The sequence below is a fragment of the Lipophrys pholis genome (assembly GCF_963383615.2).
Source record: "Lipophrys pholis genome assembly, chromosome: 8".
In the NCBI taxonomy this organism is placed as follows: Eukaryota; Metazoa; Chordata; class Actinopteri; order Blenniiformes; family Blenniidae; genus Lipophrys; species Lipophrys pholis.
Genome location: NC_137630.1, coordinates 3,419,058 through 3,485,061, shown reverse-complemented (window position 1 = coordinate 3,485,061; position 66,004 = coordinate 3,419,058). Strand labels below are relative to the sequence as shown.

The 66,004-nt window shown below is 43.3% G+C and overlaps 4 protein-coding genes across 7 annotated transcripts; all 4 read right to left on the bottom strand.

The window, feature by feature from the left end:
- Nucleotides 1–16,112: 16,112 nt before the first annotated feature.
- LOC308113608 (nuclear RNA export factor 1-like) lies at nt 16,113–37,525 on the bottom strand (the record flags this gene model as incomplete). Its single annotated transcript, XM_080470002.1, has 20 exons — nt 16,113–16,151; nt 16,247–16,307; nt 16,388–16,479; nt 17,102–17,182; nt 17,399–17,503; nt 17,673–17,756; nt 17,855–17,945; nt 20,321–20,433; nt 20,901–20,937; nt 21,264–21,373; nt 21,458–21,565; nt 21,948–22,043; nt 22,668–22,748; nt 22,965–23,069; nt 23,239–23,322; nt 23,421–23,511; nt 32,052–32,086; nt 32,182–32,242; nt 32,323–32,435; nt 37,457–37,525. 20 exons carry the CDS (start codon nt 37,523–37,525, stop codon nt 16,113–16,115), a joined length of 1,656 nt encoding a protein of 551 aa, XP_080326128.1.
- On the bottom strand, nt 37,007–52,490 carry plpbp (pyridoxal phosphate binding protein). Of its 4 annotated transcripts, none has more exons than XR_013935543.1 (9): nt 52,372–52,490; nt 51,824–51,931; nt 47,863–47,898; nt 47,699–47,774; nt 46,462–46,602; nt 43,701–43,843; nt 41,897–41,995; nt 39,848–40,080; nt 37,007–37,823 (listed from the first exon to the last, which is right to left on the bottom strand). XR_013935543.1 is itself a non-coding variant. In XM_080469333.1 (8 exons), the coding sequence occupies exons 1-8, from the start codon at nt 52,459–52,461 to the stop codon at nt 39,901–39,903; spliced, it is 873 nt and encodes a 290-aa protein (XP_080325459.1). In that variant the 5' UTR covers nt 52,462–52,490; the 3' UTR covers nt 38,245–39,900. The 4 variants fall into 4 exon arrangements, 1 of the variants encoding a protein (XP_080325459.1); XR_013935544.1 differs by having other exon boundaries at nt 37,013–38,072; XR_013935545.1 differs by lacking the exon at nt 37,007–37,823 and adding an exon at nt 38,248–38,591.
- A 2,021-nt stretch (nt 52,491–54,511) lies between these two features.
- On the bottom strand, nt 54,512–58,569 carry snrpg (small nuclear ribonucleoprotein polypeptide G). The gene is made up of 4 exons (XM_080469263.1): nt 58,433–58,569; nt 58,309–58,331; nt 55,751–55,875; nt 54,512–54,714 (listed from the first exon to the last, which is right to left on the bottom strand). Exons 1-4 carry the CDS (start codon nt 58,462–58,464, stop codon nt 54,664–54,666), a joined length of 231 nt encoding a protein of 76 aa, XP_080325389.1. The 5' UTR covers nt 58,465–58,569; the 3' UTR covers nt 54,512–54,663.
- A 1,017-nt stretch (nt 58,570–59,586) lies between these two features.
- On the bottom strand, nt 59,587–64,111 carry LOC308113498 (uncharacterized protein). The gene is made up of 2 exons (XM_080469851.1): nt 63,933–64,111; nt 59,587–62,758 (listed from the first exon to the last, which is right to left on the bottom strand). Exon 2 carries the CDS (start codon nt 62,734–62,736, stop codon nt 61,231–61,233), a length of 1,506 nt encoding a protein of 501 aa, XP_080325977.1. The 5' UTR covers nt 62,737–62,758; nt 63,933–64,111; the 3' UTR covers nt 59,587–61,230.
- Between the last annotated feature and the right edge of the window lie 1,893 nt (nt 64,112–66,004).

The window sequence follows — 66,004 nt, the reverse complement described above, 5'->3', positions numbered from 1 at the left end:
ACTTTGTGTTCTATACATCCTAGTGAAGCACATAAATCATTAGTAGTAATCATTTCTCTTTAGAGTAAATCCAGAAATTCATACATGGCTGACACTGTGGAGCAAAGTAAGATATTGAGCATAAACAGAGCAAGTCAGAAGTACAAGGAAACTTTATTGAACAAACAACATTACTTACAAAAGTAAAAGAACAAATAAGTTAGAAAGTGAGAAACATGAACTTTAAAACAATGACATGTTTTTAAACTTTTCTAAAATTCTCTCTTTTATTTACCAGGAGCAGAGGCCCCTGCAGCGATATGCACAGGTGAATAACACTGTGCCTATCCTGGCCACTTTTTTCTCTGGAGGGGACATGACACCAGCCTTCAGGGTTTCCAGGGTGAGCATCGTGAGGCTCACGCAAATGCTGCCCCGGGGAAAACCCCATGGATGGAGTCATGAGCTGGAGGTGCTGGTGTCCATTTACTGTCTTGCCTGTGGCGCCTCCTTTAGAGTCACAGCAGACATCTTTTCTGTGCCACAAACAACAGTGTGGCGGATCATCCACAACACTGTGGACGATCTAATGACCATCATCCACACAGTGATCCACTTTCCTAGACAGGAGGAGATGGAGGACGTCGGAGCTGCTTTTGCCCGCCTGGCCGGCCATCAGGCATTCTGCCGTGCTGCTGGGGCAATTGATGGATGCCACATACGAGTTGTTCCTCCTGCAGAGCCACAAAAGAAAAGTTATTACAACAGGAAACTTTTCCCCTCCATCATCCTGCAGGGCATTTGTGATGCCAAAGGGACATTTCTTGACGTGTACATTGGCAACCCGGGATCTGTGCATGATGCCCTTGTCCTGCGCAGATCTCCCATGTACCACAATGCTCTGTACCCACCAGCTGGGTACTTTCTGCTGGGTGATGGAGGGTATCCCTGCCTGCAGCGCCCAGTCTCTGTAATGACACCTTACCGCCAACCTGTTGCAAGTAAGAAAGCTTTCGCTTAATAATCCCAAACATGAACACGGACGATACACAACAACTTCTTGCCATGATGACATCACAATATATCAAATGTTTTCCATGTGAATTGTGATTGACAGGCCAGGTTGAAGCCCGGTACAACACACACCACGCCAGAGGGAGAAATATAATAGAGCGCACCTTTGGAGCTTTGAAAACTCGTTGGCGCTCTATTTTCCTGATAGCCCTGGAAATCCGTCCTGACTTTGCACCGAAGGTGGTTGCTGCCTGCTGCATCCTCCACAACATCTGTGCTGCAGCAGGTGACATCATTGAGGCAGAAGATGGTCCAGCGATGGAGGATGGAAACGGGCCAGATGACGCTGAGGACGACCAGAGGGACCTGGCAGGAAGACATATGCGAGCAAGACTCGCTGCCCAGCTGTCTGCTCCTGAAGAGCGACCTGCATGCCTCAGTGAGCATGACTACATCTAGACATGAAGTAGTTGTAGTCATGCTCACTATTGTGAATATATGTATATAGAGATAGGGATAGATAGAGAGATAGCTAGGTGTAAACATTATTGTTATTCATCTTTTACAATATTGTACTTCTTGTTTTCACAAATTAGAGCATATCACTGTAAATAATTGTATAGGGCTGTACAGTATTGGATGTAACATGTTTTTTGTTTGTGTAATAATCAATACACAGTGGCATTGCAGAACAAATTGCCTGTCAATCATAATTTATTTACAAGTTTTTCAAACAGAGCGAGATATCTCTCAGCTCTTTCATCTGCTGCTTTCTCTCTCCTGTGCTCTCGCCATGTACTGCCTCTCCCTGTCCTCCTCTCTCTCCGCCTGCTCCTTCAGGACAGCATCGTTGTCCCTCCCTCGCCTCTGTACTCTGTGGCTGGCTGGGGCTTCGTCTGGGGTGGAAGAGGTAGAGGCTACAGTGCTGACAACGCCACCTGTAGTGGCAGTGAGGTTTGAAGCAACAACCAGGGGCGGAGTGATGGAGTGTTGCCCCCGGAGTGCAGCATCCATATCCCCATACCACTGCCAGGTGGCAGCGGTCACACTACCTGCCTCGACCCCTTTTCCCGTTGGCGGGTCTCTAAGCTCCTGAAAATAGTATTAAAATAATAATAGTACATATATTGATTAATACACTGAGAAGCTAAAGGTGCATTAACACATAAACAAAGACAAGTTACAAAATGCACCGTCTCAATTCTTGACCCCAGATCACCATTTGCACCTAAATTTATGCTTCAGGTCAGAGGAGTCACGGACAGTTATCATGCGTTACAATTAATATCACGAAATGAAGACAAATCATCGTGGGTCATCCTGCATGGACACCTATATGGTTCTGTGCCGTTGGGCATCGTCCCCTTCTCTCATCAATCTGTCAGGAATGTTGCGAATTGGGAGAATATGAACATTATATTCGCAACTCTTAGTGCCACTGTGTATGCGCACCTTCAGTGTGTAAACATACTCACCCTGCTGAAGCTCACTTCTTTTCAGGGCCACTGCATCTGTTCCGTTGTCTGTGTTATTTGTCATATATGATTACCTTGTATTTGGCCTTCAAATTGTCCCACTTCTTCTTGGCCCGTTTGGCTGTCACGTCCGACCCGGACGCTGTCACAAACTCTCTGATGCGGACATAAAAACAAAAAGAATTACACACTACCACTTCAAGTTATTTATGCATGGATGAATATATATGCATGCAATAATTCAAGCACTCAAAAACAACACTCACTCCCATCCACATCTGGATGAGTTCCTCTTCCCTGTGAAGAGGAACTCATTTTCAGTTCGCCACTGGATCAGGGCTTTGGTTTCCTCAGTTGACCCTTGATTAAGATAGTACATGGTGTCAGTTTGAATCTACAGCATCCTCCAGTGTAATGAGTGGAAGACATTTGCACAGTTGAGACAAAGCAATGTGGTCAGTAGTACCTTCACCTCTCATTTTAAGCATTAACGTCAAATTTAATTGCTTCGAACATGATCTTCCCCCTCAGCCAAGCAGATTTGCTCAGTAACTAATTGAAATTTACACAGACACCGTTAAGTTTCACACAAAATAATTTCTATCTCATGTTTGACCACTGTAGAAAAATCTCAGCCAGCCGTCTGGATGCACAATCTCCGAAAACGTCGGAACAAATGTTCTATTAAATGTGATTTAAATATGTCAACCTCATCTCAACATTTAAAACAACTATATTGGCGCGTAAAACACTCATAAAACTACACTCTGTTGAACAATGAAGTTTATAGTTCACATTTTATACTCACAGATGTGCGTTTTTTCTTCTGCCATTGCGACCGTAATCTCTGGCCAAATGCATTATGGGTAAATTGGCTTTCCAAGACTGCACAGGTCCGTTTCGATGCATCCTCGAAAAAGTGGGCGGAGCGAGGGTACATCCGGGTATTCCATGTGTACTTGGTGAGAAACGGCCTAAGAATTGGAACAGTACTTGGTCTCCCACTGATGACGTTTCACGAGTGCACGAGAGCACAAGTATAGACAAGTATGCGTATTGGAAAACGGCCTCTGTCTGCAGGGAATGCTGTTTTCATTTTGTGTTGGTGCTTTTTGTGAGGGGATTTTCAACACAGAATGGTCTAATACATAGACATACAGTAGTGGACCTCTATAGAATGTGTATGTCTACACAGTAGACATACTCTAGTAGAGTATCTATAACTGTGACAACTAGGGGCTCACACATGTAGAGAAGATTATACTAGCATATGTCTACGCTGTGGGCTCGTTGGAGCAGACATTCACTGCACGGGACAGATTGACGACAAAGTTCATTTATTAAAAGTCCCTCATCAGTAGGAGAGAACACGGAGAGAGAACATGAAAACTCCACACAGAAAGGCTCCTGCCGGGATTTGCACCAAGACCTTTTTTTTGTTTTAACTGGGACCTTGTGGCTGTGAGGCTGTGGATTCAGGACGTGGTGAGAGGAACATGGATTAACGTATGGCATTATTTATTCCTTTATCGTCTCCCACTTTAGACCTTCTTCCTTCAACTTTCTCCTGGTTGAAGGAGGTTCTGCATCGCAGAGTGTGTGACGTAATGCAACGTACCCCAACGCGACTTGACGTCGTGCTGGAAATGAATCGTTAAGAAGAATCGAACACATATAAGGTGTACGATTCCCATGGAATTGATCAATTGGAACCGGTTCTCAGTCAGAACCGGTTTTCGATTCCCATCCCTAACCCTCACCCTCTAATACGGAAGAGTTTTACGGCCACTGAAAAAAAAAAATAAATAACCCTTCATGCGTTTCAGAAAAAGTCGAAAATCAAAGTCGAGATTTTTTTTTTTTCACGGAGAGACGTCTATCTATCCCTCATCATTTGCCCATAGATGTAAAATCACATTAAATGAATTAATTGTGACTATATCGGGTTGCTTACTGCTTATGGACATGTGATTTTACACAGGATTTCCTTGATTAATAAGAACACATTTTATAAGCGCCCCAGGATCCGTGTCTTTGTCCTTCGTATTCAACGAACTTCCTCTACAGAACCAGGCAGCAGGCTGCTCTGTCTCTTCTGGTCCTGATACTGATGATAACTGTGTTCCTCTACAGAACCAGGCAGCAGGCTGCTCTGTCTCTTCTGGTCCTGATACTGATGATAACTGACCGTGTTTATGAGCTCCATTCTGTCCTGAAGCATCTTTTCATCACTTCATTAAACCGCCTGATGTGCAGTTTGAGGAAGCAGTCACAGCGCTGGCATGTGGATGGACGGACTTTTTTTTCCACCATTAAAAAGAAATCTCGACTTTTTCTGAAGCGCATGAAGGTTTGGGTTTTTTTATGTTTCAACTTTTTTATTATTATTGAAGTATAAAATTGTGCAATACAAATGTGCAAAACAGCGAACAATAGAACATAGTACAATAGTGTGCACCAAAGAGATGTATATTCTGAAAGTATCATTTTCTCTCAACCCCATCACCCAAACCGACCTCAGTTCTCTCAGTCAAGAACAAAAAAAAACAGAAGCAACAAAAAAAAAAAAGAACATTAAAAATAAGTAAGAATAAAGTGAACTACATACTTATTGGAAGCTCAAAAACCCTGTGCTCACATCTACATTCAAATTGAAAGCGGAAGGGATCCCAGTGTGACCGTGTGGCAGACAAGCGGAGGAGCAGCAACACTATGCAGTCCCCCAAGAGAACATTGTGGCAGGAAGACCGTCCACATAGTCAATAAGTGGTCTCCAAGTTAGGTTGAATTTGTTGGAAGATCCTCTCAATGTAAATTTAATTTTTTCCAGTTTGAGAAAAGACATGATATCCTTCAGCCAAGATTTAAACGAGGGAGGCAAAGGGGCCTTCCATAGAAGGAGGATCTTTCTGCGCGCGATCAATGAGGTGAAAGCTATGACTGTCCTTTGTTTTTTTGTTATGGAAATTCTATCTGGTGGTCTACCAAATATTGCCACATGAGAGCAGGGGGCTATGTTAGTCTGTAGGACCTCTGAGATAGCCTCGAAGAATTTCTCCAAAAAGTGAGTCAGTTTTGGGCATGACCAGAACATGTGTGTCAAGTTACATGGGGCCTGCGCACATCTGTCACATCTGTCACATCTGTCACATCTGTCTTCGACTTTGTCTGGATAAAATCTGGAGAGTTTTTCTTTACTATAATGCAGCCTATGGAGCACCTTAAATTGTATGAGGTTAAGTCTGGCACAACTGGAAGAAGAATTGACCCCTTTCAAGGCTTCATTCCAGAACTCGTCTGAAAAGACGATCTGCAGTTCCTCCTGCCAACCTGTCCTGATTTTGTCAAGAGCGGGTTCATAATTTGTCAACAGGAGATTGTAAAAATAGGAGATATGTCCCTTTAGCAAGCTACGTGCCTCCAGTAGTAGGTCAACACCACTAGGGTGGGGGATTTGAGGAAATTGAGGACAGTGAGTTTTGACAAAGTTGCGAAGCTGTAAATATCGGAAAAAGTCAGACTTTGTGAGCGTACCAGTTTTGCATAAATGGTCAAAGCTCGCAAACAGGTTATTAACAAATAGATTGCGTAGAGTGTGGAGTCCATTTTTTTCCAAGAATTTAAATCTGGGGTCGATTCTGGCGGGTAAGAATAAATGGTTATTACAGATAGGAGCCAACTGGGGCAAAGAAAGCCACCCGCAGTAGCGTCGGATCTGGGCCCAGATTTTCAAAGTTGCATTGACAACAGGGTTAGATGAGAATTGGGAGGGAGTTATGGGCAGTGGACTACATACCAGAGCCTGCAATGAAGAGGAGGAACATGAGTCTGCTTCGATTTGGTTCCAGCCGCCTTGAGGCAAGGTGCACCAAAGCATGATTTTGTGTGCGTTGGTGGCCCAGTAGTAGAGAAGAAGGTTAGGTAGGCCAAGCCCACCACACATTCTACTCCTCTGTAGCAAGGGCTTACCAGCTCTCGGATGCCTGCCAGCCCAAATAAATGAAGATATTATACTGTCAATGTTGCTAAAAACAGATCTAGGTAGGAAGAGAGGGAGACTCTGAAAGACATACAGATTTCTAGGCAATATATTCATTTTGACTATCTGCACCCTTCCAGCCATAGAGAGTGGTAGTTTACTCCACTTTTGTAGGTCAGATTTTACCAATGAAGTCAGGGCTGTAAGGTTTTGTTCCCGCAGGGATTTAATGGATTTAGTTACATTGATACCTAAATATTTGAATACCGTACCACAGAATTTAAAAGGAAGTGAGGATGATGTTAAGTCTCCAGCCAATTGGTTCACGGGAAAGCACTCACTCTTCTGGATGTTCAGTTTATAACCCGAAAAGTGACCAAAAGAGTCCAGAAGCGACAGGATACAGTCAATACTGGATATGGGATCCCTCACATATAGCAGCAGGTCGTCTGCATATAAACAAACTTTGTGTTCCACACCCAATCTCTGAATTCCTTTAAACCCGCTGTTTCTCTTTAGGGCTATAGATAACGGTTCAATGGCAATTGCGAACAAGAGGGGTGAGAGAGGGCACCCTTGGCGCGTACCCCGAAAAAGAGGAAAGAATTTCGAACGTTGAGTGTTTGTACACACAGATGCGTAAGGGGTATTGTACAGCAACTGAATCCATGAAACCAGGCCATCTCCAAATCCAAATTGACATAGGCAGGAGAAGAGGAAGGCCCATTCCACCCTGTCGAAAGCCTTCTCAGCGTCTAGTGATATAACTACATCTGGTTCAGTAGGAGAGGAAGGTGTGTGGATGATACTAAGAAGCCTCCGTATGTTAGTGAATGAGTGCCTTTCCGTGATGAATCCTGTCTGGTCATCTGAAATAATTGAGGGTACGACAGATTCTAGTCTGAGGGCAAAAACCTTAGCAAGGATCTTAACATCAACTGAGAGAAGTGAAATTGGCCGGTACGAAGCGCAGTCTAATGGATCCTTGTCCTTCTTAAAAATTAGAGACACACAAGCTTGTGTAAGGGTGGGTGGCAGCGAACCCTGGGAGCTGGAGTGATTGAATATTTCCAGTAATAACGGGGCCAGCTGATCTGAAAATTTTGTGTAAAATTCAGCCGGGTATCCATCGGGCCCCGGTGATTTCCCACTGTGCATAGACTTAATTGCCTTCTTTACCTCAACGAGATTTAAAGGTGCATCCAGCTTTTGCTTATCTGTTGGGGAGATTTTTGGCACATCCAAGCCATTAAAGAATTGTGACAGATTGTCCTCACCCTCGGCAAATTCGGAAGTATAAAGGTTTGAGTAAAATACTTTGAAAACATTATTTATTTCGTTTGGGTCGGAGGTTATAGAACCTGACTGATCTCGTATTTGAGCAATGTGACTCGAGGCTCTTTTAGCCTTCAGTTGGTGAGCCAGAAGGCAACCTGCTTTGTCTCCGTGTTCGTAGGTGTTTCCCCGTGAGCGCCAGACTAGCCGTTCTGCCTCCCTAGTGAGCAGAAGGTCGAGCTCCATCTGAAGTCCTACTCTTTTTTTATAAGAGTCAGGCGATGGATTACTTGAGAGTTGACTATGTCGGAGATGGATTCCTCCAATTCCCTCTGGCGAGCTCTGCGTAACTTATTAGTGCGAGACGTGTGAGAAATAATTTGACCTCTAATGACTGCTTTAAGAGTTTCCCAAAGTAGTGCTGCGGAGGTATCCTCATTTTTGTTTGTCTCGCAAAAGAATGTAATAGAGTCAGACACATGTTTGCAAAAGTCTGTGTCAGAGAGTAAGAGTGGATCTAAACGCCAGGGGATATACTCTTTGGGTTTAAGGTCGAAGAAAATATCCATGACAACTGCGGAGTGATCCGAGACTGTTATTGGTGCATAATGCACTGGCTTTATAGACGAAAGTAATGTTTTGTCTATGATGAAATAATCAATGCGTGAAAACGAGCGATGCACATGGGAGAAGAAAGAGTATTTTCTTCCAGATGGATTTAAGGTTCTGTTACGGCAGAGGGACAGAGGCTCAAGCGCACAAAGTCAGCAGAACAGAGATGAAGTGAACCAAGGACTTTATTTAACAAAAGAATAAATAATTTTCAGAGTTCTCCTCCAGAAGGGATAAAGTCTTGGGGAGAGTGGCTCACGGGTCAGGTGAGCGTTGACGACGTCGCTTCTTGTGGATTTATAGTCCCGCATCGAGTGGCGTGAGGAGCCCAGTTAAATAGTGAAGCTTCTCATCCTGAAACCACCTCCACCTGGTAACTGCAGCTGCGCCCAATCCAGATAATTACCCAGCCGGCTCTCCCATCTGTACACAACCGCCTGGCACGCCCACCTGAAACACGCAGCAGAGAAGAAGGAAACCACACCTGCAGCCAATAACCCCTCCCCCTAAGGGGCTGCAGGAGAGCCGATCATGACAGGTTCTCCATGGGTCGACATAACCATATTGGTCCATGAAGGCGGAAAGGATTTGAGAGGACCTTGAAGGTGGGATCACTCTTTGACTGGACCTATCAAGCGCTGGATCAAGGACACAATTCATGTCTCCTCCCAGTATCAGTAAGTGTGAATTTAGATTTGGGATAGAGGACAGCAACAGCTTCATGAAACTCTGATCGTCCCAGTTGGGAGCATAGACAGAGGCTAAAACCACTGGTTTTTGGTAGAGGATGCCAGTGGCAACAACATATCTTCCGTTTACATCAGAAAGGACCGAATTTAGTGTGAAATGTATGTTTTTTCTTATTAAGATAGCCACCCCCCTTGTCTTCAAGTTAAATTTAGAATGGAGAGCCTGCCCAATCCATGGTCTACTCAGTTTTTGTTGATCAGAGATGCGCAAATGTGTTTCCTGAAGAAACATTATATCCGCATTCAAACTGTTTATGTGTGAAAAGATCTTTGCCCTCTTCACAGTGGCATTCAGACCTCCAGTGTTGAGAGATATGATCCTCACCGCCCGTCCGCCACCGGCCACTCCACCAGTCACACCGGCCATATTGCTGCGTACAACATATTGGGAACTGGACTAAGTCCAGAGCCCATAGAGCACATGGGAATGAGAGAGAGAAAGAAAGAGTAAAAAAAAAGTGTATGCAAGTTCACAAATTGACCTCCCTAAGGGAGTAGAAGCAGAGAGAGAGAACTTTCCGCCCATCCGAATAACCCCTCCCGATAAATTCCCCCCACCTCCACACTTAGAGAGTACTGATCTACTCTCTACCAAACCCCTAACTCTTCTTCTAAAGGACAAACACCTTCTGCCACACATCGTGGCATAAACCTTCCTTTCACCTATTCCTAACTGTCCAAGACGCATCAGCCCCGTATCCCTTTGTTAAAACCCCTATTGCGTAAGAATTAACAATAAACACAGACTAGGTGTGAACAGGATCTTTGCTGGTTCTTCGAATAATGACAATTAACCTGTAACGTAACAGTGAACATAAATAAAAAGGAGATTAAATTAAAATTGAAATTAAAAGAAACTAATCAAAAGTGATCAGTAGGGAAATACCACAATAATAACAATGATAGCCACCGAAGTAAGAACGATTTAGAGATACATGTAGAAACACTCAGAGAAGGTGAACCCGAAATAAATTATGGAGGAGAAAAAAAAAAAAAAAAGGCTTGGAAATGAAAGAGGCCCCCAAAATGAGATATTTTCCTCCCCTTAGTATATAGTTATTAATAACAATAACAAGAATTATATATAAAAATATATTATGAAAATAATAGTTAAATAAAAATAAAGGGAGCAAAGAAATCAAAAACACCCTGAGTTTACCAACAACAGCAGTTATTATTTAACTAAAAAACACTATCACGGACCCACAGTGTGGGACAGGTTTAAAGGAGGCATAACATATTATAAAACTCGAACAGCCTCTGAGAAGGAATACTGTATAAAACACAAAGCGATAATTTAGCGAAAAAGGTCAGCATCTTAGAATATTACTCACGAGTCGCGGAGCATATGAGGACCATGTTGTTTACATATTACACCCTGTAAAGAAAAAAGTTATGATAGTTGCCGGGCCAGGCTGAGCTAAGCCAGGCTATCCATCCGTCGGCTGCTGGTGGTAGCTTGATGCAAAGGCCGCGGCTTCTTCGGCCGAGGTGAACTTCTTCCTGACTCCGCTTTCGAGAGTTATGTGCAGGCGAGCTGGAAATAGTAACCCAGGCTTGAGGCGTTATTTGTACAGCTTAGCCATGACGTCTCAGTATTTGGAGCATTGCTCCATCACCTCCGGCGTGTAGTCCTCAAAAATCTGCACCGCCGAACCCTGGTACTGCAGACTCCCTCTCCTCTTGCGGGCTTCTCTGATGATGAGTTCCTTGGTTTGATGTCGGTTGAGCCGAATGATAACCGGCCGCGGCCTCGCACCGGGCTGCGGTTTAGCTGCAAGCGATGTGTCCAGCTCAGGGGGGTCCCGTAGTGTCTCGTCTCCCAACAGCTCCACCAGGAGCCCAGAGAAGAACTCAGTGGGCCGAGGGCCCTCAATGGATTCGGGGAGTCCAATAACACGGATATTGTTTCTGCGGCTCCGGCTCTCTAAGTCTGCCGTCTTAGCAGTTAGCTTGTTGTTTTTTTTTTTTTTTTTTTTAACACAATTGTATTAGTAACCTCCATGTTTATAACATGTCAACAAAGGTCAACGCGAGGACAGCTGCCCTATCTAACATGGACTCTCTCCAGTTCTCCTCCTCAGTAGTCAAGACAGTAACACAAGTTATATCGTTAACATATGAATATAGTAGCTGATCCCACTCACTCCCCTCGTCACACCAGGACCCAGTTCTGTAGGCAGCAAAAACACACGAGATTAATGAGCTTATATATGGTTGAGGCACCGTTGGATTTTGAGTTAAGGCATCAAAAACTAGCTTATTAGTCCTCCTGGGAACGAACCACGGAAAGCTAGGGCAGAACCCCATGGCTCTGGCCAGGCTGTCGTGGTGGTTCATACCATGTGGCCCCTGCACAGTTGTTCCATCCCATTCAGCATCTCCAGCTCGACGTCGGTTGCTTCTGAGTCCATATCGACTGAGGTCCCGCAGCCATGCTCAATATAGGTATCAATCATGCTTTTGATCTGGGACTCCAGTTTCGGGTCATGTTTGAAGCCCTTATAATCCTTCAGAGTGTCGTGGTCTCCGTCGGCAATGAGGAGCTTTGAACACAGGCTGGCGAGGTGCTTGTAATTGGTCGATTTCACCGGGCCGATATCACCCTTATATCCAAAATGAGGGTTTCCAGCTACTATCTGCAACGCTTGATGGGCGGCTCTCCACTCATTATTGTACATTCTGGTGACGACAAACCAAGGGAAATTAGGATGCACCTTGATCGCTTCTGCGATAGTATCAAGACAGACCATTCCGGATCCTGCTGCCTGCTCTAAGCACACCCTCAGACGAACGCATCCCGCGGGAAGACAGTTCATCCAGTGTGCCAACACCAAACCGATGTTGTTGTGATCCACAAGGTAGCCGAAGTTTGTCCAAGTGAGGCGGATGTCGTCCCGGGTGAGGTTCGCCACACAGGGGGTGACCTGGACCATGTCTGCCTGAAATTTGGCCAATTTCTTCTGCGAAATATCTCCTCTCAGAGAAAACGAGATAATGCACAAGAGCACTGAGTAGAGGACTTTATCGCGGATCTGAGCCTCATCAGCAACCACAGAACCTCTTACATGTTCGAGCTGTTGGGCCAAGGTCACACCGGCGCCCCACGCACCCGTGGCGGGATTCCACACGTCTTCAGGCAAAGATCGTCCGTGTAATGCAAACCAGCGAGCGTTCTTTAATCCCCCGTCTGGCCCCAACAGACGCTCCAGCTCTGTGCGAGCCACATCGCGTGGGTAAGCTCTATCAGCCGGAAGACAGGGTGCCATCGTTTCCATAATAAGCATTTGTCTCCTCTGCTCTGCTTTTGAGTGTACAAGACTGCAGATCGCACTAGCGACTAGGAGCCCCTCGTAATCCAACTCATTTCCTCCCATCACTACTGCAGTGAAAGGTGCGGTGTCGACAAGAGCCAGAAGAGACTTCGCCGGACCGCCACCTCCTCCGAGGCGTCCAATCACTCCCGGATTAGCGGCCGGCCCATGTCTCACATTCACGGGTGCTACGAGTGCTCTGGCTCTAGCGACCGCATCATCTGCTAAATGATACCCAGGTACATCCAGTAGACCGTCTCGCCGAGCCCTGAGTCGTGCCTGTTGCTCCCGGTATTTCCCCGCAGCACTGCCTCCAAGCCAGCTGAACATCGTTGTTGTTATCCGACACACTGATTACTCAATCGACTAGGAAAAACAGATCTGGCAGTTTTAACACGATGATTTGTTATTCTCCCTGTTGTTGTTGCTAGCCGCTAGCGCTGCACATTGCTCCTCCAGCGCCTGTATCCGCTGGTCTTGCGTGTTGGCAGCCGATTCCAGAGAAGTAATATTCAATTCAATTCAATTCAATTTTATTTGTAAAGCGCTAAATCACATCAACAAACATCTCAAAGCGCTCTTACAATGATAGAGTACAATATGGTGGCCGTGCTCGCCTATTATTGTCTGGATCTTCTGCAGTTGTTCCTCGAGGACCATCAAGTTCTTTCTGTTGTCAGCAGAGATGCTGGCACGGTGCTCCTCTAGCAAGCCTGCTATATTAGCCAGGCACGGGCTGTTACAGGCTGTAGTTGAGTCGCCGTCGGCTTTCTTAGACTTTGTAGTTTTCGACATTATTACTTAACTCAGTTATACGAAGCAGGGCTACAACCTGACGTGCACTTTGCATTAAAAGGGGTGATAAAAAGGACTTTGAAAAGTAAAAAGCACGGGAGAGCGACACTAACACGTCTTCTACATTCCGATGGCCACCGGAAGTCCGGTTTGGGTTTTTTTAGCCTCCGATTTTTTTTTTCTTCAGTGGCCCTAAAACTCTTCCGTACTCTAACAACCAAAGCCTTCCTGTGGAGACTGTCTGTTCCACCACCATTTTATCTAAGACAAGGTGAATCCCACAGGAGAGGAGTTATTCATAGGAATTTGATAAAAATCTAAACTACCTCCATAGGTAAACAAAATCCCACAACAATCAGATGTGGACTGTTAAATATTCGTTCTCTATCGTCTAAATCTTTACTTGTAAGTGATTTGATAATGGATCACAAATTTGATTTCTGTCCCCTCACTGAAACCTGGTTAAAAAGCCTAAATGAAGCAACTCCCACCCCTCATGTTAACCATCATATCCCTGGAGAAACTAGATGAGGAGGAGGAGTAGCATCTATCTAGAACTTTGGTCTTTTTATTGATCCCAGAACTAAAACTAACCAGAAACCCTGGTACTCCCATCAGTATTGACTTCAGTTCCATCCGTGGATCCAGCAGTAAACAGCTGTCACACCATTAGCCCTCCTCAAGTTGACTTGGTTGTAGATGGAACAGCTGCCATTGCTCCCTTGAAGATAAATGCAACAACTCTGAGGAGGATATCGCCATGATATAATGATAATTTGCAAACTTTAAAAAAATCTGCATGAAAATTAAAGAGGAAATGGTACTTAACTCAGAAGCATTTGGAACAGCCTGGAGAAATAGTTTGTTAATCTATAAAAAAATCCCTTCGCAAAACCCAAAATGCCTACTACCCTTCCTTAATAGAAGAAAACAAGAACAATCCTAGATTTCTTTTCAGTACTATAGCCAGGCTGATAAAAAGTCACAGCTCTGCCGAACCTCAAATCCCTTTAACTTTGAGCAGTAATGACTTCATAAACTTCTTTAATGACAAGATTCTAACTCTTAGGGATCAAATTAAAGACTCACTGCCCAGTGCAGTCACGGATGGCTCAACCACATCTTCAGACTTGTTAGTGGAGCTGGATTTCCAGTTATCTAGCTTCCACCCTATAGAAGTCCTTGAGTTCTCCTCAATCGTGGCTTCATCTAAACCAACACCTTGCCTGCTAGATCCAATCCCCACTAAACTGTTTAAAGATATTTTCCCCATGATTACTACATTAATACTAGATCAGATCAACATATCTTTAATAACAGGTTATGTACCACAAGCCTTTAAGGTTGCTGTTGTTAAACCTCTTCTTAAAAAAAACAACCTTGACCCAGGTGTCTTAGCAAGTTACAGGCCGATATCCAACCTTCCTTTTATTTCTAAAATCCTAGAAAAAGTGATTGCAAATCAGTTATGTGACCATTTATACAAAAATGACTTATTTGATTCTTTCCAGTCGTGTTTTAGATTCATCATAGCACAGAGACCCTCTGGTCAAAGTTACTAATGAGCTTCTCGTAGCCTCAGACAAAGGACTGGTCTCTGTTCTGGTCCTGTTCGATCTCAGTGCTGCAATTGATACTATTGATCAGAACATCCTATTACATAGACTAGAACACTTCATCGGGCTTAAAGGTACAGCACTAAATTGGTTTCGATCATATTTATCAGACAGGTTCCACTTCGTTCATGTTCAGGATAACTCTTCAGTCCAGAATGAAGTTAAACATGGAGTTCCACAGGGTTCTCAGAGTGCTGGCTTACTGGAGGGTCCTAGGTTTTCTAAAAGTAGACTGGGAGGCAGAGCTTTCAGCTTTCAGGCTCCTCTTATGTGGAACCAGATCCCAGTTTCAGTTAGGGAGGCTGAAACAGTCTCTACTTTTAAGGCTAAACTCAAGACTTTTCTGTTTACTAAAGCTTTTAAATAGAAAGCTTTAATAAATACAACTTTAATCTTTTAAATTAAAGTGGTGACTGATTTATTTCACGTTGTGGTATAAAAATTGGTACTTGACTACTCACTTGTGGAAAAATTGTGTTGTTACAGCAGCAAGAAACAAAGCTGTGACACAAAGCCTGAATAAAAATGCTAAAATGTGCAAAAACAGTTTTTCTAAAGTGCCTAAAAGTCTTGAAACGTTTGTTTCAGAGGTTTGACTGAGGGGCTGCAGAACAGGCAGATCTAAGATCAAAACAAGAAGTTGATGTCTGAATCACGAGAAACTTTGATAGAGTTGCTCTTTTAAAACATCAGTGACAGGGAGAAGCAATCCGATATTGCTTTAATGGGGATTTAAATGCTGTCGTGTTTTTCTGTCTCAGTGTCGATGCAGAGGGCTGCCAGCAGCTCTGTCAGAGGCGACTTGATCTGGAGACACCAGCTTCGGTTTAATTTAAAATTCAGCGTCTCAAACAATTTTGTGTTTTCACTATCTCTATGCCATAATAAGATAAGATAAGATAAGATATCCCTTTATTTATCTTGCATGTGGAGAAATTTGCAGTGGTACAGCAGGATAGTACAGAGAAAGAAGCACACATTGCAGGAACTAAAAAAAGAAGATAAAAATACAATATAATAGAAAAATAATCATCAACATTTCAAGAAATAGAGGTTGAAATATTTCACTCTGTGTGTCGTGAGCCTATATCATATATGGGTTTGACTTTCTGAAATGAGTGACAAAAAATATTGAACATTTTCATGATATTCTCATTTTTTGAGATGTACCTGTAATCCTCATGAAACAGTTCATGTAATTTGTTGAAAACTTTTCTGAATTAAGCAAAAAACCCAAAGGATGAATGAAAAAAACAATCATAAATACAGCTGCCAGTTTTATTTCACAGACATGTGACAAGTCTTCACTTTCTGAACGCTGCCTTTGGGATCTTGCCCTCCGTCTGTAAAGAAACGACAAAGTGTTTCAGAGTTTTGGCACGACAACAATGTTTTTACACAAAAGTTAAGAGGAAAACAATGGAGATATTAATGTCACCTTTAAATGAGTGAAGCTGTGCGCCGCCCTGTTAAAGTCCCAGTCATTGTCCTGCAGACACCTGCCAGAGGAAACCAGTGGTGAGATATTCAGAACTTATCTTGCCTCATCGAGGACAAGTGGGCAACAAACGAGACCTACTTTAGGGACCATTCCAGGTTCATGCTCGACCTCTGTGAGAAGATCACGAGCATCTCCTGCTGGGGGACAGTGAGGGTGGGGGCGGAAGATCGCTGTGGAAGATCAAACCAAATGAATCCAACATGTCCAAACTGCGCAAATAAACTATCTTTTTTTTCAACTTCATTTTAAAATTCACTTTTCTAATTTCATTCAATTCAACTTTATTAATATAGCGGCATTTACAACAGTCATTTTAAAGCTCTTTAACAGAGAAAAGCCAACAATTCCACATGAGCAGTGACAGTGGAAAGGAAAACTGAACCAAACATGTTTCTCTCAGGCTGCAGATATATTGTTGCCACAAGAGGGAACAGACTCAAATACCCGTTACTATTGGCCAGGTAAACAATGCAGTTTGAGATGGTTTGTGTTTTCCTGTAAGTATTACTTCTTGTTAGCGATTTAGAAACAAGCTGCATCTCAGAAAGAAAAGACCTGGACTGCAGAGGATTGTATTGAATGACTGACTGAACTTCTTAACCTCATGTATGTGTACGTTGCTGCATTTACTTTGTCATCATTTATTGTTTTTTATTTGCTTTTCGTTACCTTCATCAACAGACAAACCAAATGAAATCTGTTCGCTGAAAGTGGAAACGTCTTTGTGGGATCTGAGAGTTTTTCCTGAACATTCAGTCACAGTAGAATATTTCCATACTTTGTCAAACTCACCTTCAGATGCATCAAGTCTTCAGGCTTCAGGCCTGACTGCAGAAATAAGGGTGGAGCGCTGGGGTTCACGTGCACCTCCACCTTGAAGAACCAAACAAAGACAGATCAGGCACTCATGATACAGCTCAGTCATTTTCATTAAAAGGGATTCATAGCAGTGAGTTAAATATAGAGAAACTAGTGGCCGAACTACGGCTTCAGGATTTTGTGATGCATTAAAGTACCAAAAAACTCCAACAAAAACCTTCATATGATCATATTGAAAAGGGGAATTTGTTGCATCATCTTCAAACTCACCTTATAACCATCCGGGTCTGTTATCTTGTGACAACATTGGCGCAAAGCGCTGGCAGTCGAGGAATCATCCACATAAAACTGGACCATGTTGTGCTCAACGTGATACTGGAAGAAAGAGTGAGCATTGTGTTCAACTCCTCAGGTAACAAATGATTGGATAAAGGATTACAAATGTCTGCTTCACCAGCAGACTAACAAACTTGTAAAAAGCTAAAATGTGAATGGATCCAAAGATGAACAAGAATGTATTGATAAGATGGAGCTCAAAACTTACCTGTACAGGTATGAAGGGAAGTGAACAGACGCTCTGCAGAGCTGTCAGGAGCCTCCTCTCATCATACTTCTTGTCGTGTGGGATCTGTAAAGACAGATGAGAGCCAGATGAGATTTTGTTCAACGACTTATAAGCCAAATTGATAGAGATCAAGCCTCAGGCCACCAAACGGTAATACACACCGTGACTTTGTACCAGCCCGACCTGGCTTTTCGTCCTCCATCTTGGTCAAAGCGGCCATCACCTCTCCGTGCTGGTCTGGCATATGGGCTGCTACAGAAGACAAAGAGAATCCACCTTAAAACTTAGAAGCGACAATGACAAGTCAAGTGTCGAACCGGTTTTCACAGTTTCAGCCGCTTCAGAGCACTTGACATCCAAGGTGCCTGTATTAAAGTACCTCATAAAGGTCATTTTTGATGTAAATAATGAAATATATGAGGCCTACGCGGCTTAAAAGTCCACATTTTTACGTGCAGTTGGCATTATTACTAATCAGGGCCTGGCGCAAGGATGCCAGAGGTTCATTTTGCAATTTGTGTAGGTTGATTTACTGGGCTCTTGTTGGTTGCAATTTGCAAAACCCTATTTATCTATCATTTACGTGTGGTTATTTGATGCAGATATGAAGCGCTGGGTGTGTTTTCTTTTGCATGTGTTATGATTTTGCGGGTTTGCACGGGTGTCTGGCAACTTGGTGGTTTGGGCTGGTTTTTATTGGAATGGGCGGGTTCTAAGATGTGACTGAGCTGGAAACTGTCAATCTGATCTGGCAACACTGTGCTTGTGTCTGTCTCAGTTTGGGGGAGAACGGAGGAGTGGCCGGTTCTGTTTAACAATAAAGCGGCTTTGTAGACAAGAAACTCGTCTTGCGGGACACTATAACAGTAACGCACAGTGACTTGGACAAGAAACTTTCATTCAGGACGCTGAATTCAGACCCGGTAACAACCAGTTACCGCGGCCTCACAGAAAGTGCACAGCACCACGGACGGTGCGGTCCAACACAGCACCAGACGGTGAGAGAGCTTTGTCTGGGCAGAAATTGTTAGATTAGCATGAAGCTAACATGCAATGTGTTTCAATGTGCCGCTGATAAGGCCGCAGCGGCTCATATGTTTGTGTACGTGCTAGGGGTGTCCCGATCCGATCGGTAGATATCGGATCGGGGCCGATATTGGTGATTTGTGAGTGATCGGGAATCGGCAAATCCAGCCGATCACCCCGCCGATCAAAAAATAAAATTCACGTCAGCTGCCGTAAAGCGAGCCCGGTTTGCGACCTGCTGTAAACTGAGGTCAGCAGCCTAAAGCCATTGAGAGGATAAATTGTCAGCAGTCTGGAGGTATTTTAAGGTTGACAACCAAACCAGTCCAGCGGCCAGTTGTACTATTTGCTTCACCACAGTCCCTAGAGGTGGAGCACCAGAGCTTCGTTTAACACAACGGATTTGATAAGACATCTAAAAAGTAAACATGCAGCGGAGTACACTCAGCAAAGACGATCATCCGTGGACAAAAGATGACTGTAATCGCCCCCCACCGCGGTCCGCAACGTCACCTAATAACCACAACAATCATGGACTACAAGCTCCGGTCGAGCTGCAGAAGCTACAAGCAGGCGGAGCGAAGCCATAGACCTATAAAACTAGTTATATATAGTGGTTTTGGTGCAGAAGTCTGCTTCTAAATTTTTATGTGGTCTGTCTTCTTCTGCGTTTTTGTTGTGTTTGGTGAGTCACAGCGCCCCTAAAGGCGTGGCATGTGTACTACATGCCCTGAAGCCTCGTGTTGAGCTGTGTTCATAGTGAGGTGTGGACGGAAGTTTTTTGGGAGCAGGCCAGGGAGAACAAAGATCGTTTTTTCGTTGCGTGGATGTACCCTCAGTTTACAACAACTAAAGAAAAAGCTGCACTGAAGCGGCAAACTCTCGACTTTAAAATAAAGGATTTTAAAATAAAGGATAAGTCCCCACAGGGGAACGATATGGCCAAAAGAATTACCCAGAAAGTTACGCTAGTTTGAAGGGAGACTGGGATATTCTGAATAAGTTTTTGAGAGAACTACGTTCAGACTATTTTTGTCAAACAGGTTTTACCACTTTGAAGTGGAATTAAGTGTTTATAATTCACATTGAAATGTAAATGTTTTGTGACATTCAGGTCAAACCGGTTGGTTCCAATTCTTTTGTGTTACCTGAACGCACCGTTAGAGGGGGTTGGCCTGTGATTGGCTGAGAGTGGACAAATGGGCGGGTCAGGTGAGCGTGCGTTGTGTGTGCATGCGCTGCATGTGCAGTGTTGCCAGATTAGGTGGAATGAATGAAAAAACAATCATAAATACAGCTGCCAGTTTGATTTCACAGACAAAGTCTTCACTTTCTGAACGCTGCCTTTGGGATCTTGCCCTCCGTCTGTAAAGAAACGACAAAGTGTTTCAGGGTTTTGGCACGACAACAATGTTTTTACACAAAAGTTAAGAGGAAAACAATGGAGATATTAATGTCACTTTTACATGAGTGAAGCTGTGCGCCGCCCTGTTAAAGTCCCAGTCATTGTCCTGCAGACACCTGCCAGAGGAAACCAGTGGTGAGATATTCAGAACTTATCTTGCCTCATCGAGGACAAGTGGGCAACAAACGAGACCTACTTTAGGGACCATTCCAGGCTCATGCTCGACCTCTGTGAGAAGTTCATGAGCATCTCCTGCTGGGGGACAGTGAGGGTGGGGGCGGGACTGGGTGGAGGGAGGTCATTACCATCCTTAAAAGAAACATCACAGAGAAACAACATAAGAAAAATGTATTCTGGGGATTTGTGTTTTACTGTGTACACTTTGTTTAACAGACATTTCTTTATAGAGTTTCTTAATCACAGGTACATTTAAAAACAAGATTATAGAAAAGTTAGATTGTTATGTCAGCTAATTTTCATAACAAATTAAAAAGTTTCAAGCACTTTAAATACTGCATTTGTGGTAATTATAGTATCGTGTAAAACGAAATGGGAAAAGTGACCTTTTTTTTTTTGAATTCTTATGATCTAAAATCATATGTGCAAGAAATGAAGACAACAAAGCCTCTGGTTTGGCTCCGACAGCAGTCATGACTGTGTCCATTCTAAAATCAAGATATCAAACCTGGGATGTTTTTCTTGCTCCAGTGTTTTATGGAATGAAAGCAGATGACTGAAAGACCACGGAGTGTCCGAAAAAGAAACCAGTGACTTACCAGTTTGAGAAGCTGGGGAAACCTCTGGCGCACGGCACTGAGACAGGAACATGAAGAAGAAGAAACAAACAAAGCACCAATGTGATGATCAGAGATAAAGAACGCTCAGTGAAAATGAAGACTGATTACTGTGGATACTAATCACAATCAATCACTTTCTCCTCCACTTCAAGACATTTTGCTGTTGGAACTTGAAGCTGCGACATTTTCCACATTTGAGAAATGACAATGAGAAACACAAAAGAAATGTCTCTTCTCTTTACAGGTGAATCTATGATTGCATCACCATACATGCTCTTATCTTGCCTCCACCTCCATGTTGAGTCATTTCACTCCTCCCACCCCCCAGAGTGGCGTACTGACCTGACGTAGGAGGACTGGTCCTTGAAGACGTCACACAGAGGGTTCCTGTTGAGCCACAGCTCCACCAGCTTCAGATCTTTAATCTTGTCCAGTTCCCTTTCTGACTTCAGCTGCAAACCGGACACAAGAAATTGAGTTGGCGTGAACCTTCCACATCCAGTATTGATCAGAATCCAGCGGGCGACCAGCCTCACCTCGTTGTAGGAAAGGTTGAGGGTCTTCAGATGAGGCACCTTGCTCACTAACTCAGCCAGCTCATCCAGTTTGCGAATGCCGTTGTTACTCAAGTTCAAGGACGTCAGCTGCAAATATGAAAGTAAACTAATGAGAATTCTCAATTTAATCCTTTCCTTTATCAGCACCGCCAGTCAAATGCAGTGTTATCAGTACTTCTTCCAAAAAACAAGCAGTGATCAATGTATTGTCACCTCAGGAAGGTTTTCTTCAATGATCCGAGTAACAGCCCCCATGCTCGTCTTTCTCTACAACATCACTTCAATATTGTTCGACACGAGGTCTGTCACAACACACACAAGTTCAATTGTAGAAATATTGTAAGAGACATTAGTACACCACAGATAAACTCCTTTGAGTATTCATTTTACCATCATTCAAAAATATCATACAAGTTTCTAAGTCAAACATCAGATATTTGTTTGCAACCAACAGTCAGAGACATTTTACAGCTGAAAATGAAAATGTTTGATTACATGGGTCTGTTCGCATGTTGTTCAGATGGAGAGCCTGCTGGGTGCCATCAAATCGTTTTGCCATGCATCGCTGTGGAAGAGCAAACCAAATGAATCCAACAAGTCCAAACTGCGCAAATAAACTCTTTTTTTTTCAACTTTGTTTTAAAATTCACTTTTCTAATTTCATTCAATTCAACTTTAATAATATAGCGGCATTTACAACAGTCATTTTAAAGCTCTTTATCAGAGAAAAGCCAACAATTCCACATGAGCAGTGACAGTGGAAAGGAAAACTCCTGAACCAAACATGTTTCTCTCAGGCTGCAGATATATTGTTGCCACAAGAGGGAACAGACTCAAATACCCGTTACTATTGGCCAGGTAAACAATGCAGTTTGAGATGGTTTGTGTTTTCCTGTAAGTATTACTTCTTGTTAGCGATTTAGAAACAAGCTGCATCTCAGAAAGAAAAGACCTGGACTGCAGAGGATTGTATTGAATGACTGACTGAACTTCTTAACCTCATGTATGTGTACGTTGCTGCATTTACTTTGTCATCATTTATTGTTTTTTATTTGCTTTTCGTTACCTTCATCAACAGACAAACCAAATGAAATCTGTTCGCTGAAAGTGGAAACGTCTTTGTGGGATCTGAGAGTTTTTCCTGAACATTCAGTCACAGTAGAATATTTCCATACTTTGTCAAACTCACCTTCAGATGCATCAAGTCTTCAGGCTTCAGGCCTGACTGCAGAAATAAGGGTGGAGCGCTGGGGTTCACGTGCACCTCCACCTTGAAGAACCAAACAAAGACAGATCAGGCACTCATGATACAGCTCAGTCATTTTCATTAAAAGGGATTCAGAGCAGTGAGTTAAATATAGAGAAACTAGTGGCCGAACTACGGCTTCAGGATTTTGTGATGCATTAAAGTACCAAAAAACTCCAACAAAAACCTTCATATGATCATATTGAAAAGGGGAATTTGTTGCATCATCTTCAAACTCACCTTATAACCATCCGGGTCTGTTATCTTGTGACAACATTGGCGCAAAGCGCTGGCAGTCGAGGAATCATCCACATAAAACTGGACCATGTTGTGCTCAACGTGATACTGGAAGAAAGAGTGAGCATTGTGTTCAACTCCTCAGGTAACAAATGATTGGATAAAGGATTACAAATGTCTGCTTCACCAGCAGACTAACAAACTTGTAAAAAGCTAAAATGTGAATGGATCCAAAGATGAACAAGAATGTATTGATAAGATGGAGCTCAAAACTTACCTGTACAGGTATGAAGGGAAGTGAACAGACGCTCTGCAGAGCTGTCAGGAGCCTCCTCTCATCATACTTCTTGTCGTGTGGGATCTGTAAAGACAGATGAGAGCCAGATGAGATTTTGTTCAACGACTTATAAGCCAAATTGATAGAGGTCAAGCCTCAGGCCACCAAACGGTAATACACACCGTGACTTTGTACCAGCCCGACCTGGCTTTTCGTCCTCCACCTCGGTCAAAGCGGCCATCACCTCTCCGTGCTGGTCTGGCATATGGGCTGCTACAGAAGACAAAGAGAATCCACCTTAAAACTTAGAAGCGACGACGACAAGTCAAGTGTCGAACCGGTTTTCACAGTTTCAGCCGCTTCAGAGCACTTGACATCCAAGGTGAGCAACTTATGGTTTTCCTCAAATAGACTTCAAGCTTTTCTTGCTTTTCTTGCGTTTCTTGCGTCCGATTACACGACAACGGCGCTCGAAGCCGCTGAAAACAACTGACAAGCAACAGCTGCACCTCTTGCACCACCAGCTGCCAAGAGGTTAAACCAGATCCTCATTGAACACTTTCCTACATATTTTAAAGAAGGCTTTTCGTCTCATACCAGGAAGTAGAGCATTGAACTGAAATCAAACGGGAATCTTCCAACACTTACTACCTCTGCTGGACGTTTTGAGCGTGGTCACTCATGGTCACATTTCTATCTGGATCATTGAGCCTCCCATGCAGTTTGGGACCATCGAATCGCCCTGAGTGTGTGAAGTTTAATATCACCATGATGAATATGATCAAAAACATTTATAAACATTCATCCTCAAGAACAAAACATACAGATTTCTAATTCATTCAAGTTAGCTGCTTTGATTTGCAAAGGATAAGCTGAGGGATAATGAAGCCTTACACTTTCATATACATTCTCATGGTTTGACCAATTATTTGGATTTATGTACTTGAAGTCGGTTTTGCATTTTTGGCTCCTAATAATACACTATTTGTATTGTACTTTATATCAAATAATTTAAATGCTACATTATCCCACCCTTTGAATTACTAAGAATTGTATAAGTTCTTAAAAGAGGGAATCAATAGATTTAATGAATTGAAACTCAGGCACATAGGTGTGACAAGGATTTCACAAAGGATAAGCCTTTCTGTGGTTTACTTTAATAAACCTTGTCCATCCAATCACTCAGGTGGAAGTATGGTTCTGAATTCCTAAGCCTGCAGTAACAATCGTGAACATTGGGCTGTCCTCACATGAACATTGAAGACTTATGAGATTTAAAAGAAAATCTTAGCACAACGTTACCTCTTCTAACCATGATACCGATGCTGCTGGCCTCTCTTCTCACCATTAAGTGGCCTCGCTCTAAGGAAAGGAGATGTATGGTTACAGAGCTGAGCTGAACATGGTTTCAGGCTCTCAACATAGCTGGTGAAAAACTACCTGTGTGTTCAGTCAATGGAGAAAAAGATGGTGCTTACCTGGGTTGAGGGATTTCACAGTCAATCAGGACACAGGATTTTGTACCGCAGCCACTCACAAGCGAGGAGCTTCTCTGTTTGGATGCAGAAAGTGAGGAAATAGGTAAACTGAGTGAATATATTAATGTGGCCAAAAATACAAAACCTCTCTGGTGCTGTTAATTGAATAAATATGTTAATTCAAAGCGGGGACAGCTTTTCTCGTGCTACAATACAGACAAAATACTCTCCTCTTACTAACTAAGTCTCTCAAACACTTGTGGCATTGAAGGTATTTGAGTTATATAGCACTCAGGAGAGGCACCTCTTTGAGGAGATCAAAGGAGATCAAGGAGATGTTTGACCTACCTAGTGTTGCCATGGTTACTCTAAAAAAACTAATTTGATTACTGATTACTAGTAACTCCTTTAAAAAGTAACTTAGTTACTTCACCAATTACTTGTTTTTAAAAGTTGCTCAGTTAGATTACCAGTTACTGGCCTCGCTCTAAGGAAATGAGATGTATGTGTAGCACTTGTATAGATTTAACTACAATCCCAAATTCATTTTATGAGCAGCATCTGTCACACCTACCTATTGAATCTTTGAACAACTTATTTGAAGGGGAAGACGCTAATGGCCAAGATGTCCCCTACTCAGAGTATATTGAAGTAGACATCACATTCCCCGAGAGTATTCTTGGCCAAAGTATGAAGGTGTCCGCTGTAGCTCTGATTGTGCCTGATATGCACTCAACTTTATCATCAGTTTTGATAGGCACAAACACTCTTGACATTTCTTTTGAACAATACTCTGATACCACAACTCAGAGTGTTCAGTCATTGCCGTATGGTTATAGAGTTGTCCTACAGACCCTTAAAATGAGACACAGACAGAAAGCTGACTCTAGTCTTGGAGTCGTAAGACTTTTCAGTCAAGAACCTGAGGTCATCAGCCCTAATGAAACTAAAGTTCTCAAAGGCTCCTTAAACTGCAAAGTTTCAAACACTGAAAAATGGGTTGCAGTTGAACCACCAACAATCTCTTCCCTACCTGGTGGTGTAATGCTAACTAATGGTTTAGCTAGCCTACCCCCCAAATTACCTAGCTGTATACCAGTGATCCTCAAGAAAGTGTCTGATCACGATGTCATCATCTCCCCAAAGAGTGTCATAGCTGAAATAAAGGCTATTCAAAGTGTCCAGTACATCACTTCTACCAATCGGACACGACATCTAAACCTGAACCGAAGCCAATGATCAACTTTGATTTTGGAGACTCTTCAATACCATATGAGTGGAAAGAAAGAATAACTGAAAAGTTAAACTCCATGTCAGATGTCTTCGCACAATATGAACTAAATTTTGGGCGCACTGACAAGATAAAACACCACATTAATATCAGTGACCAGACACCTTTCAAGCACGGAGCTAGGCCTATACATCCACAAGACATTGAAGCTGTGCGCAAGCATCTACAAGAGCTCCTTGACAGCGACGTCATTCATGAGTCAGTCACCTTTCTCCTCGCCTATTGTGGTTGTCAAGAAAAAAAATGGAGACGTCAGACTGTGCATAGACTACAGGAAACTCAACCTCCAAACAGTGAAAGACTACTATGCCCTACCCAATCTGGAATAGTCCCTCTCAGCACGGAATGGATCCAAGTGGTTCTCTGTGCTAGATCTCAAATCAGGTTTTTACCAGATAGAAATGGAGGAGTCAGACAAGCACAAAACTGCTTTTGTCTGCCCTCTTGGATTCTTTGAGTTTAACCGCATGCCGCAGGGGATCACAAATGCCCCTAGCACCTTTCAGAGACTCATGGAACGTTGCATGGGCGAACTGAATCTGAAACAAGCTCTTGTCTTTATTGATGACTTAATAGTGTTCTCTGCAACATTAGAAGACCACGAAGAGAGACTGCTAAATGTGCTTAAGAGACTAAAAGAGTAGGGCCTAAAGCTTTCTCCAGACAAATGTAAGTTCTTCCAAATATCTGTGAAGTACTTAGGTCACATTGTATCTGAGAAAGATATCACAACAGACCCTGAAAAGATTTCTGCCCTTAAAACGTGGCCAAAGCCAACCAATCTGAAAGAACCAAGAACCTGTTTGGGTTTTTGCGGGTATTACCGCTGATTCATAAAAGACTTTTCAAAAGTCGTGAAACCCCTAAATGCACTCACTGCTGGTTACCCACCAGTTCGAAAACATGGTAACTTCAAAGTGAACATGGAGAAATACCATAATCCTAAAGCCACCTTTGGTGATAGATGGACCACAGAATGCCAAGAAGCATTTGAGACTGTGATTAACCTGTTGACTACTACTTCTGTACTTGGGTTCGCTGACCCCAAGTTACCCTACATCCTACATACAGATGCAAGCACTCTGGGATTAGGTGCTGCCCTGTACTAGGAACAGCAAGTACAAAGACGTGTCATTGCATACGCCAGCCATGGCTTATCACAGTGTGAAGCCAGATACCCAGCCCACAAACTAGAATTTCTTGCCCTTAAATGGGCAGTGACAGAGAAATTCCAGGATTATTTGTATGGCAGTCCATTTCTTGTGGTGACTGACAGCAATCCCCTGACATACATTCTACCATCTGCTAAGCTTGATGCTACAAGCTACAGATGGCTAGCTGCTTTGTCAACATTTGATTTTCAATTACAATACGGAGCAGGAAAACAAAATCAAGATGCAGACAGGCTTTCCCAACGCCCTCATGATGGATTGACCAACGACTTTGCGTCACAAAAAGAAATGGAAAGAATAAAACAGTTTGCACAAAGGCACTTGTCCGAACCTGAACATCAAAACTTAAGTGAGGGCACAGTTAAAGCCATCTGCGAGAAGCATCTAGTCCGCTACATTGATCATGATCCAAGAGAGTCATTTCCCAGTACAACCTTGGTTACATCTCTTGCTCATCATGCAACAGCCATTCCTGAAAGCTATGAGGAGGAAGATCAGCCTGGTTTACCAGTGATCCCCCCACTTCTCAGTTGCTGAACTAATAGAAAAACAACAGGCAGATATCAGTATCCGAGAAGTGATTCGCCAGATGGAGTCTGGAGATAAACCCCCACCCTCTATCAGGAAAGAAATCCTTGAAATTGGCCTGTTGCCAAGAGAGTGGAACAGACTATTAGATGGTGTGTTGTACAGGAAAAGGCAAGACAGTGTACAGACATCCCACCAACTCGTGCTACCAGAAGAACTGAGACCACTCATCCTAAAAAACTTACATGATGACATTGGCCACATGGGTTTAGATCGCACTCTGGATCTTGTCAGAACACGGTTCTATTGGCCCAAGATGTCTGCAGACGTAGAGCGTAAGATCAAAACCGTTGCAAAAGACGTAAATCCCTACCTGAGAAAGCAGCACCACTGTGCAACATCTCAGCAACAAGACCACTCGAGCTGGTGTGTATGGATTTTCTTACACTAGAACCAGAGTCAAGTAACACCAAAGACATTCTGGTCATCACAGACCATTATACAAAATATGCTGTGGCTATTCCAACCCCAAATCAAAAAGCTCGAACAGTAGAAAAATGCTTATGGGACAACTTCCTCGTTCACTATGGTATCCTAGAGAGGCTCCATAGCGACCAAGGGCCTGATTTTGAGTCTCGAACAATAAAGAAATTGTCGAAGCTCATTGGTACCCACAAAATAAGAACTACCCCATATCATCCAAGAGGGAACCCTGTTGAACATGTTAATTGGACCCTACTCAACATGCTGGGAACCCTTGAGAACCAGAAAAAGAGTCTCTGGCGTGTTTTTGTCAATCCATTAGTTCACGCCTATAACTGTACCAAGAATGATGTAACTGGTTTTACTCCTTACAAGTTAAAGTTTGGGCGCAAGCCAAGGCTTCCAGTTGATCTTGCCTTTGGTCTGCCAGTCCATCACCAACCAAAGTCACATTCTCAGTATGTACAGAACCTGAAATCCCACCTTGAAGCGAGCTAACAAGTTGCTGCTGAAAATGCAAAAAAGACAGCAGACCGCAACAAGTTAAGGTTTGACAAACATGTTTTTGAGTCTACCCTGAAAGAAGGCGACAGAGTCCTAGTCTGAAACATACTCCTAAGAGGAAAGCACGAGTCAGCTGACAAGTGGGAGTCAGGTGTGTACGTCATCTTGAGACAATGGGGAGACCTCCCAGTGTACATAGTAAAACCTGAAACTGGAGAAGGTCCACAAAGAACCCTTCATCGTGACCTTTTGCTTCCATGTGGATTCCTTCCTGTAACCCCACTGGAAATGCAAATGGGTCTAGTGTTGAACAAAGTCCTCCGATTGTAGCCCAAACCTCACCTGAAAATGCTTCAAACAGAAGTCTTTGACTTCAGAGTTCCTAAAGAAATCAACTTACCTGTTGAGGAAAATTCCTCTGATCCCAAAGAGAAAGAAATACCTGATCATGCAGAAAGTAATTTTTCTGCAGGACAGGAGTCTGGAAACTTACCTGATGAGAACTTGGACAGCGTTGTCCGTTCTACAAATCAAAATCTCTTGGAAGAAAATGGAAGTGTTGTAGATCAAACTGAAACTGAAACAGGAAGGAGTTGCTTCCAAATATCCACCAGAGACAGAACATCCACTTAAAGACTAACTTACCCTGAACTAGGAAATCCTTTGGTCACAATAGTTCAGTCTCTATTTCAGAGTTTGAGTGAAGTGATCACAGATTCATTGAAAGATTCAAATTCTCCAGAATTACACAAAGTTATGACAGTGTAAACACCTGAAACAATGCACAGGGACGTGCATTAGGAAAAGTGGGGAGGATAGGATGTAACCCACATTAAATTATGTCATTTGTTGTGTAAATAGTTTTTGAAAATGGAGGATTCAATGTAAATGCAATATGTGCATATTCTTTCAAAATGTTAAAATAGGTACTTGAAATGTGTAAATGTGTGTAAAAGGTTCAAATGTGTACAATTCGTTGATTAAGATTTATTAAAATGCAAAATTTCCTCTTTTATGAATAAGTATTAAGATTTGCAGACAAAAGAAATTATGTGAGGCTTCCCCTTTAAGAGCCGCAATGCACCTTTCCTGGGCTGTCACGAGGGGCTCGGAGAGCATGGAGCTGCGAGCCGCGAGACAAACAGAGTTTGAGACTAAAAGATTAAAAAAAACAACTAAATATATAGATAAAGGCATTCCGACAGAACGTCTGATCCTTGGAAGCTTGTATGTGTGAACCTCAGCGGTTTTTGGTGAGTTGTGAGTCTTAATTAGAACTTTTCCTTGCGGTGCACGTTGCGGTGGAGAAATGCTAAATGCTAGAAATGCTAACTGGTATTAAGGCCCTCCAAATCGCTGAGCCTTTTATTTTCACCTTTTTATGAAAGTCCCGTGTTGATGTTTTTTTCTTATGTGGAAAAATTGGTTTGGTTTGTCCGTGTGAAGAGTGAGAGTGATGTTACTGCTGAAGCACGGTGTTAGGCCTCTGTTATAACTAGCAGCCACGTGACACCGCCATGACGGCCTGAATGAAGAGCGTGACAGTGACGTCACATCTCACAGTGAATGTGAAGTTTTATTTAACTAATGTAGTGAATTGATTGACTTATTTTCTTCATGACCTATTATGCAGGTCAGGTTTTCGGTTCGTTTCCCTTTCCCCCCCCTTTTTGTGTGAACTATTGAAGCCTGAACTTGGATTGAAGACTTGTCCACGAGGTGTCCTGTGGGACCGCACACACCCTGGACAGGAGAAAAGACCAGCCAACCCCGAGAAGAGAACCACTGGTTGAGGAACTCTGCCTCATGGTGCCGGTGAAACTACTGCTGCACACTGCTGGATTCATGGTAACTCGCTGCCAGAGCGGTAGGAGTACAAACCCTTTTCATCCCTTCTTTTCTGATTTGGAAACAAAACTGAACTTCAAGAGAAGACTGACTTGAACTGAATTATTTCTTTTAGAACTGTGGAAACTTTCATTTTGGGGAAAACCAATTTGAACTGAATTTGAAATTTAATTTGATTCTGATCCATATGATCCATATTGTATTTTCCTTTCTTAATTCTCAACATTGTGATTTATGTTTTCCAGTATATGTCATATCTGGGTTGAAATATTGAAATAATATTTTACTTCTGAAAGAGAAAAAAAGAGTTAACTCAAAGATACTATGGAATTAAAATAAGATTAACCTATTATTCTAAATTAGAAAAGGATTATTACTGGCCAGTCAAACTTAGAAAAAAAGGATAAAAGATATTTTAAAGGAGCTCATCCACTGAGAATTAAAACTATTCCCCAAATAGTTCAACCGACTAATCAAAGAGTGAACGAGATTCATCTGTTGTGATCTCTTGATTTATTGTTAAAATACCTGCAGGATTATTATTCATTCTATAGTCTGATTGATATGTTTGTTTATGTTTACTAAAGTGTTTGTTCTTGCATTTAAAGTTTCTGGTCTGTCCGGCTCTTTCTGTACTGTGCCCCCACTCTATAAGAACCTAGATCTGGTCCAACAGAACCTAGATCTGGTCTAGGTTCTGGTCCAACAGCTCTAACCATATGCTACATATGGTTAGAGCTGAGCTGAACATGGTTTCAGGCTCTCAACATAGCTGGTGAAAAACTACCTGTGTGTTCAGTCAATGGAGAAAAAGATGGTGCTTACCTGAGATTGAGGGATTTCACAGTCAATCAGGACACAGGATTTTGTACCGCAGCCACTCACAAGCGAGGAGCTTCTCTGTTTAGATGCAGAAAGTGAGGAAATAGGTAAACTGAGTGAATATATTAATGTGGCCAAAAATACAAAACCTCTCTGGTGCTGTTGATTGAATTAATATGTTAATTCAAAGCGGGGACAGCTTTTCTCGTGCTACAATACAGACAAAATACTCTTGACCTTCATTCTTTGTTGTATTTATATCTGACTCACGCTTTTATTGTCAGATTTTTACTATTACTGGTATTGATTTTCCCAGAGATGTAGATGTAGTCTGTTGTTGCACTATTTATTTATTTATTTGCACTGCCTGCTCTATGCGACTTCATTTGCCCCCTCGTGGACAAATAAAGTCTTTTATTAATTGATTAGGTTTAAAAAGGGTGGGGGCTTATTAAAATGTTAAGGTTTATTGATGACAATGGTTGGTTCCAATTCTTTTGTGTTACCTGAACGCACCGTTAGAGGGGGTTGGCCTGTGATTGGCTGAGAGTGGACAAATGGGCGGGTCAGGTGAGCGTGCGTTGTGTGTGCATGCGCTGCATGTGCAGTGTTGCCAGATTAGGTGGAATGAATGAAAAAACAATCATAAATACAGCTGCCAGTTTTATTTCACAGACAAAGTCTTACTTTCTGAACGCTGCCTCTGGGATCTTGCCCTCCGTCTGTAAAGAAACGACAAAGTGTTTCAGAGTTTTGGCACGACAACAATGTTTTTACACAAAAGTTAAGAGGAAAACAATGGAGATATTAATGTCACCTTTAAATGAGTGAAGCTGTGCGCCGCCCTGTTAAAGTCCCAGTCATTGTCCTGCAGACACCTGCCAGAGGAAACCAGTGGTGAGATATTCAGAACTTATCTTGCCTCATCGAGGACAAGTGGGCAACAAACGAGACCTACTTTAGGGACCATTCCAGGCTCATGCCCGACTTCTGTGAGAAGTTCATGAGCATCTCCTGCTGGGGGACAGTGAGGGTGGGGGCGGGACTGGGTGGAGGGAGGTCATTACCATCCTTAAAAGAAACATCACAGAGAAACAACATAAGAAAAATGTATTCTGGGGATTTGTGTTTTCCTGTGTACACTTTGTTTAACAGACATTTCTTGATAGAGTTTCTTAATCACAGGTACATTTAAAAACAAGATTATAGAAAAGTTAGATTGTTATGTCAGCTAATTTTCATAACAAATTAAAAAGTTTCAAGCACTTTAAATACTGCATTTGTGGTTGACCTGTGATTGGCTGAGAGTGGAGAAATGGGCGGGTCAGGTGAACGTGCATCGTGTGTGTGCATGCAGGTGCAGTGTTGCCAGATTAGGCGGTTTTCGGCCCAATTGGACTATTTTTATTTAGGTCAGGCGTCACGCAAAAATACATTGGGTTGGTGATTAATATTTGGGCTGCTTTTGTCCACATTTGGTGAGTTTTTAATTCTCTCTCCTCTCTCTCTGTCTCTGTCTCTGTCTCTGTCTCTCTCTGTCTCTCTCTCTGTCTGTCTCTGTCTCTCTCTGTCTCTGTCTCTCTCTCTCTCTCTGTCTGTCTCTGTCTCTCTCTCGATACCTCCAGTTTATTAGTCAAGCGCAGCCTGTAAAATTTTGCAGCGGCTTATATCCAGGTGCACTCGATAACGTCCTTTTAGCTTCGCATGAAACTGTTTCTCTCCAAGATTAGCAAAATAATAACAAATTCATTAATAAACATCTAACATAAGTCTGGGTTTTGTTGGAGTGCAGGTCCACCACTTTGAGAATTTGAATATTTCGAGAAGCAAAGTTGTAATTATATGATGATGATGGAGAGAGAGAGAGAGAGAGAGAGAGAAAACAGTATTTTATCAGTTATTTGCTGATTGTGACTCTGAGGAGGAGGATTTCTCAGCCACGGAGTCCAGCAGGGCGACTTTACGTGATGCACCTGAACGCATCACAAACAGCCATCAGGAGTTCTGGACCCAGGAAAGCAGCACAAGAAGAGATCAGGAAGAGCAGAAATATCACTTCTAAGGCAAATTTTGTGGAAGCAGAGGTTCAAAACAGCACGTATCTCCATGTGAAAGTAGAATCTGGCAGCATGACGCCCGTTAACCCGTAAAAATCCATAAATTAGTGTCGTCATTTTATAAGCTGCGGGATTCAAAGCATGTGAATAAAGTATAGCCGCTTATACTCTGGAAATGAAAATGAAATGAAAAAGTATCAAAATAAAACAAAAGGGAAGTTCACACAATATAAGATTATACACAGATATTACTACTCTCCATCAAGGCTTCATAGAATGAAGCTGATGAAGGACAATGGAAGTGTAAAACGGAGGTTGGAACTTTCCTAACCCGTTCGTGGGAATGTAGACTAACTAGTAAGACCATTCCGGGTTAAAGTTGTGAATGTTCTGAGCAGCTGGTCTGGTTCCTGAGCTGAGCCTGCTGGGAGACGGAGCTCAAATCCAAAATACATCAACAAGTGAATTTTGTGTTATGTTTGGACTTATTACTGCTTCCAGGATCATTGTGAGGCATTGGGAAACAGCCGGACCTCTTAACATAATAGAATGGACAAATATAATGATTGAGACTGCACCCTATCAATCTATGCTTAAAGGAAATATATAGAAGAGGGCGCCACCTCCTGGGATCACTTATGGACTCAAATAAAAACGTACAAAAACTCTGCCTGACTCTCAACAATAAGAAAGAGTGACGTCCTCCCTGCTCTTATCGTTGTGCTCCTTACCTCCTACATGAATACTTTTCCTCTCAATATCATCCTGTTTTGTTTTGTTTTGTTTTTCTTGCCATGTCTCACCAATACTCGGACCATGAGAGGTTAGTTTGTCTGTACGGTGTACCATTTGCCTTGTTCTTATTGTCTTTATTGTTTATTTATTTATATGTTTTGTTTTGTTATTGAAAAATTCAATACAAATTTAAATGAGAAAAAAAAGAATGTCTCTCTCTTTTTTTTTTTGCTCTGTTATCTTCAGAGTTCATTATATTCAGCTTTTTGTTTGTTTCTCCTCATTTTGCTGATGTTGACTCTCTGCTCGGTTGTTCAGCTCCTCTTAGTAAATGTGTACGTTGTTGTCACAACAAAATTATAGATTCATCAGCAGCTTCAGCTGGAAGTACAAAGTTAGAATATATGAAGAACCAGTAATCTGTGTGTGTGTGTGTGTGTGTGTGTGTGTGTGTGTGTGTGTGTGTGTGTGTGTGTGTGTGTGTGTGTGTGTGTGTGTGTGTGTGTGTGTGTGTGTGTGTGTGTGTGTGTGTGTGTGTGTGTGTGTGTGTGTGTGTGTGTGTGTGTGTGTGTGTGTGTGTGTGTGTGTGTGTGTGTGTGTGTGTGTGTGTGTGTGTGTGTGTGTGTGTGTGTGTGTGTGTGTGTGTGTGTGTGTGTGTGTGTGTGTGTGTGTGTGTGTGTGTGTGTGTGTGTGTGTGTGTGTGTGTGTGTGTGTGTGTGTGTGTGTGTGTGTGTGTGTGTGTGTGTGTGTGTGTGTGTGTGTGTGTGTGTGTGTGTGTGTGTGTGTGTGTGTGTGTGTGTGTGTGTGTGTGTGTGTGTGTGTGTGTGTGTGTGTGTGTGTGTGTGTGTGTGTGTGTGTGTGTGTGTGTGTGTGTGTGTGTGTGTGTGTGTGTGTGTGTGTGTGTGTGTGTGTGTGTGTGTGTGTGTGTGTGTGTGTGTGTGTGTGTGTGTGTGTGTGTGTGTGTGTGTGTGTGTGTGTGTGTGTGTGTGTGTGTGTGTGTGTGTGTGTGTGTGTGTGTGTGTGTGTGTGTGTGTGTGTGTGTGTGTGTGTGTGTGTGTGTGTGTGTGTGTGTGTGTGTGTGTGTGTGTGTGTGTGTGTGTGTGTGTGTGTGTGTGTGTGTGTGTGTGTGTGTGTGTGTGTGTGTGTGTGTGTGTGTGTGTGTGTGTGTCTCCCCCAGCTCCTGCCACCACATGCCGGTCTTCCTCAGCCTGCTCTTCATCATCCTCTCCACTGCCACACTCAGGTAGGCGACCACAGTTTGAACCAGACTGATCTGACCTGCGTCTGTTCCGACTGCAGGTTTAGTTCTTTTTACACACAGTCCAGAACATTAAGGCACATTTAGTGCGCACCAGTTGAAAAAGCAAATATAGCACAACATGAATTATAACCGATACGTATTAATTATATCGCAGTTTAAAGATTTTTTTTAATTTTACCAGAGAATGGATGAACTTAAAATGATCACTAAGATCGTTCCATAATTTCACCCCAACAACTGAAACACACCTTTGTTTGACGTTGGTTCTTATTTTGTGGATTTCAAACCGAAGCAAACCTCTTAAATTACAATGTCCTCTTAATTTGAAGGATTGAATGCTCCTGGGAAGGCTCCCGTTTACAGCACGAAACATAACTTCCAGCAGTTTTAACTTAACTAAATCCATAAATTGGAATTGTTTGGATTTTATAGAGTCGATTTGTCGATTCCCGGAATCCTGCGTTATTTATTATTCTAATTGCTCTTTTCTGTAGTTTAACGATTGGGTCTCGGTATGTTTTACAAGCATTCACCCAAATTTCTGAGCAATAAAATAAGTAGAGTAGCACAAGAGAGGAGTACAATATATGCAGACATTTTGTGTAAAGTTTTAGTATTATATAATAGACCGACGGGTTTTGATAGCTCAGACTGACTACATGTGGTTTCCACCAAAGCTGATGATCTATTATTATTATCCCCAAAAACTCTATTTCAGTTCTATTCAAACAGTTTTATGTTACAGTATTTCTCATGGGATCCAAAAATCATAATACATTTAGTTTTCTCTTCATTTAGAGAAAACTTATGCAGATCAAACCAGTTTTTAAAGAAATTCAGTCCTGAGCAGAATGAGTTTGTATCGTTTACAAAATGACCATTTTCTATGTTTTTGGTTCACTACAAATATTCAAGTAAAGAATAAATAATTTTGGTCCTAAACCTTGAGGGACGCCACAACATAACGTTGTTTTTTTTAATGATATAGTTCCGTTAAATTGTACATATTGGAGTCTGTTATGTAAGTAGCTTTGTAACCAATGACTGACCACACCCCTTATCCCATAGTAAAGGCTTTATAATTTCTAATTCCTAAAAGGACTCCATTACTTTTACTAAATTATTCTGTGGTATGTTACTCTTTACTTTACTTACTTGAGAAAAGTGAATAAGAGAAATGCAGAAGCGACTTTTCTAATTATTCTTCTACTGTAAATAAATTTACAGGTCATGTATTAGTGGTTTTTATTTCTTCAGATAAAATGTATTAGAGTGTGACAGGTCGACACTTTAATGTCTCCTGAGGCAGAGGCGCTTGAACGCATCACTTCCTGTGTGAACCGAAGATCTGGTTTCAAAAATCACCTCAGAGGTTGTTGTGGCTTCAGTTTCACTGCTGCCTTGATTGATCCTCCGATAAGAGAAGAGTGTAGTCAGAGAACACACACACACACGCTGGACTTTGTACTTTTATGTAAAGAAAGTGTGTGGGGGGGGGGTGTTGTGGGCAGCTGCTGAAAGTAACTAACTTAGTTCATTTTAAACAAGTAATCAGAAAAGTAACAAAGGAGGAATGAGTAATCAGATTACCTTTTCACAGTAACTGTCACACCGTTCACAGACATATTTATTTCTTCAGTTGCAGCAGTTATACACAATCGGTAAAGAGAATAAAATAAAAAATAATAGATTAGGCAAAGTGAATTCTCCCGTGAGGACAGGCTCTGGTTCTAGATTAGATTGAAGTCCACCTGCGGTGTGGAGGTGGAGGTGGTTGGAGGGGCACCATGTGACAATGTACCGGATCGGTTCCTGTGCTGCTCCTGTTCACCACAGCAGTGTCATCCAAGCTGAACAGGACCGGAGAAAGTCGTCCTCTCGAGACCTGCAGTCCCCCGGTCACTCCTACTGAGGTCTGCATGTCAGGTAGTAGGTAATCCATACCACCAGGGCCCCCACCCACCTCTGTTCATCTGTCTGAGGAGCAGAGGCTGGATTGGGTTAAAGGCGCTGGAGAAGTCCAGAAATGGGATTCTCACAGCACCACTGCCCGTCTGGATGTGAGCGGGATCGATGTAGCATCCTCCACCCCATTCCTCCACCCCCATCTTCTCCTGGTACGGAACCTGCAGTTTGATGATGGACCGGTGGTCTCAGAGGACGGGGCAGCAGCTGCATGGTCGTCATCACGGGGCATCGGGGCGACCCGTCTGTAGACGTCAGCTCTTCAGGTGGTGGTTTCTCTGGACCGGAGTGATGCAGGAGGTTTTCCACAGCTCAGGGACCCAGCCCGGCCCCAGGCTCAGGTTGAAGATGCATTGTGGAGGGTCTCCCATCTCAGGGCTTCAACAGTTGAGGAGATACTCCATGTGGACCATCTGGACCTCAGCTCTCTGTCCTCCCGGGCTGCTGAGTGAGTTCAGGAAGTCACACCTGATTAAAAAGGTTGTTCAGCAGCTAATGGTACAAAGGCAGCGGGACAAATCCTACGTTGTGGAGCATCTGGGCACTTCGTAAAGACGCAACTGGAATCAAATGCTTTTATTAGTTTTTGTAAAAAGAAGAAAAACAAGATAATGTTTGAACAGGAAAATGTATGGCTGGACTTGGAGCTGGTTCTGGTTCTGGATCCCCGACGAGAGGCCGCAGAAGAACCTGGTTAAGACAGAAACACATTTGTTCTTCCACTGTGAAGCTCACCCTGACCTCCAGGTTAAAGCTGAAACTCCTCGCCTGGACTCACGCCCTCATTCATCACAACAAACACACATAGGAAGACGCGTGTGAAAGATTTGGCGACTGGACAGAACGATACCAAAGCCACGATCCTGTGTCATTATAAAGGGATACACATTTTATTAAATTAAGTCTTTGTCTCATCTGTACAACAAAAATGGTACATTGCACCTGCAGAAGTTTCCATTACTGACATGTTAGATTGGAAAGTTAAAAAACACAGCAGCTTCACAGACTGTCATCTGCTGGAGAGTGATCTTCCTCCTCCTCCTCTTCATCCTCCTCTTCCACTACAACCTTCCAGAGAACGGCTACACAGAGCGCACAGCTTTCATCTAATACAACTAAAATACATCATTGTACACAAAGTTTAAAAATAAATCCTGTTTGGTGGCAAAAGAAAGAGTAAATCAGTTCCTCGGATCGTCTCCAGCTCACCTGTGGAGGAAATGTTGCTGTTCTTTTTATTTTCTTCATTTATTAGAAATCAACGCAGCTGTAAGTGTTCAGATGTTTTCCAGACGTCAGGACCAGGACCAGGACCAGGACCAGAACCAGGACCTTGTGATCCCTTCACAACCAAATGAGCTTTTCTGCCAAAGAAACTCGCCTCTAAAACATGATTTTAACTTTAAAACCAAGAGAACAGCGAACAAACATACAGAAACTAACTTATGTTCCATTTATGACGTTTCATCACTATGATTTCATGATAGATTTTAGCTTTTGGTCTTTTCACCTTATTTAACTATTTTAGCAATATTACATTTTTTGGGGGCAGTTTTTACTTTTTAATTATAGTTTTAAAAGCATTTAAACAGTTTTGCGAATTTTTGTTTTCTTTTACAATTTGTAGTGATTTTTCCAATTTTGGTCATTTTATCTTAAAAAAAAAAAAGACCTTTACTTTTAGATGTTTTTTGCAAATTAAGCAGTTTACCCTTATAAATGAATTTATTTCTTAGACATGTCCCAGATGTAATTAATAGAGTTTAATCTAAGCTTTGTGTTTGGAGGAGGAGTTGGCCTCAAACATGACGGATGATAAACTTCCATCATTTTGAAGACCAAATTCTAACGACATGAATCGTCTCTCATTCTGATCATCATCATCATCATCATCATGCCTCTGATACTTTCATCTAAAAAAACAAACAAACATTAAAACAGTGATTTAGACTCATTTAAATTGACGAGCTTGAAATCAGAGCATCTTTCCGCTCCTCTTCAGCTGCCTTCCATACCGCCGCTCAGACCAGGCCAGCACCAGGCTGCTCTACATACACTCCCTTCTCCTCCTGATACGTGCAGAAAAACTGTGAACACTTCACCTCTGAACCGGTTTCCCATCTGATTCAAATTAAGAGCTCAGATTAACTCCAAAGCCTCATTTAGCCCACCAACCAGTACATAAAGCAAGAGAAGGTTTCCTGGCCGACACACTCACAGCGAGCGGAGAGGAAACCTGGAGTTGATGAAAGTAGAAGGTGGTACACATTTATTAAGAAGTCCTCTTTTTCGTAGGATCCCAGTATTTAAAGCTCAGGGTGTCTGTGTAGCCGTCTCTCTACTCAATAACACCTGTGAGTCACTGCTGTAAAAAGGCTAAACTACGTTTGTAGTGAAAGCCACTTCTTAATGCTCAAAAGAGCAACGGGGTGCGCACAAAAAGTGAGGAGGGGTTAGGCAATTACACTGAAGGCGGGCCCTCCGAAGTGGGACTGATGTGCTCCTCCGCGCTCCGTTCTCAGTGTTCAGACACCGTCAGGTGGTGCATCTTCTTGGCCGCCTCCTCCGACACCGTCTTGGAGGTCTTCTCCGGGCTGGGGGCCGGGCTGGGGTTGGGAGTGTTGGCCGCGCTGTTCGGATACTCTCGGTTTCCAAATATGATGCTGCCCACCCGCACGTTGGTGGAACCCACCTCAATCTGCACATTCACACACAGAAACACCAGAACCAGAGGGAAATGAGCTGGAGGACGTATCAAACCACATTTACTCCATCAGGATGGAAACTTCTTCATCTGACACAGGAGAGCACAGATCCTCATCAGCCTCCCATCATGTCTCATCATTGTCCTTTAGCTGCATAATGGGGGTTTAAGTTCAGTTGTCATAATAAGACAACATGGCCAACCTTTAGAATAAAGAAGATGAAGGTTTGTGTGTGAATACTGAGGAACTGTAGTTCAACCGTCTGGGGTTGGGCGATATGGAAATATCAGATTATGAAGGATTAAAACATGTTGACGATCTGACGAAGCAGAGATCGTCGACTCGCCTGTACGACACGTTTTAAATGCTGCAGCTCTACGCTGCAGCAGCATGAAAACAATCTATACGTTTCAGTTCTATGCCGACTCATCAGACGTTTCACGTGCAGCTGACCAACCAATCAGAGCGAAGTCGGAGCATGTGTGTTTGTGTTGTGGAGCGAGGGGGCGTGGCTAAAGGAGAAACAACACGGCCGTCCTGTGGAAATAGTTTGGCTTTTTTATTTGGGACGACAAAACAACAACAACCACCGTGATTTGCTGGTGGTTGTTGTTACAAGACATGTGGGTCCTGTATGAGCAGTTTATTGTAATAGAATACAAGTATCTGTCTTTATTGGTTATATTTCCAATAGTATTGATCCATAATCATGATGGTACGTTATATATATTATAGAAGATATATCACACCATTTAAAATGTGTAATGTATTCATACCTTTTCAATAGATAATGTTGCCTTAATATAATAGTTCTAACATATATTATTTATTCATAGCGAGGGGGCGGCATTTATTAAGTTATACTTCTTCCAAATCCTTTCTGGACAAAACTATTCTATTTTACTACGGTTACCAAGTCACTGTTAGATTGGTTAAATATATTTGGTTTGTTGGTGTGCACTGTTCATTTGGGTATTTAGTTTTGGGCATGTTCAAAATAAAAAGTTTAATGAAAAACCTTAGTTACTTAACTTTGTATTTTTATTTGACTCTTTTCTAGAATCTATTTAAGTGTTTTGATTTTTAAATCCTGTTAAAATAACTGCGATAAATAACATTTGACAGAATTGCCTCAGTTTATACCAGCTGAAATGTATACGTTTCCCATTTGAAATAAGTCTTATTATTAGTAGTATTATTTGAATTGTTTGATATTTAGTTTTATATTTTTGGTTTTACTTTTCACGGTCATGTAAAAGCTTCCTCAGGCGCAGTTTTAGTTTTTATGTTGCAGGAGTCACTTTATCACCGTGTTATTCACTTATCTTATGTTTACGTTATTTTGCACATGTGCAAAATTGCACAGATGATCTAAATTAAAATATGTTCTGTCTTTTATTTTTTCTGTTGGGCTTGTTTTACACGGAGAAACGGTTTGGTTGCACTGTGGCTAATTAAACTAAATAAATCAATGTAAAAAAGAATTGATAAAATCAGGATTTTATTATTTAAAATTGTGAGATATTTTTGGCATATTGCTCACTCCTAAAACAGTCTAAACAAGAACCTGCTGATATGTTTTAGTCATTTTAAGATTTTATAAGCAGTTTTAAACCAAGACATTTTCAGCAGTTTTGGCCATTTTAGATGCTTTATTCTTTTTAGATGATTATCACAGCGTTTCTTTTTCTTTTTTAAATCTACTAAATTAATTGTGACATTCTGATGCAGATGTTAATGTCACTTGTGCAGAACTTTAATGTGCGGCTGTGCACCAAGGCAGTCTGACGGGGTTCAACCTTTACTCACCGCATGTTCGAAGTCTGTGGACATGCCCATGCTGAGCTCCACCTCCTCTGGAGGAAGCTTCAGAGAGTCGCATACCTCCTGCCTCCGACTCAGCAGCATCTGCAACAGAGACATCACACAGCCTGACTGAGGCACGCGCACACACACTGCACGCACAAGCTGCACACACTGCATGCACACACACGCATACAGCTCATGCATTGCATGCACACACACTGCAGTGTGTGTGCACACACATTCACACACACTTAATTATAATAATCAAAACATGAAATATGTTGCTTTACATTTATTTACTTTTGAAGATTTTCTGAACCATGCTTTAAAAAGAAAAACTACTTCAGAGCCTGATTCTGTTGTTTAAGGTCACATGATGAGGTTGTTCGGTTTATTTTGATTTGTTCCGATAGTACTGTGTTCTGAAGGTACCGAGTGAGAAGCTCACATTACAGACGGTTGTACTGCAGATGTCCCGTGGTCACTGGAATGACTGTGTTGTATTTTAGTGAAATAAAATGGAATCACTACTGTATTTTCTGAACTTTAAGTTACACCAAGTGGATCCATCTATCAAAATAAATCAAGGATAGTAAAAAACAAACTAAAAACAAGCTTCTCACGTTGAACCATTTGTTTCCTATTTTGACTTTAAATTCTGTGGACAAATTCCTTCTTTGGGACATTTTTTCTTGCTCTGTCATTCAAATACAGTAGTCATACAGTGACATCTAGTGGTCAGGGGTGGTAGATACCGCAGATTTGGCAAGAAAAGTCAATTAATATATAATTGCAATAAAGTCCTGTAATTAGCTAAAAAAATGAAAAGTACGGAAGAGTATTATGGCCACTGAAGAAAAGAAAAAATTCAGAGGCTAACAAAACCCCAAAAACTTTTATGCACTCCAGAAAAAGTTGAAAATCAAAGTTGATTTTTTTTTTTTTCACAGTGAAAGAAAAAGTTTTTTTTTTTACAAAGTCTGTCCATCCACATGCCAGCACTGTGACTGCTTCTACAAACTGCATATCAGATGGTTTAATGAAGGGATGAAAAGATGCTTCAGGACAGAATGTAGCTCATAAACACGGTCAGTTATCATCAGTATCAGGACCAGAAGAGACAGAGCAGCTGCTGCCTGGTTCTGTAGAGGAACAGTTATCATCAGTATCAGGACCAGAAGAGACAGAGCAGCTGCTGCCTGGTTCTGTAGAGGAACAGTTATCATCAGTATCAGGACCAGAAGAGACAGAGCAGCCTGCTGCCTGGTTCTGTAGAGGAAGTTCATCGAGTACGAAGGACAAAGACACGGATCCCGGCTGCTTAATTAAATGTTCTTATTAATCAAGGAAATCCTGTGTAAAATCACACGTCCAGAAGCAGTAAACAACCTGATATAGTCAGAATTAATTCATTTAATGTGATTTCACATCTACGGGCAAATGATGAGGGATGGACAGACGTCTTTCTGTGGAAAAAAAAAAAAAATCTCGACTTTGATTTTCAACTTTTTCTGAAACGCTTGAAGGTTTTGTTTTTTTTTAGTCTCCGAATTTTTTTCTTCCTTCAGTGACCCTAATACGCTTCCATAGAAAAGTGCCACTTATAGTCCAGAAAACTAAATTTCTCTACTTTCTGCAAAGCATTTTTCATTTTCTAAAAGATATAAATGTTCTACAAGTCGCAGTTATGAGACATAAAATCCCGTCAGCAGCCACAGGAGAGCAGCTAAATGATGCACAGCCTTGTATAGAAGCAATATGTGATGCAGAAAAGAGCAAGTGGATCTAGACGAGCCCTGCTGTGTACCTGAAAGTCGGGGTTGGGTCCCAGCATGAGGTCGTAGCCGTAGCGTCCGATGGTCATGAGTCCTGAGAAGTGCAGAGCGTGACACTGAGACACGATGTGTTTGACAGTGTTGACCGTGTCCTCCGGCGGCAGCCCGTGTTTACCTACAACAGACATGAGACAGGAGATTCACCTTCTGCTTCACTAACCCATCCTTCCATCCATCCATCCACCCTTCCTTCCATCCATCCATCTTCTCCCTCTGATCCGTGGTGGGGGTGTCAGTCTGAGCACCGTCACCCAGATCACTTTGCACCATTAAGAACCTTTCCTGTAGGTGGTGAGCCACAGGAAGGCTTCACTGACCCTTTCAAAAAAAAAGTTTCTTCACAGTAAGTTACAATTCTTTTATCCATCAACAGAAACAAAGTGAATTAAAGCTGCAGCCAGCGTTGGGCGGGACCTCGCCCCCCCGGCCCGTTGGTGTCGGCCCGCTCCGGGCCCTTTAAATGTTATGTACCTGAAAATGACACAGGTTCCTCCCCAGGTGTTCCTGACCTGGACTCTGGTCTTTTCTCACATGCTAACCTGGTAAGCTAACTAGCCTAGCAGGACCCGGCTAATTAGCTCGAGATCCGTAACCCTCGTCCCTCCTTTAGTCCGTCCTTTAGTCCCTCCTTTAGTCCCTCCTTTAGTCCCTCATTTAGTCCCTCATTTAGTCCGTCCCCCTAGCATCAGCTTGACTGAACAAACCTTGTTAGCATGCTAACTAGCATGCTAAGCTCCTCCTCCTCCTCCTCCTCCTCCTCCTCCTCCTGCTGCTCCTGCTGCTCCTGCTGCTCCTCCTCCCCCTCCTGCTGCTCCTGCTGCTCCTGCTGCTCCTGCTGCTCCTCCTCCCCCTCCTGCTGCTCCTCCTCCTCCCCCTCCTGCTGCTCCTCAGGCATATCTGCTATGTAAGGACTTGCTTTTTGTTTTTTTAATCACGATCTAAGCGGTGTTTACTGATGAAACATTCTGCACAAAATACAGTGAAATGTATATATATATATAAATCCTGTCTATAAATTATGTCTGGAGGTGGATTTGCATCAATTAAAAAATTATTTAAAAAAGATTCAAGCTTTAAGCCAGGTTTAAAAAAAGAGTCGGACTCGGTCGAGATAATTAAAATATGTTGCGAGTCCAATGGCCGAGTCTGAGACAAGTCAGAGTCCAATAACAAGGAGTCGAGACAAGTGTTCTTTTTATAGCTGGGAGCGCCGAAGTGTAGCTGGAGTGACTAATGACGTCGGGCTCGTAGCAGGTAACTTGGTTCTGGTGGTCCGGGTTAACTCGCCGAAGGACTTGACAACAAGGCAGGAGCTTCCACCGCTGAACTCGGCTTTAGTTCCACTATTGCTCTACAATCGCGGGGAACGAGTCACTGTGAGCGGGCTAGCTCTGACCGGGTCGCTAACAACACCCGGAACGTTAGACATAGAGCTATAGACACATAACTAATTCATAGAGCTACACCCAAAAGATTCTTTCCTGAACACACCTCTCTCCTACGTCACAGTTGCATGTTTTCCAACTCGTCACAAGAGGGCAGTATTGCAACACAAGTCTGTGTGTGTGTGTGTGTGTCTGTGTCTGTGTGTGTGTGTGTTCTCACTGCCCCGTCGCAGCAGGCAGCTGCATTAGCTATGAGACTCAGAGAGAATCTGATCCCAGCCGAACACACCGCTCGAACAAGTGATTTTTAATCGAGAACCGTTAGATAAACGCAGCCCCTCGTTCAAAGACCTGAAGCTACGGAACATTTCAACATGTTTAGTAGGTGAAATCTGTGCTCAGAGCCACGTGGAGGAGCCGGCGGGTTCTGTGTTTGGAACTTTGATGGCTAATTAAAAAAAACAGCTAGACTAGTCAAGAAGTTGAACAGAAGCAGGAGCGTCTCCTCTATCATTTCATAGTATTTTGAAGGTGATACGATATTGGCCCTCAGAGGAGCTTTAAACTGGGCGAGGAGGCGGATTCGCTGTTCAAAACTTTGACGGCTAATAAAAACAAAACCGCTCCAAGACTGAAAATGATATTCAGGATTAATGAGGAGGAGAGTCTCCTCTGTCATTTAATAGGTTTTTGAAATCGATAGATATCCGTGCTCAGAGTAGCTAGCGTATGCAAATCTTATTTTGAAAGGCAAATTGCAGACTTCCTGTCGAATTTAGATCAGGGGTTCCAGCATGTGATTTGTTGGACTTGATGAGACGAACAATTGAGTTCTGATCTCGCTACGACATTCCTCCGGGCCGTGGTTGCCTTTTAAGTGTTTTTGGTGGCCGTTGTCGTGTTTGTAGGTGGCGATAGAGAGTACATTTTGGCACTCTGGGGCTTATTTTTTACATTTTCATATAATGTTATCCAGTGTTAATGAACGTGCCAAATTTGGTGAGTTTTTTAGCATGTTTAGGGGGTCAAATGTATTCTCCTTCAGGGGTTGAGGGACGTTTTTGGGTGATCGTACTTTGAAAGGCAAACTGCGGTCTCTACAAAACTCTCGCTACGACATTCCTACGGGCCGTGGTGGCGCTAGGCAGCAGCAGCAGCAGCAGCAGCAGCAGCAGCAGCAGCAGCAGCAGCAGCAGCACAAAAACAATAGGCCTCCAGGCCTCCCTCCTCGGTCCCTACCTAAAGCTGCAGCAGCCTTGATCAGGACCTTGCACTCTGGTAGAGTAGAGAACACAAATCCCTCTCGACAGGGATTTTGTACAACTTGTGTTTCATGGCAGCCACTCACTCTGTTCCCCACTGGTGTTGATTTGCACCATGACCTTTAACCTCTGGGTGTTGGCTCCTCTGAGACGTTGCCATGAACTGTTGACCTTATCAGCCAGTTTGGCCGAGTCCACCGTCTCCACCAGGAACAGGTTTGGGACGCCTGGAGGAGACAAAGTAGTATGAGGAGAACAGAAGTGAGGAAGAGGGATAGATTAAATTAAAAAAGAGGGGGGGGGCTTTTCCACCAGAAAGAACCAGGAGCTAGTTCGGAGCCAGGGCCAGCCTGAGCACCAGTTCTTTGTCTTTCCACTGCCAAAGCCCCGGCCTATCAGGGGCTAAACTGGTGCTACACTGGCCCCACTTCATTGGTGGACCAGAGAGGAGCCTGACGCATCATCAGCTGGGGGCGGAGTTATCGCTGGAGGTATCGCTATCTACAAGGCGGAAGAGAGGTTGAACCGGCTTCTGGAAACTACAATGAACACGGAGCCCCGGAGAGGTTATAGAGAAAAAAATGTAATTAACGCATGGAAATGATATAAGAAGTCATTCCCTGAAGTTAATAATACGAGGGAACGAGATAATTTAATCCGCGATCGCGGAGCCGCGGCTCTCAAGAGGCCCACCGTGCTCCTCCTGTCAGTCAGCTACGTGAGATATTTCATTTAGAAGCAGTTTTTCATTGATGTTTTTTTCACGCTTTTCATCGTAACATCATTTGTAACCAACTTCACTTCCAGGTCTTGTGTGGCGTAATGACCGCAGGCCGAGGTCTGCAGGCTGCAGGGGGCGCTCCGCTACGAGACAACCCATTATTATTTTCTAACCCACAGACATTTATAAGGAAGCCAGACTTTTGGTTCATCAGCGACTAAAAAACAAACTACATACTACTGCAAACGGCTCCGGACTAAAACAAGACGGACGTGAAGAAACACCAATAGAGCGACGAGGAGACGTAATGTTGTCTGTCTCTTTGGTGCATCTGAGGTCCAGGTCAGACTAGATGGAGCGACCCGGAACAAACCGATGAATACAGTCCGTCTCCTCGTGCTGTCAGCATGGTGATTGGTGAAATCAGTGACGTATCACGTTTTGGAGTGATGCAATGACGTGGCTGCCACTTAGCTCCGTTAACGGCGGAAGTAGAACCGGTTCTTTGGCGGTGCTCATTTAAGAACCGGCCCTGAACTAGAACCTGGTTCCTTTTGGTGGAAAAGCCCCAACAGAGAGCAAGACGAGGAAATGTCTCTCACCCAGAAGTTTGTTCACATTATTCTTCTGCAGATGGCCGATAAAATGCCACTTAATCTCTGGACATGATTCCAGAATCTGGATGAGGGACAAACAAAGAATGAGAAAGACTCTGATGGAAAAACAACATGAACCAGTTCTGTTGTTTTCTGAAACGTGAACTCACCAGAGGATCTGAAGCTTTGTCCACAAGTTCATTCACCTGAGGATCACATTAAAAGAAGAGTGCAATATTAGGAGCAGATAACTATTAAATAAACTATTAAATAAATAACAATTTCTCAAAGTTAAACATTAAAAATTGGGGTGGGAGATACGGCAAAAATATCATATCACTCTTTGTTTTCTACATTGATTATTCTGATTACTTTGCAAGTTTCTGAACAGTCCAACCAAACCGTTTCCCCGTGTAAAACAACCCCAACAGAAAAAATAAAAGACTTTTGGTTTGAGGCCGAACATGTTTTAGTTTATATCATTTGCGCAATTTTACCAAAGTGCAGAAAATGTAAAGATACTATAAGTAAATAACACTGACACAAACATGTCTGCCCCCTCATCCACAAAGGGAGTCTTATTTTGTCCAGGTGAACATTTGAAAATGATTCTTGCAAATATCTTTAACTTGCTTGTCAATATGTTTACAGGAGACTGTGTTCAGTGGAGAACAAGCCTGAACAAGATGCTGCTGGAGAGAAGATGGCAGGATGACCAGGCTGAATATGGACCTGATGGATTCCATGGTCATCAGAAGACATGTGCACTATAACCTCTTACATTATAATATATTACATTATAAAGAGGTTTGGTGGCGTCATGTTCTTGTGTTATCTTGAAAATGTACTTTTCTTTGAGGATTTCTGTCTATGTAAAGCACTACATATCATATACTCTTCATTAGTACTTCCATATTTGAATTACTGTGTGGAAGTTTGGGGAAACACCAACAAATCCAGAAAACACCTATCAGACTGGTTCATAAGGCTTCCTGGACAACACTAATGCCTTATTTAGTAAGGCCGTCCTACTAAAACTCCCAGACATGGTAGAATTGGAAACTGACAAATTAATGCACAATACTAGAAATAAGCAACTACCAGACAACATAGAGAATCTCTTTACTGATAGAGAGGAGGGCTTTGATTACAAGGGGAATCTGGACTTCAGAACCAAGAGAGGAAGGGGAGCACTGTCTGAATGAACTCATTTATTCTTTATACGTTTGTGTATGTATGTATGTATGTATGTATGTGTTCATACTAGGGTTGTTCGGTATACCGGTACTGTATTGGTATCCCGGTACTGACTCCTATAAAACGATACTATACTGGGCCCGGCCGGTACCGGTATCTAGTTCTTTTTTTATGTCGCGGCGCAGCGTCACTGTGTTGTAGTTTGCACCGAGGAGAGTCGTCAGTCTCTCTGTGGAGAAGCGTCGGCCTGCTGCTTTCTGTCTCAATCACTGAGGACTTTGTAGACGTGGGAGCGTGGTGAACGACCGGGGGATCCCCCGAGGAGAGCCATCGTTGATGGGGGGTGCGAGCGAGATATTAACGAGATAGCAACAGCTTGTGTGTGTGTGTGTGTGTGTGTGTGTGTGTGTGTGTGTGGGGGGGGGTTGGACAATTGAAACTGTGGAAAACAGCGCTCTGGTTTCTATTTTTTGTTTATTTTACTTAAATCCTGTTTTTGCACTCCGACCAGAGAACTGAATAGCGCTTCATACTCATCTACCAACAACATTCCTGGACACAACTTCAAAATAAAAGTCAAAACAACGTATTTTCAAAACAATCTTCTCCCAACCGTAAAAACAAATTGAGTGCATCACTAACACACACACAGAGAGAGAGAGAGACAGAGAGAGAGAGAGAGAGACAGAGAGAGAGAACAATGGCTTCTGCTACGTCCACAAGGCCGCAACTAGTAGAAAAAACAGGTACTAGAAGTACTATATGAAGTACTTTGGCTTCACAACAAAAGAGCACGATGTCTCCATCAACACTGAAGCTCCACTGTGTAAACAGTGTTAGAGAACACGTCTGGTCCAGAGTGGAAACACTACTAACCTGCTACACTACTAACCTGCTACACTACTAACCTGCTACACTACTAACGCGCTACACTACTAACCTGCTACACTACTAACCTGCTACACTACTAACCTGCTACACTACTAACGCGCTACACTACTAACGCGCTACACTACTAACCTGCTACACTACTAACCTGCTACACTACTAACGCGCTACACTACTAACGCGCTACACTACTAACCTGCTGAACTCCTGAAGGCCAAACACCCAGACCTGCAGAAGGAGTTCAAAGAACCACAGCTAATAACTTATATACCCATGAAAATATAGCTCTGGAAAAATAAGCTATTATAAATATTAGTATTATAAATATAATGTAATAAATAATATAATGTGAAAATATTTAATTTTAGCCATTTAATGTTATAAAGATTACTGCATAGTAACAAACCATTTAAAGACACTGGTTCTACTGAAGACAGGCTGAGCTAATTTTTGGTGTTCTCTTTTTATTTTGAAAAGTATCGAACTACATGGTGGTATCGATACCAAAATGTTGGTATCGTGACAACCGTAGTTCTTACATGTACATGCGTGTATATTGTATGGTGTGTGTGTGTGTGTGTGTGTGTGTGTGTGTGTGTGTGTGTGTGTGTGTGTGTGTGTGTGTGTGTGTGTGTGTGTGTGTGTGTGTGTGAGACATATTACATAGCATTCGTACTGCATATATAATCACTATTTTTAAAACTAATCTAATATTGGATAAGGGGTACAATTTGATAAATTTGACCTCTTCCTACCTTTTTTCAGGCACGTTAAATATATGAGGTATGTGCATGTGTGTCTGTTTATAAGTGTGTGAGTATTCTTAAATATAGATTATCTAGTTTCTCTGAATATTTTTTCTTAAGCTATGGTTTATTTATATAATATATATATATATATATATGACTATATGGAAATTGGTTTAAGTAAGTGATTGTACACAAGTGAAGCACCATATGCATGGAATGAATTAATAAAAATTTTGAATTTGTTCTGATTGATAACTTGCTTATTGTCCTGTATTTTATCTATGGATTGATAATGTATTTATATAATTATTCAACTAATTAAAATATCTGTGCAAAACACCATCTGCTTCTCCATCATATATTTGTGTGTGTGTATTGCGTTTTACCTATCAGATATCACAGATCAGAACAGAAATTCTATTATTGTTTAGCCCACTATGAACATTAAAGTACTCCAAACCATGTGTCCAGTATCAGACCTACATGTATGACGTTTGCAGGAAAGAAAACCAGATGGAAATCAGTTCAGTATTCAGCGAGTTCTGACTGATTAAAAGCGACGACACGCCATTGCTCCTGCCAAACAGATCGGACTGAGCGGAGCGGGCGACTGGACCAAGATGGCGACGCCACCAGGCCCCGCAAACATTGTAGGGACGGACCACACGAACAACAAAACCACGTTAATCGATCCAAGTGTGGTCCATAAAGAAGGTACAACATGACCTTCCATCTCGGTCGGATTTACCCGCTCCGGTTATCACCTCCGGGTCACTTCCGGTTATCACCTCCGGGTCACCTCCGGTTATCACCTCCAGACTTGTACCCCTCCCTTTCCGGTAGAGATTCTATTTGTAAATTTGTATCGCAGTTTGTAAAAGTGTTTCGCGTTTTGTTCATTTCTTTTCTGAAATGTAAATGTGTTTTATATGTAAACATGTTTTCCAAACATGTAAATTTGTCTCACATTTGGTAAAAGTGTTCCACTAAAATGTTGTTCTGCAGCTCTGGGCCACCGTAGGTTGGTCTCATGTGGAACCAGCTCCCACTTTCAGTTGGGGAGGCTGACACAGTCTCTACTTTAAGAATGTTCTATTTATCCAAGCTTCTCCAGGCCGTCCCACCCTTTCCTGGTAAAGCTTCTCTAGGTTTAGACTGCTGGAGACCTTTAACCACTGAGCTTCTTTCCTTCACCTCACATCTCACACAGCACGTTTCAGTCTGAACTGGATGAAGGACATCCTGATCTCCACGTTTCTCCACGTACAGGTAAAACTCTGCAGCGTTTCATACTCACATAATTCTCTCCAAAGTTCCGTTGTCCTTGCCTGTAGGCCTCCACCACCATGTCCGGGGGTTTGGTCTTGCTGACAGCGACGAGACGCGGAGGCACCGACGGCAGCGTCTGGGGACAAAACAGGCTCAGAGATCACCGCCGGGCGGAGGAGAGTCTGACAGCAGGTTCCCCCGGGGGGGGGGGGGGCTTTACAAAGCTGCAAGTTGGTTTGATTCACGTTCCTAAATAAAAGCCAAGAGAAACGCGTCGAGCCCGAGGTGGTAGTGAAGGTGCTCCAGGACCCGAGAGGCGACAACAGTGTGTCTGCCGCTGCAAAGCACAATAACAACAACAACTATCATATTAATATTAATTAGTATGTCAAGTGTAAGTCTGCCTGACACCCCCGCTCCCTCGCGGACAGCACGTCCCCTCCTCGCGCTGTCCCCCATCCGTCCAGAGGTGCTCCGCTGCCTTACATAACGCGTCGTGTTGCGGCAGCAGCGTGTCTCCACACCCCGGCAGCGGGGCCGCGGCTCCCCGTTCCGAGCCCCGCGGGCTGCTGTTACCTTGGTACGCCGTGCCGCCGCCTGGTTGACCCGCTCCAGAACCGACTGGACCGCCTTCCCGACCTCCTCCGACATGGCTACTCTCCACATATCGTCAGTGACGTCACCCACGCCAACTCGTGTCCGCGTGACGTCAATCCGCTTCCGCAATAAATGAGCTCCGTGCAGACAGCGCGTCTTGCAGGCGTGGAGTGGTATTACACACACATTGGACATATACTGTATACATCGAAAAGTAGAGATAATATAAGTAATGAAGAGACATGATTAAAGTAAAGTAATGGACATATTCAAGCTGAGCCAGACGTGTAGGGTTCCCTGCATGCAGAAGGCCTCAACATTCACCAGGTTTCAGTGGCATGTATTGGAAGAAGGGATTCATATCAGGGATGTTAGATGTGTGACGTTTGCTGGGACCAATAGGGATTGAAATACCGTAAGAAATGTTTCACACTCTGCAAGGTAATACAATATTTGGAGCTGAAACCCCTTTCAATTGCTAAACCCTACCCAATCCAGGGTCTGTATCCCGACCTTACCCAATCCAGGGTCTGTGTCCCTACCCGACTCAAACCAGGGTTTGGATCCCTACCCGACTCAAACCAGGGTTTGGACCCCTTTCTCTCCTCCATTCCTCAGCGGGAATGTCATAAGGTCGCCACCTCTGAGCCTGGTTCTGCAAAGGGTTCTTCCTGTCTGATTGAGCTTTTCCTTTCCTCTGTCACTAACGCTTACTCATGTAGATTTGTTGGGTTTCTCTCAGTAAAAAGCATCTAAAAATGACTGTTGTATTTGATTTTATATAAATAAAGTTGAATTGAATTGGTTTGCGCAGCTCCTTGCAGGGCTCTGGGACACCAGACTCATTAATCTGACAATGTGGCACAACCTTAGTTTGTGAAAAACTGACACAACTAGTAATTTGTTCTTGTTCCAAGATTCCAAACTGTTTCTTTAATGAGCACATTTGACTGTTTTTGTTGTCGTTGTGGTTAATAGCTGGCAAAAACAGCCACTCAGACCTGAAGATCAGGATGCCATCAATGCATGAAGCACCAAGCTGAATGGTTTACATGATTTAAGATGATGCCACATCACTGGTAATACCAGTAATACCAGTAATAATAAGAGGTAATACCTCTTTACCATTATTAAAATAGCAAGATTGACAATAAACAAGTTGCAATGACAAAATAGTTTTGATGTTTCACTTCACAAGGCCATCCAGCAGACAGGAAGGGATGAGGTGATTTAAGAATCTCTTACTCTTGCTTGAAACCAAAATACCTTTATTCCACATTTCAGATTTGCTGTGACAAACCGTTGTATCTGCGTCGGCTGTGGCTCAGGTGCCTGAGCCCTGCTGTCCTTAAATCAGTGTTCATGATTTGATGCCTCGCCTCACTTTGTCCACGTTAAGTGTCCTCGGAAGAAACACAAAACCCAAGTGTAACACGCGACAGTGTTGAAGCTACGATGCTGTGAAATGATGCGAGCAGAAAGGTGAATGAGAATCTGTAAAGCGTGTTGAGAATGTTAGTTTTACCATTTAACAAGAACACGTCTGCAGACCGTCATACTGAAGATCAACATCCAACATTCTGGATTTAAGACAGGGCCTCCTGAACTTATCAAAGCCAGGCCCATTCAGAACTTGATGGGGTACAGAATGTCTTTTAAGAAATGTTTGGTTTGCAACCTTCATTGGAAATGATGAAAATGATTCCGCTCAGTAGCTTCAGTGAGTTTGTGACTTCCAATGTCGATTTCAACAGAAGTTGTGGGAATGGAGAAGATGTAGAAAATACTGTCGCAAAGGTCATTTCTTCCATTAATTTCTCCTTATGTAGTTTGTCTAGTTTATGATCATATAGTGTAGCTTCATGGCTTCCTTACATGTGCAAACCTAATTGTGCCACACTTAGAGCAGAAAAAGTGTTGAGCACAGCTGTTCTCACCCAGCGAGGTCCTGGACTGCAGGATGGGAAGATTTCATCGAATACAGGACATGTTCAACAATCCAGTTCCAAGAAGAGCAGGACACAGTGACAGGACGTTTAAATGCAATACATTTTTCAGTGATACAATAACCCCAGAATACTTTGCTGTACGCTGGTGACACATTGAAGGGACTACAAACTCAGAAAAATCATATTTATTAACAATGTCGCACTATACCAAAAAACATCTCATTGGATATCCACTCAAGTTTACAACTCAAAGACAACCTCTCCAGAAAACTACAAAAAGATGAGAATGTGAAAAAACTTGTGGCTGTTGGTCGTCCCCTCATCATACTCGCTCCAAAGCCTCCAACATGATGATGCTGTTTCCTCTAATGACCTGTGGAGAGAAAAACACACCGTCCTTGAATACTACGAATGAATGAACAATACCTGCAGAACTTCAACCCGCGACCTCTTTTCTGTCTTATGAGATATTCAATCTTTGATTTGGCAACAGTTTCAGGACTTCTTTCAGATGAAGGCTGACTTCCTTCCTGTGGTGTGGCGACTGAACTGCTTGGACTGGTTCAAGTTTAGATTAGTTCCTCTATACCTGGGTTCGCGAGCTGCATGGGGCGCTTTAATTCATTAACTGGGATATAGCTCACCAAAAAATAAATAAATAAAGAAAAGAAAAAGTGCCTCAGCCGTGAGTGGAAGCCCTGAGCTCCTGCATGAGTATAAGACACCACCACTAAACTATCAGTGCACCAATGACTTGCGATTCTTACAACTCTTTTGAGAGCTGAGTGTGTGTATGGGCAGGTATGAGGACGTGAGTTGTCCTGCTGTACAACAGAGTTGCGGTATTGCACAATGAAAAATGGCAGGGAAAGAATACCTGGTCAAGTCCAACTGACTGCAGTGTAACTGCATGAGCAGGTACACTGTGTTGCAGGGTCAGAACATTCAGACAATGTAATCCAATTTGCTATTTACAAGTAATTTATGAAATTATAAGTTACTGAGCACAGCCACAATTTAAAAAGAAAATTGAATTCATATTCAAACCTGTTCTGCATTTTTTGTTGCCTATAACTTAATTCTTTGAGATTATAATTTACATTATATGCATGTATCATCAGTTTTATGATATATTTATTCAGCCTTGTGTAATTCATGGAAACTTGCTTGTAAGAGAAATCAATGCTGAAATTAACTGTGATTAAACTAACAGTAAGTAATGTATTAATTTCACAAGTACTACAAATTTCCAGTACTCTTTCCACTATGCACTTGAGCTCAGACCCTGTTGGGTAAGACGGTACTCGTCCCACTATGGAGAACGTCTCTGAAGACACTTCCATTTATTAAATGCAGTGACCAGACAGCTGGTCTCATGGTGTTCGCTGATGGGAGGTGGAGGTACTGACCACCATGCCGATGGTGTTCTGCTGGCCTCCCGGGCCCATCTCCAGGCAGTCGTCCACCACCAGGTTCATGAAGGGGTCGAACCCTCGCAGGATGCCCTGCACGTGTCGGCCTCCGTTCAGCTTCACTGGAGGACAGAGCAGAGAGATGAACTGAGAATTCTGCACACCAGAGTTTGGGTACGTGGTTTCTCTTCACAGTGCACAGGGCTGCTGGCATATGTTCCTGATGTACGTCAAGACTGATAAAGTCCGTATGTATTAAACTGGTGCTGGGTGACCCACCAGCCTCTTAGGTCTGGACATGCCTTCGTTTCACATCTTGTCATGGACATTTTTACTAATACATGAAAATGTCCTGTTTTTAAAAGGGACATGTATTTAAACTGACTTTTGCTTTGCAGAAAATAATTTCCTGTGATGTTATCCTCAGAAGCTACCATGTGAGCGGCTCTACGGTGCTCGCAAATTGAGGGCGCAGCAACGTTTCTAATCTGTCACAGTGCCGACACGGCCCAGACTGTCGAAAGGTAACTTTTCTTTTCTACAACAGCAGTGCTTCTTCTCACCCACAACACTGCACGGCCTATTATGAAACGCTAAAAAGATAATTACTCACTACTGTGTGTGAATGTCAAGCAGACAAATACTATTGTTGTTGACAAATCACCACACCGATCCAAACACGTTCAACCAACAACAGTTGCACAACCAGACGAGCCTGAGCAGAACTTTCCAGACATATACTCACTGTCAAACATAAACCAGTAGATAAGGAAGCAAAAGCACAAAGACAACTCTGACATTTTGAAGATTTGTGGCAGAAAACAAGCAATAGTAGCAACACGTCTAATTTATTACAGACGGAAAATGATGTTCTTGGTTTTCCCCACTGGCTGACTGGAACGTGTTGTGGAGTTGCTGGCAGTCACACCCGTGGCACCCGGAGCCAGAGGGCCCGGGCAGTGCCACCAGCACCCCGCCAGACCTGAGGACGCCCCAGTTAATTAACCCAGAGAGGGCCACTTGCCTGGACCCGACGCAAACCCCCAGGCCAAGAAGGACAGGGGCCAGAGCTCCCGGTCCAAGCAGGCCGGAGGACAGCCATCTCCCAGTCACCCTCGCCCCCACCGACTGTTGGACGACTCATCCACTGACAACTCGTTCACAAAACCGCAACCCTGGACAACTCCTCCACGGACAACTCCTCCACGGACAGCACCCTCAGATGTCAACTCGTCCATGGATGATATTTCAGAATTTTTTTGAGAAAATAAATCTTGTACAATGTAGTTTTACATATTTTTTCTCATTGATATTTAATATATTTTTTCACATATCTAGTATATGTCCATATATACTTAGTATAGTATCATATGGATTTGTTTCTCAAGAAGAATGGTCTTTGCACACATGACGGCGCCCCCCACCCATAACTTGCATGTTCCAGCTCGCCAAAGAGTGTCAGTCATATTTTAATCATGTTTAGGATGTAACGTCACTACTGTGTGAGCAAATCCGTCAATCTCAGATAAGCACCGCCTTTTTCTCCACTGACCAAACGCACAGGTCTTTTTCACCAGATATCTCAGCGGAGAGCCGCGATGTGTGATTAGTAGTTGAAGAAAACAATCTGTGACTCGTGTAGGAGAACTTCACATCGATACAGGAGCACAAATATGTTTCTCACCAGATGTACTGCAACAATTGGAGGAAAAATATCAGCATGACAGTTTTTATAATCTGTGACTTGTAAAACAGGATTTGTGCTCCTGTAATTAAGAATTTGTGACTTGTTCGTCTGGGGGTGTATTTGTGGAGAAAAAAGAATTCTACAGGTACACAAACAATTGTAAAGGTACACAACTACAGATTCACTTTTACAAGTACACAAACCTTTTTCACCAATAATACCTCCATATCGCCCATTGAGTTTGTGCTGTGGGCAGCTGCCCACCTCCCCCATAGCAAAACCAGCCACTGCTTATGTTTTTGTGTCAAATATACTTATCACTCCAAATGGGTCAAATATATTTTGCAATCCAATCCTACAAATCAATAATGCTGAAATAAAAATAGTTGTGGACGAGTTATCCGAGGTTGCAGTTTTGTGGACGAGTTGTCTGTTCACCACCCCCACACATATGCTCCCCATACACCTCCTTACTCCCCCTCTCCTTCCTGCTGGGGAGCTGGTTATCCTACCAGCCAGGCCACAGGCAATGTTTTATTATACGATAGAATCTCTACCAAGAACAGGTACACTTTTAACATAACAAAAATAACCATCTTTCACACTTCCAGGACCTTTAGGGTATCTTAAAGCTCGTCTACGTCTCCTCAACGTCACACACACCACAGCTAGAGACATTTAAAAGTTTGAATCATCTTATTTCACTCAGATTCAAAAAGACTTTTCAATGTTGAGACTCGGCGAGCTCATATGGGAAGTGGAAAATATCATGCTTCTACCACAAAAAACCCCGTTTGGGCCGGTGAAAATGGGTTCAGGGCTGGCTTTAATACCAGATGTGATATAAAAGATGAGTTTTAATACTCACATGAAAGCTTTTTATCCATGAACCTGAAATGCAAACACAACATTAGCTTCACATGCTATCAAACGTTTCATCACAAACACGAACCGAGCGGCTCAATAACGCCGACCAAAGTGCAAATACTCACTTCTTCAGCTCTGGCGGATGCGCTTTGCTCATTTTGGCAGAAAGAGTTTAAAAACAAACCCGACACAGACCTTAAAGTGTAAAGATCGTATGCTCTACGTTTCACAAGCCCGCGTGTGGCTGGACCGGAAATGTAGTGGAGAACTTCCTCAACGGAGAGCTTCCGGCAAACCACAGCGCCGCGTTGAGGGCCGGAGGAGAAACTGCAGGGGGCGCTCCCTCCACGAGAAGCATGATGGATACGTTAATGATTAATCCATCCAGGGTGCTAACTACGGGGAGCCAGAGGGGGCTCATGACCCCTCATGACCATGTGTTAAATTACTCTATTTCTATTTATTTTTATTTGTGCACGAGGGTGAATCATCAGTCTTTCACTTTAATAAAGTTGCCGGCCTGTATGCAGTTCTTGTCCTCACCATTGAAGTGTGGGGGCGCTGGTCTTAAACGTCACTTTAAATCATGCAGCCGCTCAATTTCAAACAGGGAAACTTCGTAAATTTCAAATTTCCTAATAAGAAAAATAATGTGGGGGACTCTGAGGAGCAGCAACAGGAAGCTGAACCAGGTCTGTGGCTTCTGTCTGAAGGTTATGTCAATAAACTGTATTATTAATATTCAACACTGTGTTGTATATGATGGCGCTGAGGACTGGATCTCTTGTAGTCTGGACCCTGCAGATTGTTTTCTCTTTGGCAGAGCAGCCATACATTAGCAGGGGGCTCAGCACTCAGCCCTGGGGGACCTCGCACTGAGGGCAATGGGGAGGAGAAGATGATGTGTGTCAGTTTGGCCTTCATATGGAACGAGGACCTGCTTTTTCATTCACTATTACAACTAATAGTGAAAATAGTGATGGTCAAATGAAGCTTCATGAACCACTTTCTACATCTTCTGACTCCACCAGATGGCGCTCTTGGTTTGAAGAGAGGCTGAAAGACTGCTAATGAAGTGTGCTTTCAAACAGTTGTTGAATAGACGTCGCCATCTAAGTGGCTTCAGGAAATAAAGACAGTGGTTCATGAAGCTTCATTTGGCCTCCGCGACCGTACACAGGATTAGGTGGTATACTAGATGTATGCATGTATGTACATAGCTGGAAGGTAGAGTGGTAAGTGCCTCCAACTTCAAAATGCAGGGTTGAAATATCTATTTCTGTATCTTGCAGGAGCCGGCGCTCCAGCTTCATCAGAGTTTATTTGACAAGTCTGATCACACCCGGCAGCGTTCGGTACGAGAAAGCAAAACATCGCAAGCTGCTTTCAGCTTCAGCTACAAACTCCAAAGGGTCAAAGCTTCAAACACGTGATATCAAAACTGTTTCAGTATTTGAAAAAAATCTTTTACTCTTGCAATTTGTTGTCCATGTTTACCACTAAGACATAGCAGGGCTGGGGCAGCGGAGAGAGTTTTTAACTTGGCTTAAGTCTGTTAACTCATCAACCGACACTGTGTTTCTTCTTTTTGATCATTTGATGAAACATCTTCAGACACAGTTGCAGTGATCTCACGGTAAGCAAGATGTTAAGTCTGCGTCATTCAAGTCTTTGAGGACGTGTGTACGTGAATCCAGTGAGCACATGGCAAACGCTGTTTTGAGCCACGAATCCTGCATGTTTAATATCCAGCAACTCGGCTGTAGACACCAACATGAATGCTGCTGCAGCTGCAAAAGTTCCTCATTCCTCAAACAAAATCACTTTTTCCTCACATATAAATGTCAACACAATCATAGGACGAGGCCTTTAAAGAAGAAAAAACCCAACTATATTGTTAAGGCCCTGAATCTGACTCATACAGCCAATCACAACTTTAAGAGTCGACTCAGACTGAGAGGAAACCCGTCATTTCAGAGGTTTAACTACTTCCCTGCCCTGTGGCCAGCAGGTAAGGAGTCATTAGAGATGTAGCATCCACACGAGATCGCCAGTTAACATGAACGAGTCGTTTTTGACTGATCATCCACACGAGGCAGCCTTTCAGAAGCGCGTCACAGCGCCCCTAAAGGCCTGGCATATGTACTGCATGCCCTGAAGCCTCGTGCTGAGCAGTGTTCTTTGTGATGTGTGGACAGAATATTTTTTGAGAACCCTGGGGGGGGGGGGGGGGAGTGTGGAGGAGGTCAGTTAGCTTTCTATAGTTATAGTTCAGTGCCTCCAACTTTCACCCATGAGTGCAGGGTTGGATTATTTAGAGCTTCAGCTGAATACATTGTTAAGTTGTCTAAAGAACCTTTGTGAATTAGTCTTAATGTAATTTATCTCCTACATAAATTCTGTCATTTTGATTTGCAGAACAGGAATGCACAGTGCAGTTAAAATTTACATTGTTTTATAACTTTTAGATAAGTTAAGTATTTTACAACGTGTACCAGCATGTTTATATATATGTGCAGCCCCACAATTTATCCTGTTCCATAAAATAATAATATTGTGAATTAGTATTGAGATTTCAGTGTGGTGTACCAGCAGAAAATCTCAGGAGATGAAGATCAGTCACATTCAGCTGTGTGGTTGTTTCTTTTTCCTGAAATGTCACAGATTCAGACACATAGGTAAAGCGGCTTTACAAAGACTTTAATTAATAGTCTTTTAGCTGAGGAAACAGCCCTGAAGTTGCTGAGGAAAACTTTAAACCAACAGTGTGTCTAAACTTAATAACTTCTGTATGTTTGATTTGAAAAAAACAAAAACAAAAAATAAATCAGGTCACCTGACAGGAATTTCACAGCAATTTTCATCACTCAACACTTTCAACATTTCAAGGCAAAACGGTGATAGTTGACATTCTGAGGTGTGTTCAGGCTTTCCCTGCCTGCTGTGTGCGGCTCTCCGTGATGCTGTCCTCCTCCACCCGGACCCGCAGGTGTTCCTGACAGTGTTCCAAGAAGGAGCCCAGTGCCGAGAAGCCCTGCTGGCAGGGCACGCAGTGGTACAGCCGCTGCCTCCTGGAGGCAGGCCACCGGCAGGCGTCCATCTTGCTGGTGCAGACGCTGCACTGCCGCCTCCTCACCGCCGACTGGTGGAGCTCCACGTGCTTCTTCAGCTGCCACAGCTGAGGGAACACCTCGGGGCAGGAGGGGCAGGGGAACTCTCCATCCGCTTCCTCGGCATCGGCTTCGGGTACCTCCGTGCAGCTCCCCGGGGAGACCAGCTGCTCCTCTGCTCCCGGCTCTCTCCTGGGCTTCCCCTGTCCAGCCCGCACAGTTTTATTATCTGCCAGACAGGGTTTCACTGGATTTGGTCTGTTTAGCGAGGGCTTGGATTCTTTGGTCGTACATTCTTCAGATAGACTTTTGTTTTTGATGGCTGTGAAGCTCGGGGCCGTGTGCCGTCTGTAATGAGCCCTGAGTGACAGATGATGGACGAACACCTTGCCACAGACCTGACAGGGATACACCCCGCCTCTCCTGCGCCTTGTGACCACGGAGCTCGACTCCCTCCAGATGATGGTCTCCCTCCTGTGCTTCTCCTTCCTGTGCATGTACAGCCTGGAGGTGTTCCTGAAGACCATGTCGCATGAACGGCAGTTCAGAACTTTTGTTTTAGTTTTTTTTGTTTTATCTCTGCCCGCCTTGATTCCCTTTATTGCCTGGTCTCCTCTGGGTTTTAGCTCCTCCTCTCCTGCGTGGCTGGTCTCTCTGTGGCGTTGCAGTCCAGCCTTTGTGTGAAAGGTTTTGGAGCAGAAGTGGCACGTGCTGGTGGTCCTGCTGCAGCTGGGTTCTGGGCTGTCTGAGGGATCGAAACGGGCCGAGTTGCCCTCAGAAAGCGGTGGAGAATCTTCCGGAATACTGCTGCATCCAGCCTGCTGATGGTACAGCAGAGCCTGCTTTTGGCTGAAGCCCCTCCCACAGGGAGCGCATGCGTAGGGGCTGTGGTCCAGCAGGTGGGGCTGCCGGAGAAGTAACTTGTCCTGCATCCTCCCGGGATCCGAGGTGCGAGGCATGCAGGCAGGGCACGGAGAGCCCGGCCGCGACGCGCCGTGGCAGAGCTCACAATGGGCCGTGTCACACTTGTGCAACTGTAAGGACGACCTCAGGGAGAACTCCCGGCCACAGGACGGGCAGTGGTGAGGCTTCGGCAGCGAATGTTTGAGCTCCTGGTGCAGCAGCAGGTCTGATGCGTAAGGGAAGGTCTGGTCACATTCCTGACAGACGAAGAGGTGGGACAGCCTGTGGCTGCGAGCGGGATGTTTTGTGTCAGCCTGAGCGATGAAGCTGGCAAGCCTGGACAGAGTGTGTTCTGAAGCCGTAGGGCGGCTGAATGACTCCTGGGACCTGGGGGAGCTCCAGCTGACTCCATCCATCCTCTGACACAACAACTCTGACCTGCAAAGGTCAGCAGATTAGAAAACATGGAGGGGGGAAAAGCATCTTTTCATATAATTAGCAATCCTGTCATAAAGTTGATTTAAATACTGTTTTTCACAGCGGGGGGGGGGGGGGGCTAATATCCAGGGCTAATAGATTGTCCTCTCTGTCTCCATTTTCACAACAATCTCTTGCATGTCCTCCCTCATTGACTGTCCTCTTCATACTCGGCATCCTCCGCCCTACATAGCTGTCACTTCCCCTCACCTCACCTCACCTCACCTTTCTTTATCCCACATAACTGTCAAACACGACCTCTCTCTCTCTAATGTCCTTAATGATCAACTGTGATTCAATATTGTCATTTTAATACTGGTCAAAATAATTACCTTAGCGATGCATGTGCCTCAGTACTTGGTATCTAATGTCTTCTTTGATTAAAATGATTCTATAAGTATTATATCAACATCTGGACGTGCAGTCTGATAAAGCCAGGGTTCTTCTAGTAAAGTGGTCGTTAAAACCACGATCATAATAATACAAAAGTTGTGATAGGAAATATACCAGACATGAAAGTCACATTTAGAATGAGTAAACTTTTCTTATTGTGTCTCAATATCGTTTGTCGCAGGGTTTTTTTGACTGCTTTTGGTAAAAACACAGATTGAACTTTGGGCTTCATGAGAAACGTGTTTTTAGCAGAAACTTTCTGAGGCTGTTTCAGCTTGTTTGTATGTATAAAACAACCTGCAGTCACTTTTCTATGCTCGTGCCGTATTTGTGAGAATTAAGAGGCGCTGTGCCTTATTAAAGGTGAGTTTAGGAACCCGACCCGGTGCTGCTAACACACCTCCTACCAGGGGTGAAGCCCTGCGGGTTCAGGTTGATCCGTGGAGGGTGTCGGAGAATTCTAACTTTAACACGAATAATGAACGTTTCAGCAACCTGCTGCCTCACAGTCCAGAAGTTTGACCAGCAGAACGAGGAAGTGTCTTTAGACGACACCCTCCTCTGTCCGTCCCTTAGTTTAACCCACCGCGAAGTGTTGGGACATTTAAATGTCCTCGTGGAGAGACTTTAGGAGACATTAGTGACATCGGGTCGCGAGGCGACACAGGCTAACTCCGTGCTAACGGCTGTTAGCCGCGCAACATTTCCCAGACGAGCCTCCGGAAGAGAGGAAATACCTCACCTGGCTGCTCACACACGGCCGGACAACGCACCCTGACCCCGGACACGGTTCAGACGACGTGCGGCTGCTGGGACGGCCTCTGGGACAGCTGCACCGCCGGGACACGGACCGGGCATGTTTACTGAAGTCTGAGCGGAGTTGAGGAGCTGCTCAACGCGCAGCGCACTTCCTATACGTCTGACGTCACAGCGCAGCTTCGAAACAGCGCGCGCGGCCCCAGTAAACTCATTTGACAGTGTTAGTCCACCCCCTACTGGAGGGGCAATTACATCACCAGTCTGGTGGGTGGAAGAGGTGGACGTTGAGTTGATTCGAGATATTAATAGTGGAATATCTGTTATAGATAGATGGATGGATGGATGGATGGATGGATGGATGGATGGATGGATGGATAGATAGATAGATAGATAGATAGATAGATAGATAGATAGATAGATAGATAGATAGATAGATAGATAGAAAGAAAGAAATAAACTTTATTGTCTGCTCTTTAGTAAAAACAGAAATTCATCTTTGACATGGTTTATCACATTTAAAAAAAACCACACATTTACAAATCATTTCTTGTGAATGTTTTTCCGGGCCAGTGGGGTTCTGTATCGTCTGCCTGGAGGTCGCAGCATGTAGGAGTGGTGCGGGGGGTGGGGGGGGGGGGTCCTCAGTGATGAGGGGGGCTTTCCTCACCACCGAGCGCCTGTACAGTTCAGTATTCTGGTTATTTTACTGGCCTGATTTATTATGCGGGAGAGTTTTGTTTTGGTGGCAGTGGTGATGCAATTGAACCAGGATCAAATGTTGTAGGTGAGACTGGATTTAATGAGTGATCTGTAAACTAGTGATAAAATGTCTTTGCTGGTGTTAAAAGTCCTCAGTTCCTGAGCAGGTGGAGACATTGTTGTGTCTTTTTGTAGACAGAGTCTGGACGTTGTGTAAAAGACAGCCAAGTGTCGATGTCTGTCCCCAGGTACTTAAAACTCTGCACTTGTTCCACCAGCTGACCGTTCATGCTGAGCAGTTGGAACTGGTGCTTTGGGTTCTTCCCTCTGGACCCACGGCACAGCTCCTTAGTCTTTGAGATATTAAGCTCCAGTGAGCTTTCAGCAAAGGTTTGGACCAGGGCGTGGACTTCCTGCTGGTACTGCTGCAGGTCCTGGGAGTCAGATGGGCTACCAAGGCCATGTCATTTGCATATGTCAGAGAAATCTTGTTTTGTCTCATGAAGAATCCATCCATCCATCCATCCATCCATCCATCCATCCATCCATCCATCCATCCATCCATCCATCCATCCATCCATCCATCCATCCATCCATCCATCCATCCATCCATTTTCTCCCACTTATCCATTTCCGGGTTGCGGGGGTGGCAGTCTGAGCACCGTCACCCAGATCACATTGCACCGAATCTCATGAAGAATGATGTGTAAGTTTGCAGTCTGTGTTCAAGGATGACCAGTGTCGGCACTCTTGGAACCCCTTGTGCTACGTTTGGTGTCCTTCAATACAGTCTCAAAACAATTCAGCCTTTAAGAGGGAGCTGTCTGACTTCAGTTAGACAAACTGCTGGACAATCATGCAGAGGTTGTACTGTGACTTCATCTCTTCTTGCAAGAATAAAGTAATAAAATTCTCTTAAACTTTTTCAAATCGCTCTCAGTCTGATTCCTGTGTTTTCTGTCTCCCTGAGGATTTTTACTCGGAACATTCTCCTAACAGCGTACTTTAAAAGAGTCATTCCTTCTCTGCTGCACGAGATGCTGTTGGTAAAGGCAGAGAAGGGAATGGGAGTTATGACACAGCCCTGCGGCAGCCCTGTCTTTGAAATCATTGTACTGGATTTAAAACCATTTAAAAACACATGCTGTGGTCTGTCTTTTAAAAAGTCTTTATCCATAAAATCAATGGAAGATGGAACCTGGAGCTAGTAGAGGCAGTGCAGCAGAGTGTTGGTGTTAACAGTGTTAAAAGCAGATGTGTGTGTGTGTGTGTGTGTGTGTGTGTGTGTGTGTGTGTGTGTGTGTGTGTGTGTGTGTGTGTGTGTGTGTGTGTGTGTGTGTGTGTGTGTGTGTGTGT

Excerpts from the sequence above, each read along its gene's own strand:
- plpbp (XM_080469333.1), bottom strand. The coding sequence starts at position 52,461 with ATGTGGAGAGTAGCCATGTCGGAGGAGGTCGGGAAGGCGGTCCAGTCG. Across the intron at positions 47,775-47,862 it reads ACAAAGCTTCAGATCCTCTG|ATTCTGGAATCATGTCCAGA; the intron begins GTGAGTTCACGT and ends TCCCTCATCCAG. Across the intron at positions 40,081-41,896 it reads CCACAGACTTCGAACATGCG|ATTGAGGTGGGTTCCACCAA; the intron begins GTGAGTAAAGGT and ends GTGAATGTGCAG.
- snrpg (XM_080469263.1), bottom strand. The coding sequence starts at position 58,464 with ATGAGCAAAGCGCATCCGCCAGAGCTGAAGAA. Across the intron at positions 58,332-58,432 it reads CATCCGCCAGAGCTGAAGAA|GTTCATGGATAAAAAGCTTT; the intron begins GTGAGTATTTGC and ends TTTGCATTTCAG. Across the intron at positions 55,876-58,308 it reads CATGGATAAAAAGCTTTCAT|TGAAGCTGAACGGAGGCCGA; the intron begins GTGAGTATTAAA and ends TCTGTCCTCCAG.
- LOC308113498 (XM_080469851.1), bottom strand. The coding sequence starts at position 62,736 with ATGGATGGAGTCAGCTGGAGCTCCCCCAGGTCCCAGGAGTCATTCAGC.